The sequence below is a fragment of the Astyanax mexicanus genome, chromosome 1 (genome assembly GCF_023375975.1).
Source record: "Astyanax mexicanus isolate ESR-SI-001 chromosome 1, AstMex3_surface, whole genome shotgun sequence".
NCBI classification, from domain to species: domain Eukaryota; kingdom Metazoa; phylum Chordata; class Actinopteri; order Characiformes; family Acestrorhamphidae; genus Astyanax; species Astyanax mexicanus.
The window spans coordinates 71,345,133-71,417,221 of NC_064408.1; the positions used below are offsets into that span (position 1 = coordinate 71,345,133).

Genomic DNA, 72,089 nt, shown 5'->3' on the forward strand with positions numbered 1-72,089 from the left:
AGCTGGTTAAAGCAAAATTATGTTAAACAAGAAGTAGAATGACCATTGATCACGTTAAAAACGTTTTTAAAAGTATCATCACAGAACTGAAACGACAACAGACTTTAAATGAACTTAATTCTTCCTTAATTGGGATTATTCTCAATAAATGTGTTTAAAAAAAGAGAACTACCTCATGAATGTTTTACAAAAATAAAGTGATCAGATGACACCAGCACCAGAAACAACAAAATGTAAAGGCATCAATAATAATAGAACACACTATTATCAAAACAGAAAAAGCAAGACACTTCTTCATATTATGTAAAATAATAAGAAAATTATTTAATAGGAAAAACAATAACACAGAAAAAAAGTTACAATTTCTGTGTCTCTGCAGCAATGGTACTGAGTTTAATGTAGTTTAAGGGCATCCTCTAGAGGGCAGCACAGAATAGAAAATGAGAATAGTAGCCTGTGTGGGGTGCAGTCACCTGGTGTGAACCTTACTGGAACTATAGATAAAATCTGTTCTTATAGATCAGGACAGGCATAATCCTGTTATTATTTTAATAAGTGCTAACACCTGCCAGTCCAAATTCATTACTTAGCATGTTAATAGGAAACTGGAAGAGGAAGAGGATATCCAGTTTATCTGTAGGGAACTGTCACACCTATGCTTTTTTTCAATCCTTCACATACAGCATTTTTAAGAACACAGACAATACAAATATTACTTATAAGCAGTAAAAAGATGTAAAGAAACTGTGTATGCATAATATTACACATGATGCCTTGTTAATAATTTCTTGCTAAAATTATGAGACGCCCTGTGCCACCCTGTGCCTCAGAGGAAATATTAACTACACTGCCTCATTTCCCATTTTTTAAGCTTTTTACTTTCAAGATGAGACAGCAAGTCAATTTTGTACAATATTACAGTGTAATCTTTCATAATATGAATTAACTATTTAACTATTTTTAAATGTAAGTATAAAGATAATTTAAATAGGGTTTTATTCTGCCATATACATTGCTTTACACCACAATCATGCATTTTATACATTCTGTATAAGAGAGGGATGTGAGATCCTGAGAACACAAGATGTGTCTGAACAATGAATGAACCCAATGATCAGTACATGATATGCCTTCACACTCCGGCAAAAGATTTTTAATCAAACCATTCACTGTCCTACTGCACCCCTTAAAGCTGAATTTCTGAATTGTGGACTCCCATCCATATTAAACACGTGATGTGTCTGAACAATGAACCCAATGATCAGTACTAAATATGCCTTCACACTCCAGAGCCACGCTCCTCTTCCTCATTCAAACCACATAAAAGAGCCTTGTTTAAAATCAGTCACACACAGTCATCAGTTTAGAGGGCCTTTTAAAGGCTTCATACACTGGGGAACTACTGGAGCTACACATGTTAAAAATGTACATTGGTACATGAAGAGTATTACCGTACTTTGAATACAACAGGTGCATAGTTTTTAATTTTTTCACTATTTTTTTTATCCCAACTGTAGATTAAAATCCTATGATGGAGAAAAGGCATGTATATTGTATGTGGGTAGATCATATATAATAAAAAAAACAGAGAAACTGCTTATCTTTTATTTTTAATCTAATAATTCGCCGTCCTACTGTATCTCGTATATCTGAATTTCTGAATTGTGGACTCCCATCTATGTTAAAAATGCAGGATTAGGTGACTGAAAACTAAGGTTTTTGCGGACTGCGAATTGTGGACTCCCATCCATATTAAACACGTGATGTGTCTGAACAATGAACCCAATGATCAGTACTAAATATGCCTTCACACTCTAGAGCCACGCTCCTCTTCCTCATTCAAACCACATAAAAGAGCCTTGTTTAAAATCAGTCACACACAGTCATCAGTTTAGAAGGCGTTTTAAAGGCTTCATACACTGGGGAACTACTGGAGCTACACGATGACAGCAGAGCAGACCATAGCAGTCACAATAACAGCAACAACAAAAAAAAAGAACCTCAGACTCATGTCTGTAAATATGGATGACAGAGGGAAAAAATCCCAGCACTATAGAGAACAATGAATAATTACAAACAATGAAATCACCACTGCTGATAGGCCAAAGTGATTTACTTCAACATCAGGCTACATATCTCAGATCAAAAACTGCAACAAATGTAAGAAAAAGAGATTTTGTTCCCTCTTGTCTGAAAGGTATATTTTTATCACACACATACAGGCTGCAGATCTACAATAAATTGCAAAGGCTATACAAATGATCCGTGCTATGTTAAAAATGTGCATTGGTACATGAAGAGTATTACCGTATTTTGAATACAACAGGTGCCTAGTTTTTAAATTTTTCACTATTTTGCAGTAGTTTATCAATTTATCCCAACTGTAGATTAAAATCCTATGATGGAGAAAAGGCATGTATATTGTATGTGGGTAGATCATATATAATAAAAAAAACAGAGAAACTGCTTATCTTTTATTTTTAATCTAATAATTCGCCGTCCTACTGCATCTCATATAGCTGAATTTCTGAATTGTGGACTCCCATCTATGTTAAAAATGCAGGATTAGGTGACTGAAAACTAAGGTTTTTGCTCTCCATATTTTTGAGTAATTGCAGGAACGGACATAAACAGTATTTTCTAAATCTAAACAACGTTAACTAAAAACTAAAACCTTGTTCAGGAGTGTGTGGGTAAAGTAAAGGCAGTGGCATAGCCATAACATTATAAAACTTACCTTATGTTGGATTTGTTTTTATTTTTGGATAATGTGAACCGAATGCAGTGGGCTGCTGTTTAAGGAAATCCTGTTTCTGTTAGAAAATCTACTTTAGATTTGTGTTGAAGTTTAAAAGTGAGAATCAATAAAGGATCTTAGATTTCGGCTTATTTTGGGCAGTATTCATGTTTGCAGTGTTCTGCTTGAGGCCTTTGTCGTCAAACTTTATGAGAGATCATCTCAGTGAGGTAATCTAAGATGCTGCTGGAGACTTTGAAAAGATCTGGTCATATGTGGGTGGGGACTTAGTTGTTGATTTGAGACTTGTTTTGTAGCATTTAAGGCCTGTGAGTTATGACAAGATTTCTGGACTTACTGACATTTCTTCCTCTTCAGCTATTATCTAATTTGTTTTTTTACAGCTGGAAGAAATTACGACACATCCAGTTATCAGTCTATTATTATGTTTACACAAAAAGTCTTTTTTTTTTTTTTCTTTTGATTTGATTTCAGCTAAATGCAATTAAAATATTTTTAGGCCTATATTTTAAAATGCTTTCTGGATTACACATTTTAAATAAATATGTAAAGTAACTTTATAAAACAAAATCAATTATCTTTACTCATGGATGCTTCCCTGGAAAAAATGACAGTAGGTTGACACAATAATCATGACCTCAAAATGGTCTGATTTTGATCAAACACTGTTTTTACAATCTACCAAGCACAAAATATTAAAGGCAATAGTTGTTTATTAAAGTGCATGCTTGTGTACTGTCTCCTTAAAACCTCATGCCGTTCTCCTGAATCGGACTTAATGCTTTGACAGTCATTAATGTGTATACATTATTTTTTTTTAACAAATTGAAAAGCTCTGGAATATAATCAAGAGGAATATGGATGATCACAAGAACACAAGATCAAGCTGAACTGCTTGAATTTTTGCACCAGGAGTGGCATAAATTTCTCCAAAGCAGTGTGTAGGACTGGTGGAGGAGAACATGCCAAGATGCAACAAGGGTTATTCCACCAAATATTGATTTCTGAACTCTTAAAACTTTATGAATATAAACTTATTCAGACGTTGAAGTGGTCTCTTCATTTTTTTCAGAGCTGAATAAGCATAACACTCTTTGGGTCAGTTTTTTGGACAGTGATTTAGCCTAAATGTAGACTATATTGTCCTTACAATGGAGAACCTACATTCAAAATGCTGTGCAGTGTAAGATTAGGATTAATCCCTGTCCAGGAAAAAAAACACCTTTACGATTTTAACCTCACCCTGCACCCTGCTTTGATTATCAGGAGTTCACTGACTTTTCTGGCTTTGTTTCCCTGTTTTTTTTTTTTAGTTTTTTTGTTTGTTTGTTTGTTTGTTTGTTTTACACTGGACTGGCTGCATTAACTGAGTAGCAGCCCTTATTACACATAAGTGTTTCCTTCATGTGAAAAGAAGGCCGTGTACAAAAACAAGAACCAAAGTATAATGAGAAGTTTCTTGGCACTTGGCAGAAAAAAGGTGGAGCAGGCTCGGAGTCCAGAATGTCGCTCTTACTTTGATGGTAACATTCCTTGATCATGCGTCTGTCTGCACAGGAGACATTGGTCTTCAACTGCAAGATCGCACAAACCTGGTTTTCACTGCAGAAAGAAAATATATTATTAGGATTTAGAAAGCAGTCATCATGCTTTTCCTACGAATGAATATGTATTATGTACATTTACATAGGGAGCTCTGGACTCCTCGCACTTTTCTCTACAGAGTAATAGTTGAAAAATAGTATTACCACTAACCTTACTGTTTGTATTACATATTTTATCCTGGTTAGCTTTCAGCATTTTTTTCTAATAATTTTATTTCTAATTACCAAACCCACTCATTAGGACCTTTATCACTGATGCCCCAACACCAGGAGGGTGAATAATAGCACTGATACATGTGAAGTCAGCCACCACCTCTTTTCGAACTGCTGTTGATGCAGAATTGCTGAGTAGCATCACAGTGCACTCAGAGGAAAGCGTGCTGATTGACATCAACGAGAGTGCCATGTACCCACCCAGAGAGAGCAAAGCCAATTGTGCTCTCAGGGCTCCAGTGGCCGATGGCAAGCTACATGAACAGGATTCGAATCTGCGATCTCCTGATCATAGTGGCAGGGCTTAGCCTGCTAGACCACTCAGAGCCCTACTGTAGACATTTAAGTCCTTTAAACATTGTATTTGTGAATTATGTGGCTTAAGTTTCACAGAATTAGTTTTTCTTGGGAAGGTACTGTTATTGAAGTTATTGCTGGCTACATCATGGAATCCAGTATAAAACTGATTCTGCAAGGTTTTGCCATCTATAATTCACAAACCAGTAGCTCCTCCAGCAATTGTCTTGTTTAAAGTTAACCTATTACAAGCAATGCTTACACTTATTTTTTTATGGCAACCACAATACAAAGCTAACTGCTAAAATAAAGCATGTCACAGGATTTTCTTTTACACATACAAACCTTGACTACTGTAAAATGTGACACTAATTACAATAAAAATGTAAATCAATAAAAATATTTTTCAGTACAAAATAGTCTTGAGCAAATTACTAGTTACTATCAACCTATAAATGTATTTACAAATTGCTTTACCCTTTAAATCTTCCAGGCCTATGTGGATAAACTCTCCAATAATCAATCATTGGGTTTTACTTCTGTTACGCAATAACATAACAAAATACTCCCAAAAAAACAACATGACCCATCTATTCAACACCCTGAACATTTCTGTCTTTCCTCATAAACACATAAAAGGAAAATGTAATATTATCTTTAATAATATTACCTTCTGCCCTTCTTGCCTCGGTGAACTACACAATATGACTGAATGTTGAAGAGAATAGGAGAATAACAGCATAGTTAAATGTGCTGTTTTTGTCTTTATTTCGTCTTTATTTGTGTTATACTCATTATTAACACAATTATAATGACAAATTCAGCATTCAGCCATAATATTAATTGATATAGGATTCTAGAGACTCTGAAATAGCTCTTATAATTATCTCCCTGTAAACACAAACTCATGTGGCTGTCTGTTCTTGCACACTATATAATTTAAGCACTTTATTATGAGATCATGTGATTATGAGTGGATGAATGCATTACAGGTATCTCTGTTATTGTGAACAAACTGCTGAAACTCACGTGATGTCAGGGTATTCTTTCAGTAGAGTATAGACCTCTAGTTCAAGAGCATCTGGATCTTGTACTTTTAGCACTTCTGAAACCTTGGGCAGGATTTCACACAACCACGTTCTGTCGGATCCCTGTGGAAGATAAGATAAGAACATTCCAATCTGAACACTAAACGGAAGCTAGCAAATCGTGTACTTATTTAACAAGATAAAAGTGAGAAAATACACAGATTAATTTATGCCAAGTACATTTTTTACAGGTTGATATAACCATAATACAAACATTTCTCGCAACATTAATAATTAAATTTTTTTTATTATAAAAACATTTTTCGTTGTATATGGGTAATGCGTTAATTAGCCTGGTATTTTTCATTCACGCTTTCACAGTACCACACCCAACATTCATTTTGGTGTTTTTATGTCATGTATGTTATCAGAAGGAAGCAGAGGAAAACAGAATTTCTGTCTGCCAAAGGATTTAATTCAAAGATTTGGAAACTCCAAGAGTTAAACTCCCGCTTATCAGTTAGGTGATAGAACTTTTCAACATTGACATATTTAACAATGTTCAGCAAGATACAGAAGGGAAATCCCCCAAATGTGCAGTACCCCAACGCCCAGTTTCTCCTTAGAACCTTAGAAATGTACATGTATATTAGGTGAGAGGTTTGCATACTTTCTGCCGTTGTTTGTGTGTGTGACCCATACTAACATTTTCAATAAACAGTGTGTTGATCCTGCTGCTGTCCTGACACAGAAGGTCTGCAGCTTTCTCCTGATCCTCCTTGTTTGTCAGTTTTAGTTTTCTCTTCAGCATCCTCCCCACATATTTAATCATCACCTCAAAATGTAGTTGACCCAACAGCTCCTGCACACAAGTATACAGACAGATGCAGATCTGTACAAGGGTATTTCACTACGACAGAAGATCTTATATTTGTATTTACATCTAGCATTTACACAAATATCTATGCTGACCTGTAGACATGCAGGGTAAATGTCCCATAGATAACTAATCTTCTCTATCAGTTTATTCTCCAGCTCCTCAATGACCTCACAATGCTCAGTAAACCAGGCTGCAGTCCACAACATACTGTAATTCACCTGTGTACAGACAGTGGAAAGAAGCAAAAGTTTAGTTATACTTGTCCAAGACAGAGCAAACACAGCCTCTAGAGTTAAAATATAATTGAGTATTTTTAAATGTTGCTTTCTACAGTGTGATGCATTATTAAGAAATTCAGTGTAACTGAAACAGACTACTAAAACCTGCATGAAATCTTCTACTGAGTAAAAGAGTGGTGCATCAACACACTGTGCAGAATCTATCAATTAAGAACAGCATTATGACCATCACATTAGTGTGTGTTGTGCTGGTGCGAGTAGATCAGACACAGCAGTGCTGTTGGAGTGTTTAAACCCTGTGTTCACTCACTGTACACCAGGGGTGTAGCCAAACTACGGCCCACAGGCCTTTTGCGGCCACAATGTATTTTGGAAATAAAATAAATGTTGGCCCGCTAATAAGCAGGTTTTATAATGTGAGACTCAAAGTTTGAACACTAAGTGTCAGAAAACGTGTAAAAGCAGCGAGAGTGCACAGTTGAAGCGCAGTAAACGGGCCAAAGAGTCTAAAAGCAGCGAGAATGCTCAGTTACAGCGCAGAAAACAGGCAAAAGGGTCTAAAAGCGGCGAGAATGCTCAGTTGTAGCACAGAAAATGGGCCAACATTGAGGCTGAGAACTCCTGCGAAAAGCAACCCTACACCCCAGTTTTTAGAAGGAAAATATTATGCTTAGCAGGGATGGTTGTTTCAGCACACTAAACACATTAAACACAATATTTTATCCCTTCTCCACTCAGACATGCTTCTGCTTTCAGTTCAGAAACAAAATAATACAGACTGTCGCTTTTGTTCCTTAGCTTTTGGAAGAACATGACAACTCCAAAGAAACGAAAAATGGACAGCAAATGCAGAAAATTTCAGGCACGTTGGGAAAATTACTATTTTGTAACTTAGTTTAGAGGTAAGTGTGCATGTTTAATATGTCATGAATCAGTTGCCGTAATGAAGGAGTATAATATAAAAAGACATAATGAAATGAAACATAAATTTGAAAAATCTTAGTTTACACAGCACTGTCAAAGATATATAGACAGTAACTCAAGTAAATTGATGTGTAAATGATTATTATGTATTATTATCAATGGTTTATTTTATTATTGTTTTATTCCAGAGTCTGTGGCCCGTGACTGCACATATATTTCTCCCTCTGGCCCCCAACAAAAAAAGCTTGGACACCCCTGGCTTAAACACACTGATTGACTTTAAATTGAGTAATTGTTTAGGATTATGTTTGATTAGCAGGCATAAAGGCATAAATTGAGAGTTAAACCTACTACTTCTGTGACAATATAGACTAGCAAAATTGCTTTTCTTGTGTACCTTCAGCTCATCATGTATGGGGCCCAGAAAGTATTTGTGGCATGAGTCTCTGATTTTCACTGTAGTGGAAAGCCAGGCTGTTTTCGTGTGCTCTGGGAGATCAGGTCTGTCCTTTATGTATTGCCTGTGAAGACAAAGTAAGTACACATTGCAGACAGAATGTTTTACAAAGCCACATTTCTCCTCATATCTGCAAGGATTTCTTGATTTGCAAATAATTACTTCAAAAGACAACAAGAACAAAAAAAAAAAAAACATAAAACAACACTTTTCTTGCATTCACTTTTGTTTTTTGTTACAATTCATTTCTCATAAAATTGTTTAAAAACTTTATTAATTGCAATACTTTTACAACTGATATCAGTAGATTTGCACTGTATTGAATGGCTGCCCTGATGCCCTGAATTGTATCTTATTTAGACAGCAGTCTGAGCTGAAAATTCGATATAAATGAACACAGTATCAATGGCTATATAAGTTGCAATATGTAAATATGTTTTTAAAATATTTATGGCATCAGAAAGAAAACAAATTTAGGATGGGTCATTTTACAGTCACCTATGCACACTATTCACCTCAGAATCCACTGACTCCATTTTGACATTTTACGTAGAAAGAGTGGGTTGCTGTTGTATCACTGACAGTTGACTATGGAATACTTATTAGTGATTTTACACATTGTTGAGCACCTGAGAGTGACCCATTCTCTCACTAATGTTTGTAGAAGCAGTCTGCAGGTGTTTAGGTGTTTTGTCTAGGTTTTATACACCTGTGACCATGGAAGCTATGGGAACCTGAGTTCAAATTCCAGTTTATAAAGTAGTTATTGCCTTTTACAACAAACAGTGTCACAATGTAGCTTTACAAAGATTCAGTTTTAAAATTTTGCTGAATTAAAGCTGATTGTATATATTTTAATCATAACTTTATTGCTTCATTTTAAACCCACTGAGATGAGGTACACAGACAACATTTCAGAAACTGTTTCACTGTGCAAATACTTATGCATCTATTTGTATATATGCTGTAAATACTCTTAAAACTAGCAAATTTAAAACTAGCAACCTATACTGTAGATGAACATGTTTTAAAGCAGTTACTGAACGATACAGATAGTAAGTTATGTTTTGTCTCACCTGAGTTTATAGACACTAAACAGATTGGCTTTCAGAATTTCACTGATGTTTTTCTGGCTTTTGAGAAGTTCTTCTATTGAGTTCTTGTAACTAAGAAAAAAAAGAACATTAATACAATATATAACGATTATTTTTCTCTCACATGCAAAAAATGTGTCTGTAACAAAACAATAAGTAACAGAACAATATATAGAATATAGAAACAATCAATAATGTATAATCAAATTGGTTTTCAGAAATGCAACTGTCGAAAATAAAGCTTGAAATGAATTGAGGACAAACAACACTAAAAACAATTGCACTGGGGGCTCTGGGTGCTGCCACTATGTTTCAAGTGATGAGAGTGATGGGGCATTATTAGTGATGGAGGAGACCTAATTGTCCTAATTGGTGGGGTAATTGTCCATCCAAATTGTGTAGAAATTGGGAAAAATTATATAATAAAATTGCACAAATGTAATTGCTATTTTTTAATGGAATAAAGTCAACAGTTCACGTCACAGTCGTGTGTGTAACATGATAAACTACACTAACTGCAATACATTGCAATGTCTCCTTCATATGAAAATGAAAAGATCAGTATGTTAAAAAAACATTTGGTTTAAGTCAATGTAAAGAAAGGAGTTATATATGTTTTGTATGAATGCATGTTTTATATAGTGTAATACAGTTTATCTGATCATGTAAATGTGGTAGTGTTGAGTAAAATACCTTGCCAGGAAGTCAGGCAGTAGAAATAATATCCTCTGAGCTTTACCCTTCTTACTCAAGAGAGCTGTGGCCTGTTCAATGGCACTGTCAACAAACTGCAAAATGACAGATTTATACAAAATTTTGACTCAAGAGTCTAAACAAGGATAAAATACTGACAAAAAAATCTTCCATAAAAATTAAATTACTGTCTGGGAAAAATTAGATTTATAAATAACTTATGCATGTTTATTTGGAATCACTGTTCATGTTAATATGCTGTTAAACACCATAATACACCATAAAATGTTGTCCTAATAAAATGTAAATATTTCAAATAGAACACTAAATAACATTTGTAGATGTTTAATTCATAACTGTGATCATTCTACAAATTATTAAATAATATTAAATAAAGAATTTAATAAATTAAAAAATGATCTTCTTTTGCAAGTCATTTTTGTCCAATTTTCTGTCGTATATATTATAACCACATATAAGTAAATCACTCTGTATATTCATTCATTATAATTTAGTTCTTGATGCTGTACAGATTTCTTGCCTTTTCACATTTAATGATCTTTTTACAGCCGATTACTGTATATTATACATGATTCCACACTTTTGAACATTAAAGGACATTTACTATAAATCTTACAGTGCTATAAAAGAGTTAACCTATTCTGTTGCTCGTACATGTATGGTATCCAAGGCAAGAGTGCAGTAGTATCCGTCAGTGAGATGAGATCTGTCGGTAATCTGCCAGTTTTGCTCTTCAAGTTTTAGAACATTGAACAACAGTGTTCTAATTTCACCCTAAACATAGAAATTAATACATTTACATTTTAAAACATTCATTAATGTAACAAATGTATCATTATTAATTTTGAAAGTTCATGCATATCATATAATTTGGGGCTGATGCACTGCATTACCTCTTTGTGTGAAAGGTACTGCTCTTTCAGTGAATCAAGATCTTCTTCAGATAACAGAGGTTCTAGTGCTTTGCTATTTATGTCTGACTCCAGCTCACTGTGATGCAACACATTGCTAAAAAACAATTGTCACACTTGTTAATTTGTATATATAATAACAGTAAGTCAGGATTATACACACTTATATAATAAAATGCCATTTTTAGTTTTCTTACTTTGAATAATTGCTTATTTGCCCCAGTATGAACATGCAGTCCTGGATGGGGATGTTGAGTCGAGGCAGTTTTCTGAGATGTTTGGTGAAAACCTGATGATACAGCTGAGCATACATGTGGCATATTTCAAACTCTGGTGGATAAAAACCCTGAAGATCTTTGACCACATAAAACAGGTCATTTTGAATGAGCACGCTCATTTCACTCAGGTTGTCTGACACATTTTTCTCCCTATCTGCCAACTGCATCCGTTTATCTACAACTTTTTGAAGCAGAATATCATGCCACTCTCGGCACTTCATGGGCCTCCAGATAGGGTGCTCCTTTTTAGCTACCTCCTCCCACAGTCTGTCCCGTTCCTCCTCCTGAACTATTGCAGCCACAGCACTTTTCAGCGTCGCCTCATTCCTTTTGTTGAAGGAGTTTTTAATAGCCATCCACAGACGCAGTTCTAGGGTCTCATAGTCATTCTTCAATCGCTCCTCCTCTTCCTCTGAGCAAACCACCTGCTCATCTGCTGATTCAGAGCTGAAGAGTTGCTCCTCCCGAGCTAAAAGCTGCTGACTAGCTTCGGCCAAACGGTTCAGTTCTAGATTCTGTTTGAAATCCAAGAGCACTGGGACTTCTGAAAGAATGAGACATAAAAAGTTGTGATTCACAGGATTTGAACTTCTGAATTCTGCATTTTTATGTCTTGTTTTCTTTTCTAGTGCTTGACCTTGGATAAACCCAATTCACAACCAGAGGAGTAGGCTAAGCTCTAAGCTCTTTTTTAATAAACTGTGTGTTTAGTTGGTCGTCTATCTGGCCAGCATGACATAGCTCCAGACATTTTATTTTAGTTTGGTACAACTCATGAACAAGCAGGAGATACTGTTCTTCAAAAAGGCAGCTACAGTTTTTTTTCCCTCATCTCAGCATGCCAGCTCTATTAACCACATTTAGCATATAGTGTGAGGACCTGACCCTGAAGGAGACCTTGACAAATAAATGAGTACTGCGTGAGATTTAAAAACACAAACTGATGGAAATCAGGAGAACACAGAAACACAGCAATATTGTCAGCCACTTTTCATCCCGTCCAATAAAAGAGAATGACAGACCACATCAAAAAGCTGTTAATGGCTTCTTTATCAGCTGAAGATCATAAATCACCACACTATATTCCTGTAACCTGTAAGAATAGGTCTACATGGAGTTATAACTGAGTGGAAAAGGTACAGTAGATTCAGTTTGGATTACAGTAGTACAGTTATATTTTCTGGGAAGCTGTCTCTTTGAGTACTTCTGCTCAGTTTTGACACAATTTTCAAGACAAATATTTTAGTAAAAGATACCTGGTAGGATGTCAGGGCCTCCAGAATCTTTAGAATTCTTTATTAAGCGTGTGATTTGTGTCTTGAATCCACATTTTGAAGATTTTGCTTCTGAATCACTGAGAGTTTCCACAGTGTTTTCAGTGATCAATGTGTGACTCGACTCACCAGCTTCCCTAGACAGTTTCTTATCTCCTGCAGACGGAATAAAAAAGGTTTACACTTCATTATATATGAACAGAAAATGAAATGTCCAAGACCTATGATTGATATAGCTCTTTAGGCTTCTTACATCAGTGTAGTAATTCAGGTTAACATTGAAAGAAAGTTAATCAGAGTAAACAACAATCTTTCGATGAGCAATGTACCACTCCCTGCATTATTTCTCAGATCTGTGAATTCTTCATAAACAATCCACGTGTGGTATATACATCTATTTTTATTTGGACAGCTCCCACATAGTGGTCCTGATGCTTCTAACAAATCCTCTGTTGAGAGCAATGAAAGACAAAGAGACGAATAAAGGAAACCATGGGTAATGGATACAGCTAACATTTAGGCATTTAGCTTCTCTAGAAATTCTTACTTGCACTTAGTGAATATCTCGAACATGGTTCCAAGAGTGAGGGACACTACTGACAACTCACAATTAATACTCAACAACATACAAAAACAAAAACAACCAGCATGGTGATGGTACAATTATACTTTTTTAAAAAAAGCATTACCTGGTAGGGTGCTAGGACCTCCAGTTTTTTATTATTATTATTTATTTATTTAAGAGACGAGTGATTTGTTTTATAAGTTTACACTTTGAAGAACCTGCTACTAAATCGCTGAAGGATTTTCCCAGTTTGTTTGCACGACTATACTCACCATCTTTTGTAGACAGTTCTATGTCTCCTGAAAAAGAACAAAAGAAAAATAGCACAATTTTCACCAGAATGTATCTATATGAGTCTATATTTAGACTACAGTGTGTGGATCTGTGGATGTTGGATGATAAAAGGATGTGTTACCTGGTAGATTGTCAGGGCCTCCAGAATGTTTAGACTTCTTTATTAAGTGTCTCATTTTTTGCCCGATTCCACGTTTTGGAGAATTCGCTTCTGAACCACTGAGGGATTCCACAGTTTTTTCAGTGATCACTGTGTGACTGCATTCACCAGCCTCCATAGACACTTTCTTATCTCCTAAAAAAAGAACAAAAAATAAACCTACATTGACACTGAAAAAAAACTGAAAAAAGTTAATTTGTGCATATGTTTACTAGTTAATTTTGTGACAGCGTAGAGGAAACATTGCTGCAACAGCTCCAAGCCTATCAGACCTCACTGAATAACAATGCAAGCCATTCAGCACCTTCAAATAAAATCAAATCTAATTTATTTGTAAAGTGCTTTTTACAACTGAGGTTGTCACAAAGATTTTACAGAACAAAGAATCAGACAAAAAAACTGAACATTTAATACAGAACCCTCAGTAAGCATAGAGGCAAGGAAAAACTTCCTCAGAGCTGGAGGAGGAAGAAACTTTGGGTGGACCAAGAGTCACATATAAGGGGGGACCTATCACTATCCTATGACTGTTCAAACAGCTTTTAAATGAATATTAAGTAATTCTGCGTACACACAGGTCTAATATATAGAGTTGGAGTAGTGCGAGGCAGGTGACCTTTGTTGTGAATAGCCAGCAACGTCAATTAGTGAGAAAGAGTAGCCAAACCACACCTGGCAAAGACTAACGAGCCCACATTCTCACACTCAACTGCAGCCCTGGTAATGCAAAAAAAAAACTGTAATATTTACTAGTCGGTATATATACTTTTCAACTCCATCTTCTTATTGCTTTGCTTTAAGTGTTAGGGCTGTCCCCTTCTCTCTTATAACTCTGATGTGATTCTTTTCATGGATCTTCTTTCTGGATCAGTTTCTCCTATGGAGTATTGTTTCTTCCCTTCCTTTTTGTCTTTCTTCCTCCTGTTTCTCATATTTTCTGATTTAGTGTCCTATTTCTGCCATTCTGCAGCTTGTATATGAAGCTTCATATGAAAAAGTTCATTTTTAGTTCTAAATATTTGGGTGCTTGCAACAGCCATTTCAGTTTGATATATCTAATAACTGATGGACACAGTAATATTTCAGGATTGAAATGAGGTTTATTGTACAGAAAATGTGCAATATGCATTAAACCAAAATTTGACTGGTGCAAAAGTATGGGCATCCTTATCATTTTATTGATTTGAATACTCCTAACTACTTTTTACTGACTTACTGAAGCACAAAATTGGTTTGGTAACCTCATTGAGCTTTGAACTTTATAGCCAGGTGTATCCAATCATGAGAAAAGGTATTTAAGGTGGCCAATTGCAAGTTGTTCTCCTATTTGAATCTCCTCTGAAGAGTGGCATCATGGGCTCATCAAAATGCAAAAGCACACCTCAGGCGACTCTGTTTGTGGCGTGCTTGCAGAAATGGCTTTTTTCTCATCACTCTCCCATACAGCTTCTCCTTGTGCAAAGTGCGCTGTATTGTTGACCGATCCACAGTGACACCATCTGCAGCAAGATGATGCAAAAAGAGTTTAGTAAGATTTACCTGGTAGGGTGTCAGGACCTCCAGAGTGTTTAGAATTCTTTATTAGGCGTGTGATTTTTTTCTTGATTCCACGTTTTGCTTCTGACTCACTGAAGGTTTCCAAATTGTGTTCAGTGATCACTGTGTGACTGGACTCACCAGCTTCCCTAGACAGTTTCTTATCTCCTGAGAAAAGGAAAAAAAAAGAAAAATCTATAATGGAACACATTTCTACAAAACTAAATCTGTCTATGTTTGTTGTTTTAGAGTGTCAAATATCTGCACCACATGCAAACAATGCAGCTTCTGCTATGTTTTGAAATTAAATGCAGTAATTAAATAATAAAAACATTGCAGAAAAAAATGCCAGGCTACATAGTTTGATCTGTGGATGCTGGAAGTTAATTTGTTCTTATGTTCACCTAGACAAAAGCATATATTTTATATTTATATTTAGACCGGTAGACTAATTTACCTGATAGGGTGTCAGGACCTCCTGAGTGTTTAGAATTCTTTATTAGGCGTCTTATTTGTTTCCTGAGTCCATATTTTGTAGAAATCACTTCTGAATCACTAAAAGATTCCACAGCCTCCCTTGACAGTTTCTTATCCTCTTAAAAAAAGGACAAATATTCACATTAATTAGTTTCCCTCTGAAACAATACTTAGCATTTGTGTCTTGTGCTCACTCACCTCTTCATAACTTATGGGTTTCTTTCAGATTGCTCAATTTCCTTTATTATCTCACTATATATTATCTACTCATTATCTACTGCCTTTTTGTACGCTGTGTGCCATCTGGTGTCAATTAAAGTTGTGTGTTACTGTTATGTGTTTCCAATATGCTTATTTTATTTTTGTAATCTTCAAGAACTGAGTAACAAGAAATGTGTTACCTATTGCTACTAAAACTGATGTTAGGAACTTCTTACTATGAAGTTCACCCTGGAGAAGTGGCATCGCACACCTCAGTGATGCAGAATTTTTATTTGCCTTTCTTGTGCAGTGCTAAACATCTGATCTCTATGCAACCTTTCTTCTGCGAAACTATTTAACTTGACATTGGATTCTGGACAATAATGGATTCTCGACATTGGATTCTGGACAATAATATCTCACAGAAGTCTAATGTTCACCTTTGTGACCATTTTCGTCTTGGTAATTTTTAGTAAGCTTTACCTGGTAGGGAATCAGGACGTCCAGAATGTTTAGAATTGTTGAAGAGACGTGTGAATTTTTTCTTAAGTCGATGTTTTGGAGAACTCATTTCTGAATCACTGAAGGATCCCACAGTGTGTTCTGTGATCACTGTGTGACTGGACTCACCAGCTTCTCTAGACATATTCTTATCTCCTAAAAAAACACAAGAAAAAGAAAATCTACAGTAGCACAACCGTTTACAAAGGTGCATCTGTATGCATGTTTATTGGTTAACGTTGTTGCAGCAATCAGAGAAAACCATTTTACAACCACAAATTGGAAAAGCCTTATGCAGCCAGTTTACATATTAACCCTGTTCAAGCCCTATTCACTGTAGGTCTCTGATTATTACTGATAGAAGGCCCGCATACACGTCGCTATGCTCATTCTTTTCTTACACCCTGTTAACAGTCTATTTTTACGCCATGTGCCTGTGCCATCAAATAGACGTCAGAGTTTAGGAATAAATCTACACTGATGGGTGTGGTTGTCTGGAAGTGAGGTGTGTTCACCCGACTTTTAACTCGACAATAAACAGAATAAAGAATAAAATTACATTGCTTTTCCCTTAAGTAAACTGCTGGCGTATCTTCACACCATGAATGTGCAAGTCAGTTTCCTCTGCTGAGATGCACAAAGCGTCTGTTAAGATGCTGTTAAGATGCTTGCATGTTTTGAGCTGTTTGCATGTTTTGAGCCATGCAAAGCATATTTTTGGGCCCTCGTGATACCAAAGACACATCGACACTCCCTAAATCCAGCTGTGTGATATGCAATAGGCTAGTGCACTATAGATTGCTAAAAAAGGCCCATAGTCTGTTTAAACTTCTTCAATTAGAACCAATGGACTGTCTAGACTTTCTATATTCTCCTTCTTTTTTTCCATTTTCTCCCCAATTTACTCGGCCAATTACCCAACCCACTTACTAGGACTCCCCCTATCACTAGTAATGCCCCAACACACCAGGAGGATGTGAAGTCAGCCACCGCTTCTTTTCGAGCTGCTGCTGATGCAGCATTGTCGAGCAGCTAGCACGCTTGGAGGAAAGCGCAGCGACTTGGTTCCAACATCAGCTCACAGACACCCTGTGCTGCAGACATCACCCTAGGAATGATGAACCTACCTGGAGGGAGCAGGGCCAATGCAGAGCTAGTACATTCAGGAGAACATGCCAAGCTGCACAACTTGATCTGTGATATTTTTATGTTATAAATTCCTTATTAGAATATTTTTATGTTTTAAATACTTCATTAGAATATGTTTATGTTTTAAATTCTTCACATTTTGAGCAAACTGGCATCTATGAAGTCCAATGTCTTTGAAATCCTTGTAGCAGCTTCAACAAATAGCAATGGCACAAAACCTTTCATTCTGGCACAACAGTTTACAATAATAGCTGACCAGATAAATTCAGCTTCAGTGACTGACTGGCAGCTTTTATACACTACACTCTTCAGCACTCTAAGACCCCTCTCTTTAATTTATCTGACCTTACACTTTTTAGTGAAACCACTCAAAGCTGATGATGGAATATGTAGATGGGAAAAACATGCTGATATGCAGCAATGGGTGCAACCTATTACATGACCACACTGGAATTCAGCCAGCTTCACCCATTCTTTCACTAATGTTTATGATAGCAGACAGCATGACCCTCTTAATGATGACAATTTTTTCATATAAAGAAAACAAAAACACCACATAATCCACACATTTAATACTTATAAGCTTTACCTGTAAAAGTTTGTGGAGCAGGATCATCACTTCGTTTGGAGGTCGTAAAGAACTGTGCTATTTTTTGCACATGTTCATGTTTCAAAGAATTCTTTTCAGGGGTCTTTGAGGACTTGGACATTGTTTGTTCAGCCATGGTTCAACTGAGGTCACTCTCAATTCTTGGAAACCTGTTAAATGATTAAAAATAAATAATAAAACATTTTAACACACAAATTATCCACTAGCAGGAACATGAAAGCTTGTTTTGGTGATGTAATAATTTATATTCTATTTGAGCTATGCCAAAACATTGATTACATTTACATTTTTACTAGACAAGATTTTTGTGTGCATTTGTACATTTTGCCAGCAATGGGTGCCACCTAAAGTAGCTGTATGAATTCTGAAGGGTGTCCACAAATATTTGGACACATAGTGTAGCTTCTTTGTTGAAATGCACTTCCCAATCTTTAATGAAATAAATAATCTAAAATATACAGTGAAAAAATAATTCAGTTCATCAAACAAATTTTAATATCACACAATGATAAGCAGTTTAGAAATAATGATTTCATTTATTATGTGAAATGGTATGTTAACCCTTTGGAATTTCCTGCATGTATTTGTGATAAATCAAGGGTATTGACAAATACAGTTTGCCTAAAATGAAAAAATCTATTTATGATCTTGCAGGTCTTTAGTGAATGCACTTATTCAATAATCAAATTGGTAGTGGACAAAGGAAGTGAAACTTTGGAAACATTAGCTGTTTGACCCCCACTGTGAGCAATAACCTCAACCAGGCAGACCTACGCATCATTCAGGAAGCTTTTTATCCTATTCTTCCTGGCAAAACTGCTTTCACTCTGTTATACTCCTTGTTCTCTCTTCAAGTCAATCCATAAAATCTGAGCTCTCGGCTCTGACTCTTGATCTTGTTTTTCTTAAGCCATTCTATTGTGGACTTGCTCATGTGTTTTGGGTTATTGTCTAGTTGCATCACCCAACTTCTATAGAGTTTCAGCTGGGGAACAAACACTCTCACAATATTCTGTAAAAATTTTCGACACACTTGGGAATTAATCTTCCCCTTAATGATTGTAAGCTGTTGTAAGCTGGATAATGCTTTCATGGTGCTGTGCAGTTCCCTTTTTATTAATGATGTGCCGATCCATGTTTTTCAGCTCCGATTCTGATATAAAACTGATATAAAACTACAGATACTGATACAAATACAGATACTTTTAGTTTATTATTGGTACTATGATTAAGGTTGCATAATGAGGCTGAAACCGACCACACAGCCATTTAAAGAGTACACACAAGTGCATTTATTGTAAATGCATTCCAAAGTCATTTATTTGACACACTTTATATACAAACACACAATAGTTTTCTTTTAAATTAAATGTTTAAATTTGTATTAAATATTTGAAAAAGTTAAATATTAAATATGATAAATATTAAATACCGGGCTCTAGACTATTTTTAACAGACTGCAAATCTTAATGAAGATGGCTAATGGCTAACTGGAGATGCTAACTGTTTCTGAACTAAATTAATTGCTGTTTTCAACAACAGATGGGCGTGTTCAGTGCTAAATATTAATGTTTTAATACATTAATGTATTAATGTTAAATATTAAATACAGTGCTCTAGAATATTTTTTGCACTGGAGACTTTTATTTTGACACATAGTGTAGTGGATTAGCTGCAATGGCTAACAGCTAACTTTCTAAGGTCTTCGAAATTACTTTTTGCCACTGTCTAAGTTATGTAATTAACTACTTTTGCTTGTTGTTTCTCTAAAAGCTCTTTTTGGCTTGGTTCACATCCTTCTTGTGTGAAGGAAACTCAAGGTCTCCAGGTATAATAACACTTGACTCTAATTAGCCTTTTTGAGGTCATTAACACAAGGATTCATATACCTTTTCCACAAGTGGTTTTATGGTTGTTATTAATGAAGACATTTGTGTTCTTATTTTAGGATCATTATATTTGTCAATACCCTTGATTCGAATGAAGATCAGAGCACATTTTATGTTTTTTGTTTTTGCAGAAAACCATGAAATTCCAAAGGGTTCACTTACTTTTTCTTCTATTATAAATTAATTTATTAATCATACTGTTGCTCCATATGTCAGCTGAATTTTCAGCTGTATACAGAGTGTCGTTCTCTTTGAAACAGTATTCTGTGATGTAGCATCTCTGGACACAACTGCTGGGTTTGTTTTGTTTACAGCATTAGCAGTGTGACGTGTGCTACTACAGGCTGTGGAAATGCTCCATTAAGAGAATAATCAATGCTCATTTCCCTCTGTTTCCTCTTGAAGAGAGATTTGTACGGTGGCCGTTTTTCTATTTGCAGCGCGTTTTTCTAGTTTTTCTATTTGCTGCGCCTGTGTTGTAATTTTGATGTATGTGTTTTGTGCTTTTGCAGCGCTTTTCAATTTGCACTGCGTTGGGCTTTCTCGGCCACCGTAGATTTGTGTAAGTTGATGACTACAAATGACACAGCACCCTAAATCTGGTGTTGATGCAAACATTACAAAAATATGAATAACATCACTGATAGCACATTTTAATTGAAATTAAAAGTGTCAATGTTTACTACTGTTTTTAAATGTTAACTGTGCAGAGAATCAGTTTACTGTGTGATAGCTAAGCTTACTTGCAAAAACAACACAGTGTTGGATATTGTTCAGAATATAGTTGATAAAAATATACTTGTGTGATTTTAACAAAGTTAAATTAACTCTGAAACATCTTTTATATTTAAGACAGCTGACAATGATTTTTCTGCCTGTGTTAGTTGAAGTGTGTCTACCTGAGATGCCTAGAAATAGGGCTGGGTAATGTAGAACAGTTTTCTGTATTGTTTATATTTTAATATTTTTGATACACAATAATAATCTGCAGGGTTTGGATGGTTTAGTTTGTATACAAGAACACATAACCTGATGAAGCTAAACAACTAATATGACCAAGTATGTTCCATCAAAAAGAGAGTTGGTTAACCAGCATGACCAGCATCACAAAAATGCAACATAAACTATGCTGGTCAACCTGCTAATATACCAGCATAGTGTATGTTGTCTCTGGATCAGATTATCATCTGATCATCTAAAACCAGCTACCAAAAAAACCCTGGTTGTTAGCTGGATTGATCATCAGAGAAGTCCTGTTTGACTGGATAAAGTGCAGCAGATTTTATAATAACATGTATGGGAAAGTGTCCTGTAGCCAGAGTGTCCAGGTTCAAAATTTTCCTGCAAAATTGGGCTTTTTACATAAAAAATAAAACAGTCGCGGGTGAAAATTCAGGGGTGTCTGGGTGTGTTTTTTTGGGCTATTTTTTTTAATTACCAATGCCGCCAAAAGCAGTGTGTGTTGCCTTTGATTTTACGTCAGCACGACGGACAAATGTGTACAAGTTGCACTAAAATCAATCTTCCTTGGAAATCTCAATGTAACCAGAAATGACAAGGCAAGAACAGAAAAGAGTAAGTAAAAAGTCAGTTCTTTTGCTAATTTTGTTACTATTAAATGTTCTTTACTAGGATATAAAACTGGTGTAAAAGAAATAATAAATCACTTATGTTACAATATTATTTAATTACTTATAAATAGCAATACTGATAATAGATCCATTATAAACAAAATACACTCATAAAAATTGTACACTCATGTTTTGCCATTTGCTTCAAATGTGTGACAGACATATATTTTGGGCGAGCTTCAAGCTTCAGAAGGGCGGGTTTTAGCCCGAGATTGGAAATGGATATTTTGGTTGACCCTGGCAACCCTGCTTATAGCAGTGTTTTTCAGAATGTGCTGCTACTGGTGATTTTTTTCTGTGTGTCAAAACATCATGGTAAATAGTGTGTAATCTGAAAATGCATTTATGGATATATATAAATCATGACATAATATTTTTACCAATGCTGAGTAGAAATTATCCAGTACATACTTAAAAGGGTTCAAACATGAATAAAAAAGGTCTCAATTTTTAAATGTCGATTTTTGAGTCCTTATCTCTGGCATTGAGCCATAACTGGGTTCTGCCTTGTACATTTGCTTTTAGGAGGACTCAGATGGGAGCAGTTAAAGGGCGTGTCTGTCAAATTACTGACAAAAACTCCATGTTAACAGATTTGGAACACAGTGATTGACCTGGAAAACAAATTTACAAAATAGATTTTGCTGATACTATTTTAAAATATTTTTCATTATGTTGTTGTTCTAATATTGGTCCATGTTATTTGTAAAGTAAAGCAATGCAATATTGAATAACCACTAATAGGTTTTAAACACAAATAGCTCCTTAGCATTTCTGAACCATTAGGTCCAGCTGGTAGTATTACCAACTTTTTTTTATTTGTTTACAGTTTGTAAAGGCAAAAAAAACTGTATGTTCTCCAGAGGGAATTTTTCATTCATTCATTCATTCATTCATTCATTCATTCATTATTACCAATTATATAATTATCAAGCAATCGCCAATATGATTGTACTGATTATATATTTGAAAAATACATAAAATGATGATTGATGATTTCCCACTTGATATTACTTCATTATTATATTGCATTCTAAAAATAACGAAACACAGAAAGATCTTATATAACTATATAATCCAACTAGTTATCTTATTCTCATTTTCACTCTTTTAATGCTCAAATTTTGCTATGTACATATTTTGCTTTATTTTATAATCAGCCCAGAGATCAAGTTAAAACCATACTTTGATTATTCCAGATAACAAGTAAATCTTTTCTTACCTTTTACTTCCATTCACAGTGGAGTATGCTGGGGGTCTGCAGGGGCTTGATGCTATAATATCCACACCCTCCTGCGACAACCACGTGTCGAGCTGCCAGCGCCCACAAACAAACAAACTGAACAGTTTCCCCAGAGCCAGTGTATGGAAAGACTGACCACCTCCAAGACTTCCGCTAGAGGGAGCCCGCGAGGGAGTCCAAAATGAATGGGGGTGATTGGAGCTAAACGGCTAAAAACTCAAATCATAAATAGTAACTAATCACTTGACCAGGATATTCCTTTATTTTAGAAAGTATAATTATGTATTTTACTAAAAAGGTAAATAAAATTACTTACATATTTCAGTTTTTCTACAGTAAACGTGTTTTATGCAGTAAACGCGCTAGCATTACTGCTACTCTGAGTTGATACTGGTTGGTAAGCTGCTGCTGGAGTTACAGTCAGAGCAGGTTTTAAATCTTAATAACTGGAGCTTAATAGCTTTAAAATGATCTCTATTATACATTTAAAGATTTAATAGTGTTTTATATGCCCACAGAACACGTTTTCAAAAACGTTATTCAGCTCTATTTAAAAATGTGTGGTTATTGTAAAACGGCTGGTTATGGGCGGGACCAATAACAGACCGTCAGCTCCGCTCTGCAGTCTGTGACTGCGAGGCAGCCCTCAGGGGCGGGGTTATTTAAATGAGTAGGCTGTCTCTCCACAGTCTCTCTCCCTCCTCTGGTCTCTACTGCAGACTCGGGTTTCAGGATCACCAACATGGAGGAAGATTTTGGCTTCATTTTCACTAAATGAATGGGAACAGCGACACAGCGTCCATCTTTTTTACAGTCTCTGGTTGCACCATATGAACCCATTCATTTTGGGCTCACCTCAGGAGCACCTCCTGATGGTCAAATAAATCGGGCTGAGGTGTTTAAGTGTGTTTATATGCTAAATCATTGATAAAAGCTGCCACACAAACAGCATGAAGGGTCTGTAGTGTTTGTAGGGTCAAATAACCCAGAAAATATGTGTTTGGTATTTTTTCCCGGCTGTTCTCTGAGATTTGTATAGTATTAACCCATAAGAGCCAGAACACATTTCTCAATATTGATGAATTTAAAATGGAATTAGATAAATTCAATTTAGCAGCTCATTCACATTGTTTTATTGTGGGAACATGACTGTAAATAAAATCCTGATGTAGTACAAATGACACAATTTCATAACCCGTATTTTAACATTTTGACTAGAAACACAAACCATTTTATTAAACATTCAAATAGAAATGATTGGATCAGCTAAAATCACACTTTTAAAATTATCTAGTTTTATCTCCAGCATTAATCCAGCAAGCCTTAGTATATGTCATACCCCACCATGGGCCCACTTGGGCTAAGATAAAATAGAAAAAATAATCCTTCAATAGTCCCACAGGAGAGAAACATACAGACTTACAGTGGCAAGGGAATATAGCACACAAACATAGACAGGGGACATACAACTAGACAAAATTTCTGTCTGAAAACCCTAATAAAAAAAAGTGTTAAAAATCTTTAAAGAATACTCACATCTGAATATTTACCACATGATAACAAGTGTTATCCTTAGCCAGTATCGAACATATAAATCAAACTTAACTTAATTTATTAATATTTATAAATGTATTAATAATAATATATTTTTTTTAAATTTATTATTACTTTTTTCTGGTGTTTAAATGCTTTTATAATTCATGGGTAAAAAATGACCCATAAGACAATAAATTTGTACCCTAGTGGTGTAAAACCCACATAGAAACATGAACAAAAACCAAGTATCACTCTTGCTAATGATGGGGAGCTTTTAGGAAAAGTCATAACATTTCAAGTTTCAAGTTGGAAAAAGATAGTTTAAGGTATTTTTTCTACAGCTAAACATGGTATCGGGTCACTTTTGACCCACAAAACAACACAAGGGTTAAGTGTGTCTGTTTTAGGTGGATCCAATGTCCATGGAAAATACAATCTAGTCAGTTAGGCTTAAAAAGCATTCAAACTAATAGCTTTAAAAACTAAGCAAAGTGGAACAGCTGTTGCATGTTGTATTTAGACAACATAAAGGCACACTTTGAAACTGAGTATCACTGCCTTTAGTTAACCACAATTGTGATGTACAATACTATGGGTGAAATTGTGGATCACAGGGTCAGGGACGTGCACAGGAATCTCGAAGGGCCGTTGCTCAAACCTAAAGAAAGGGCACCAAGGACAGCAAAAGGGTAGTTGCCCAAGCACATTGGGCCATAGCGTCTGCACGTCACTGCACAGGGTTATGTTTTTAATGGTTTTCCAATAATACAAAAAAAAATCTGTTTATTAGTTTCACCTGTCACCATGTTACTGTGTAGCGTCACCATGCAGCCTTGTTAAGCCCTGTTAAATTATTCCATTCAACTCTGTTAGAGGTATTTAGGCCCTCCAGGACACTTAGGACACACAGGAGATTTCTGCATTTTAACTAATTTTTCTGATTGTTCTAAATGTACTGAACTGATTTAAGTTCGTAACACTTTTTTGTCAAATGACAGAACTGTTTCTTGTTTCTCTTTTGTTCAAGTTTTGTCTCTTAATGGAAGTTCTGTTAGTAAATGGAAAGTAGAAACATTTAGAAATATTGAACAGATTTGGATTTGGTTGCTGTGGCAAATGATGTTCTGTGGTAGACTTGTGCTGCAGTTGTTGATTCTTGAGGATAATGGAAACACTGTGTGGTTATAAAGTGCTCAATGAATTGGAGAAACGCCAGCTGACATCTGCTGTAGATGTATGTTTGCCAGCATTTCCTAGAACTTTCCCAGAAGCATGTGGCTTCTCCTTCGTTGCTCCTCCACACTCTGCAGCTGAGCTTGCATCTGTAATGTTGTAGTCCAGTTGTTTAGGAAACATTACAGAAAGGACCAGAGAGTAATGTAATAGACATAATTGGATTTTGCATGTGGAGAAGAATGAGCATGCCCTTTGTAAAAGGGAAAAGCAGTAATAGCCAGTGGCAGTGGGGGTATAATCGAGTGAAGAATAGCTGGAGGAGAATAGCAATGTCCAGTCTCAGAACAGATCTTTCTCAATTTAACCAAATAAAATCCTACTGCTAAATGCTTAGATTTTTTCCTGTAGGGTGTACTGACACATCCAGCCTCACTGTCTCTCTAGCATGTTCAACTCAACTATCTTACTTAAATCAAGCTGGTTAAATGTGCTGTTTTCATCAAAATTCAGTAAACAGCTAAAAAAAAGATTAAATGAGACAATCCCAAATAGCAGAGTGACCAAAGAAGACATATCCCAGCTAGCAGCCAACTAAGATACATCATTGATAATGTAACCATAATTAAATATAAGATGAACTTTTCAGATTCATGTTAATTCTGAAACAGTTAAGCATCCAGTATAAAAACAGCAGACACCCACCCTGCAAAAACTAATTTTAGGGAGATAGCATTAGGGCCTCAGGCCTCCAAATCCCAAAGAATATATATATATAAACACACCTCTCTCACCTCTTCTCATTCAATGTGTCTTTTATATATCTTTTAACAATATACATGTAATACTGAAGACATTAAAGTTATCCAGTAATACATGCAGAATTATTATTGGCAATTAAAAACTGTTAAACAAACCAGAATATGTTTTATACTTCAGATTCTTCTAGGTAGTAACATTCAATTTTGATGTCAGATCGAAAAAATCTTGGAATAGGTGAAGGAGTTCCTGGAGGTGCTGAACATTAGTTGCTGCTTTTGCTTCATGCTGTGCTCCAACTGCCCAACACTCTTCCATAAACAAATTCCATATGTGTCTTGTTTTTTTTATGTTTATAAGTGAAACAAATAAATATTTACTTATATCTGTACTTACTATATGACATAACTTTAATGGAGTGAATAGAGTAGAGTCTGCTTAAAACCTAGCTAATGTTAGCATTGTTAATGAATGAGCTCTCTTCAGTAAACTATCATGGGTAATATAGAAGTCACAGTTCCACGCAGTGCAATGAGTAAAGCCCTATACAGACGGGATTAGTTTCTCAGGGGGTCGTGGGGTAATTTTCTCTTTTAGGGGGGGTTTCCGTGATTTTATTCCCATCTGGAAGGACCATGTGTGTTTTTTTTCTCAGACTTACACTTACTCAAATTATACTTTGGGTGTTATACTTTGTTTCTCTATAGCCCTTTGTTGCTCATGTGCTCTCTCACTCGCTCGCTCTAAAAAGTGACAGGTGGGATCTCTGAAGCAGCACAAAGTAGCTACATACACAACTGCCCAAAATCAGTTCATAAACAGAATATGACTGGCTTATATCGTTCCCTTCTGTCTTCAGTGCTCTGATAAATAAAGCTAAAAGCATTCGTACAGAAAGTGAAAGAATGTTTCATTTTTAAACCCCTTAACACCACATGACTTTTTACCCCATTGCAAAAAACAAAAAACAAAAATAACTAAATAAATTTAGAAACATCTCCTGGAACAACAATCTCTAGGGATTACTAAAAGTCAGGGAGCACAAGGGGGAGAAAGTCGCATTTCTCAACTCAATAAAGCTTTGTTACATAGTTTCTCAGACTAGCAGAGGTGATATTTAATATTGGATACCATGGATCATTTTGGGCACTTTAAACAAGATAGTATTCAGTGTAAAATCTACACTATCTGGATTAGAAATGTGTAAACATGCAGTACTTTGGAGCACATAAGTAGAGATGGCCCTATTATTACATTTATAACCCCAATATATAGTTTTTATTTAAAATGAATGCAATGCACAAATAAGTGCCTACATCATTCCAATGTTGCAGTTGCAAAAACGTTAGTTTTAAATAAACCTTTTATTTAAATTTTTTTTATCTTGATTCTCATTGTTTACTTAAAAATTGGCGTTATAGTGTTCCACACAAAAATGTATCATCAGGGAGGTAACATTTTTGCACTGTATTCACATCCAGCAACATGACCTTACATTACTTGTCAGTTACAGCACAGAACGCCCAAGCAATCCTCTAACCTTCCCAGGAGATGGCTCCACATCTGATGTTAAATGCTGCCAAAAGTCTCTGTGAAGGAAAATCCAGAATGATCTATAAACTGAAGTTATACTGAAGTATAAGAAAATGAGAGAAGGGCAGCTCACAGTACAAGATCTCAATTTCAGCACTGGCTTGTTAGATGTTATGATTAACCAGCATCTATTCCATCTTTTTAAAGATCAATACATGCTGCTGGGTAACAGAATTGACATTTGTGAAACATTGTCCATTTTTGCCCACTTTGCCAAAGACTTAAATCTAATGTGTGTTTATTACTGGCTTTTAGCATTTGTGATTTAGTTACATCTACATGTTTTTTTATTAAGCTGTTCTGCTATTTTCCACTGTTTGCATTATCTCAACTTGATACATTGTGTCTTGTCCATAACTATTTGTACAATAATTAATTAATTAAATAATTGAAAGCCTACATTCAAGAGGTTAAAAAATTATTTATATATTTATTCAGCTTTGAAAAAAAAAGAGACCACTCTTTGATTTTACCAAGTTGAAAAACTCTAGATTATAATCAAGAGGAAGATGGATGATCAGAAACCATCAAAACAAGCTGAACTGCTTGAATTTTTAAACCAGGAGTGACATGAAGTTATCCAAAAGCAGTGTGTAAGACTGGTGGAGGAGAGCATACAAAGATGTATGGAAACTTTAATTTAAAAAACAGTGTTATTCCACCAAATATTGATTTCTGAACTCCATGAGCTGAACTTTATGAATATGAACTTGTTTTCTTTGCATTATTTAAGGTCTGAAAGCTCTGCATCTTTTCTTTTATTTCAGGCATTTCTTATTTTCTGCAAATAAATGCTCTAAATTACAATATATTACAAAAATGTTCATTTTACTCAAATATATACATATAAAAAGCAAAATCAGAGAAACTGATTCAGAAACTGAAGTGTTTTCTTATTTTTTTCTAGAGCTGTATAATAACTGTTTACAGAGTCCCTCTGTTATCACAGCCTTAAAAATAACTGGGCAGTTCACTGATAAGCAGTTTCCTGTGATCTGTTCTCTCATTATTTCATAACAAAAAAAAAAGAGAAGAGATTTAAAAATAAAAAGCCCTATCATCCACAGCGAACCACAAAATTCGCTCAAGTATATTAATTATAGTTTGTTAGTTTGAGGCCATGGAAAAGGAGAGAGACTATGTAACACAATGCAGTAATTTTGTTAAACACTAAAAAGCTGAAAGTCTACACTTTAATGTTGTATAGATTGCTTCATTTCAAATATATTAGATTGGTATATAAAGGCAACATTATACATGCTGTCACTGACCAAACCTTGTAAATCTTTTATAATCAGTTATTACACCATCACTCAATAAAAAAACATGCCACACAAGACACATGAATGACAGTACTACACTGTTAGATGAAAGTATGTATTGGTTTAATTATATTATAATACTGATGTCTAAAATGCTTACAAATATTTACAACCATACTGTTCAAATACAGTCACATCAGTTACATAACACAGTGAATACTGCTGCAGTTAGAAGTTCTTAATGCTTTACAACCCGAGATATAGTTGTGTTACACCAAATACTACCCATCAAATGCTTCTTTCACTTTTAATGATGGTTCTGTGTCTCTCAACGTGCTAAGACATATATGTGTAGCGTAAAGTGCTTCCTTTCGTCATAGCTCAAAGCTGTAATTCTACTTCCCAACTGTAAATGGAGCCCAGGAGCAAGAAATGACAAGTGTCTTGTAATACTGCTTTAACATCCCTTTCTCTATTTATATTTTATACAACACTGTTCACAGTCAGTTTATGCGAAGAATGCTACAAGCTAAATATCTATGACATGCTTGCAGCTTCAGAATACATTTTGTTTATTTGGTTCTAGTTTATGGAAGTAGACATTGTGATACACATAGAGATAGAAATGCAGCAATTCATTCTGTAATAAAGAACTGACAACTGGAACAGCAAGAATAAAATGATGTTGTAGAAGAATCATGGGGCTTCTAATGTGTGCAGAAAAGCTCTCGTGTTACTTCCCAATCTGATTTCTTGTTAGGCAAATCACATACCTAGTCTATTCAAGGATGAAAAACCATCTGACAGAACTTGGATGTGACTCAAGTCTTGGAATAGAACCAGCCTCTATCTTGCTCTCTCTCTGTCTCTGTCTCTCTTAGACTCTCTAAACCTATTTAGAACATTTAGAGCACATTTAGGTGCTGTATCACCTTTGATGCTGTAACACTGTGATATGATGATAGTAATATTATATAAGAAGGTTTTGCATCACATTAGCAACATCAGAAGCCCTTCACAGCATTAGCTAACTTGTTAACTTGCTAACATTTATTTACATGAGTGTTTTTTTAACAGTCACATAGCAGAAGAATGGTCGTACAGGCTCAGAGCTGACTGAAGTTCGGTTCTCATGCAAGCTGCTTTTAATGTTGCGCACATCCGCACTGGTGAGGTTAGTCTTCAGCTGCAGGAGGGCATGGACCTGTCGTTCACTGTGGAGAGAGGAATCGTGTAGATTCAGTGTAGTGTCAGTGTGGTCATTATGTTATTAATGGTATTAATGTCATTAATGAGCAATAAAATGCAAAATTAGGGACTCCATCTGAAGAAAAAGTCTCAGAAAACATATTATTGCTGATAAATTATAGTTCATCAATATCAACTGTTACTATCTTTACCTTATTTATATTTAATCCTTTTTCAATCCTGTTTTTACTCACAGCCAGTTTTCACCCCATAACTGGGATTCCCCATAACATGAAGTCATTAAGGCAGCAAGGTAGCATGTGCTTCTTCTGCATCACATGAATTACACTTCTGCTTTAATGCAATGTCATTGGATTGCTGGAGGAGAACACTTGCTGACAATTCTGTTACAGCAGTTAACAGACACCTGCATTAGATAGCATTGTCCCGAGTGATGGGGGACAGAAAGGGCCACTGACAAGTGTACATCCTAACCATATAGATAATGATAGTTAAAGTTGAAGAATATCTATATAGATACCATATACACTCATATCTTAAAAGCAGGTGTCATCAATAGGCGGCCCACGGGCCAGATGTGAAGTAATATAAATAAATAAAAAAACGCTTCTCTGGCGAACTTTTGTTTACATCCCTCCCTGGTCTCTCTGTCTCGCTCGGCGTGACTTTAGTTTCCGCCCGTTCTTGTTTTTCCGTTCGCTTTTGGCTCCCTATCTCTTTACAAGGGTTTTTTTTTCTGCCCACGTCCCAATTCACTAGGTGGGGCAGCAGTAGTGTATTGGACCGCGACCCTGACGACCCAGGTTCGATCCAACGTGAAGAGCGGTGTGTTTATTTATTTATTTTTTCCTTTCTTTTTGGGTTTACCTACTTTGAGATGAAGTGTACACCCATTCACCCCACACCAACACACCATCACTATGCCAGTGTCTCTGCAGTGCTGAGAATGACCCACCACCCAAATAATTACAGCTGCTAAGTAGTGATCATCTGGGGTCCTGACCATTGAAGAAAAGGGCAAAAGACGAATAATAAAGTATGCACATAATCAGAAGGACGGCATTCTACAATTATAAAACAACAAAGTGCTCCTGTATGTTTATTAGAGTGGAAGAAACAAAAACTGTGTATATTCTGTGTCACTTAGACAGTTCCAGTTCTCTGTACTCACTTTATATCTGAATAGTCTCTTGCCAGAGTAACTATCTCAAGCTGCAGTGCCCCAGCATCCTGCACTCTCAATACCTCTGACATCTTGGGTAATACATCAGACAGCCATTCCTCTTTGGACCCCTGTGCAAAAAAATGACGTTCAGATTAGATAAACTTAATAATAAAAATAAAATGTGATCATCCTGTAAGTATGGGGATTATGTGGACAAATGTCAGTCAAACATCTCATGTACCATCACCTTTTCCTGTGTCAGGACCCACTCACTCCTCTGATAAGTATTCCACTCAACAGGGTCCGTAAAATGTGCCCTTTTGCTATAAATGTTGAAAAATGTCAAGAGGTTGCTAACAAATTTGCAGTAAAATATGCTACATCAGCACAGGTTGAGCTTCCTGTTTGCTTCATTTTGGCAAGGACCGTGTCGATGCAGCATGTTTTAGTTAAATGCATCCCTGGACATTGAACTCTGTGATAACCAGTGAAATATCTTCACTAAATAACCTCAAACTTCATTATAAAAGGCATTTGTGTAGAGCTTTAAACAATAGATGCTTTCACAAAGCAGTTTCACAGCAGTCTGGGGACAAGAAGAACCAAGACCTAAAAGAGGAAGTCATCATTTGTTTGCTGACACTGAATAAAAACACAAATGAGAAAATGTGGGAAACCCCTATGTGAATATGTTTTTTCTTGAAGTATTATTATTTTACTGCCTCAATTTTTGTTTCACAATAAACTATTCTTTCCCAGTGACATGAATGTTTTGGCACAACACACTCCTTCTAGTGAGTTCCTGCCAAAAGCTTAGGTTTTCACTTCTTCAGAGTTTTATACCGTCTGAGACTTCTGGATGCTATTAACATTCTGGAGGAGACTCCCTCAGCCCTGAACACTTCAGCAGATCACTTACAGAATAACAGGCTTCTCAGATATTCAGAGAAATGCCTTTACAGGATTCACTGCAAAACTGTAACTTACACATTACAAAATGTGTTATTAAATCATGTGTTAGGTAAACACATTTTTTGTGATTATTGGACACCCATATATTCTATGTATACATTACCGCTACCTTCTTAAACCCAGTCATGTTTCTAGTTTCTAAAAATCTCATTTCATAATTTGATCCTGTTTTTTTCTGCCCATCCTTTGTTATGTCAACCAAATAATGATATCATTTCTTTCCATGTCTTAGATTTTTTCACCATAAATGCTTGCTGGCTGAGTGTCTTGAAGAAAACAAAAACCCCAGTCAACTTTCAGTTTCGTGCTCATTACTTCCAGATGCGCAGGACGTGGCGCGTGAGTGGAGAACAAGCCTGTGGTTAAGTGTGTGATTATATTGAGGCAGTGTGAAGTTAAAGTCACAGCACAAAAAGGAGAATGCAGGGAATGCTTGTGTTTGGATTTGTACGTGCACGAGTGTATCAACATCTTTATTCAGATATAAATAAGCTCATGAGAAATATATACACATTCTAATGCTCCAGGGACCCTCTAAAGAATCTTCAAAAATAGATTTGCCTCCACAAGATGAGGACTTTCTAAAGCAAAATATGTTCATTTTCTTTGGAATAAGCGACACTATGGAGCAACTTTATCTGAAACACAGCATCACTGTTATTGCTGTACTTCAGGTTCTGATTGCTGCTGCTGTAGAATGTAATTTTTCCGGAGCTGCATGAGACCTCTCACCAGAACTGCATTACTACACTGCATTATGGCTCTAAAATAATATCACACTATTTCATGGTATTTTTGTGGCAACGATACTCTTGGCGATATAACAAAACACTGAATTCAAAAATTATATTTCAAGAATACACTACTGCAACAAAATTAAAAATAAGTTTTATTAATTAAATATTATTGCATATGATATGATATGGTACACCTCTAACTGAGATACTAAAAATTACAAAAATTTGATCAGATTTGTAACAGAAATCAATGATATACTCCATATATCTTGACAATATACTCCACTTATCTCTATATATCCAGGATTAAAGTAAAATAAATGATACTGGACAAATATTAGAAGACATATCATGGAAAACAAGAAGTGTGAATATTTTTTTTGCTGACAACAGAAAAAAAAGTAATATCCTGATGTAATAATTAGGGGTGGGTGATATGGCACGATATTTCAGGTTTTGCGTACGATACAATATGGCACACCCCTACCATGTTTTCCATGTCATATTTGTCTCCTAGTACACATGCTTTTTCTGAGTTCTGTTTTTCAGCTTGTCAACAACTGCAACAAGTGTACAGCTGTATTTGATTGGGTGCTAACAATGTGATTTGTATTTACGACAGTGGTGTAAAAGTAAATTTCACAGCCCAACTGTAGGGTGAGCCCAGTATCAAAAACAATGCATGCTGCTTTATATTTAGGTTGTAAGTGCAGCTCTGGAAAAAATAAAAGACCACTTTAAATTGATGAGTTTATTTGATTTAACCAAATTGAAAACCTCTGGAATATAATCAAGAGGAAGATGAATGATCACAATCCATCAAACCAAGCTGAACTGCTTGAATTTTTGCACCAGGAGTGGCATAAATTTATCAAAAAAGCAGTGTGTAAGACTGGTGGAGGAGAACATGCCAAGATGCACGAAAACTGTGATTAAAAACCAGGGTTATTCCACCAAATATTGATTTCTGACATCTTAAAACTTGAATATGAACTTGTTTTCTTTGCATTATTTGACGTCTGAAAGCTCTGCTCGGTTTTTGTTATTATACCTATACATATCAAAATCAGAGAAACAGATTCAGAAACTGAAGTGGACTATTAATTTTTTTCCAGAGCTGTATATAATATATAAAACCCACAAAAAAACAAAGACATGATTATATAGGTATTTTAATAAATGTGAATTTTGGCAGTGTGTGGACAGACATGCTGCTGTTCTTTGGTTTCTGAGGTGAGTAGGTTAAGGTGTAGTTGCTTAAACTTAAGATACTTACCATTTCGATAAACAGGGTGTTGATTCGGTTGCTGTCCCTACAGAGAAAGTCTGCAGCTTTCTCCTGCTCATCCTTGTCTTTCAGTTTCAGTTTCCTTTTCAGCATCCTTTTTGTATATTTGGCCATGACCTCAACATGCAGCTGATTTAAGAGCTCCTATACACACATTCAAACACACACACATTCTATCAGAACTGTTCATACTCGACAAAACTTACCCTTATTTGTGTATTTGTGTGTGTACTGGATGGCACTTTGAATAACAGTAAAGAGATTATCTGTTTTAGTACATTAGATAGTGTTTGTGCTGCTCACCTCTTTACATGCAGGCTTTATGTCTGAGAACTGTTGCACCTGATCTTCCAGAGCTTTAATTAAATCTCCGATGATATCATGGCTGTCTGAAAACCACACTGGAACCCACAGCTTTCGATAATGCTCCTGCGTGGACATATTGAACATTGACATATTAAATACAATACAGTTCCAAATGTTTTATTTGTAGAGTTTAAAGCAAACACTTTCTAACTCTTTCTACCTATGTCACAATATTTGCACAGGCTGTGATTTTGATTCTTAGAGTATAATGCCCAAAATTAGGGGAAGAACCTGACCTTCTTCTCTGAAATGACTCAGCATTCCCTGCTGCTCTGTGCCCGTTGCTACTGACACCAGCAATGCAAGGACACCTGTTGTTTTGGATCAACACTGACCTACTTACAGCATGGGTTAACATTGTCCTTACAGCTGTCTTCTACACTGATTAGCTGTGGGAGGATTTGTCCAAACATGAGAGAGGAAGGAGGTCTCCTCATTCAACACTGCTTACATTAAAAGTAAACTTGTACAATGTTAGCTATACCCATTGTAATCTAACTTAGAAATGGCAAGCTGCTCTTAAAAATTAAGCGTATTCTTTTTTCATTTATCTATCCCAAAATGGACCCAATCCCAAAATTGGCACTATCCTAGAGATACTCATGTACACTAGGCTTTAATAACTGCTTATGCTTAATTTTTTTTGAGGACCAATATGTAATTTATTTTCAGTAGTAAATCAAGATGAGGATTTATCATCGAATATTAAGGAAATCATGCTGCGTTAAAGCACTGGCGGCACTTGTCAACAGGGATTCAGTCAGTACGCTCCAATTTGGACTGTGCAGTCCATCAAGGGTATCTGTGTTTGTTTTGTCCTCTGACTGCTGCTCGTTCCCCAACCCTAACTCCACCCCCGAGGTGGCCAGCACACACACTACAGTGAGCAAGTGGTGTTACAGCACAGAAGCTAGCAAGCAGGGCTGGTTCAGTTAAACCTCAGCTGCTACACAGCCTAAAAAGCCTCAGCATGTCTCAAAAAGGAATATAACAAGAGGCTTAGGCTATTGCAGTTAGTGGTGCATAAAGCTAGTTTAGTAGTTCACATGAGCCGGTTTATAATATGACTTAATATGACTTATAACATTCTTGCTATGGTTACTAAACGTGTCTATTGCTGGATTGTGTAGATTCAGCCTCCTCAACTTGGCAACCCGAGTGAGCTTTACGTCTGGGGAGGGGTGGACGGGGCAGACTACTCTCTGTGGGGTTTTGAAATTGGGACTCCTGTAGCTGTTAAACCAGCTCGCTCTCATTTCCTACAGAATGTACCTTTAAGTTCTTGGTCTACTGTATGCTTATTTAAATTAGCTACAGGTGTTGCTATGACAACACATCAATAATAAATATCTTGTTTATAGATACCTTGAGCTCCTTTTGTATGGGACTGAGGATGTGTGTGTGACACAAATCTCTCAGATCCGCTGTAATGGACAGACAATCTGCTTTAACATCATCCGGAAGGTTTTCGCATTTTTCTATGTATTCCCTGTGGATATAAAAAAATATGTTTTTTTCTCTGATGAGTTTCATTTATGCTTCACTCAAAGATTATTTCAGAAATACCAACAAACCATTGCCTGCAGTCAATATATTATATGTTAATTTTAAACACAAAATTGAAGAGAACTATTTCCTGGCTATAATAAATCAGGTAGTGAGACAGTTCAAATTCAATGTTCAAATTCAAATGATAAAAAGCTGACTGTGATGTAATACATCATACATATATAGATAATATAGAAAGTCAACCCTGAACAGTAACACAAAACAAATTGCCTTCTGCATTATAAACATTTAATAAAAATATAAAAAATATTTAATAAGTTCCTCATGTATAAAGGTCACATGTATGACACATGATTACCAGTTCTAAAAATATCATGTAAATATTTGTATCATAATCTAAAGTTGTAGTTATTTGTTTTTGTATTATTATTTATTTTTCTTCTTATTAATAATAATGCTCTCTGGACAGTTTTTGTCTTACCTGAACTGCTTGATGCTGACCAGACTGGCTTTCAGTGTGACAGGGATGTCGCAGTCTTTCTTGTGCTTCCCTTTAATAAATTCAGCAACAGATTTTTTATAGCTGCCAAGAGAAATGTATTTGTGCCATGTGAAAAAAAATCCTAACATACAAATATATTAAAAGAGAGATAAAACAGAGCTCAGGGCTTCTTAATTTAGCAAATCCTTCTCTAGAAAACACTTATAAGCATTAAGCCTCTTTGAAATAACTACCTTGCCAGGAAGCTCGTCAGCTGAAGCAAAATCCTCTGAGATTTTTCCTCATTACACAGAATAGATTTGACCTCTTTCTTGGCTCCATCAACCAGCTGTAAAATGAGAGTTTCATGCCTTAAAGTAACACTCTTGACAAGGCAGACAGGCCAATTAATTATCACGCCAACTGAATTAGTCTAAAAAAGATGAAATGATTATGTTCAGTTACAACAAATATAATGTGCAATGTGCATATCACACAAATATTAACCAAGTCTTATACTTACATGTATAATGTCCAAGGCAAGGTTGGAAATGTAGTAGCCATCAAACAGCTCAGGTCTTTTGTTAGACTGCCACTGTTCCTCCTCTTTCTTCAGAGCAGTGGAAAACCAGGTCCTGACCTCAGCCTATAACCAAGATGGAACATCATCTAATACAAAAGTGTTTTAATACTCTAGGTTTTAAGAATGCTTTTGGAATTATAAAAAACATATTTATTAAACAAGCTCATAGCTTTTTGAGATGATGCATTGTCTTACTTCTTTGTGCAATAAATATTGGTCCTCCAGAGACTTATAATCCTCTGGCGGTAACAATGGTCCTAGTTCCTCAGTCTTGATGTGTGACTCTAGTTCCTTCTGCTGCAATACATCGCTAAACAAATTAAAAAAAGAAACAACATTAATCTCTAAGGTATAGGCTTTATTTATACATTTATAGTATAAATAAAGTGCTTTATTTTATTTATGGAAATGTGGTCATTTGTCTCTTACTTTGGATAATAATTATTAATCCAGCTCAGAATGTAGACGCAGTCCTCCACCTCGATGTTGGTTCGAGATATTTCTTGGAGTTTCATGGAGAATGCTTTGTGGTACAGCTGAGTGTACAAGTTGCACACGTCAAACTCTGGTGTGTAACATCCCTGCACATCTCTGACCACGCGGAGCAGGTCCTTCTGGATGCGCTTGCCCATTCGGCAAATGTCTTTCTTCAGGGAGGTGGACAGATTGTCTGCTCCACTCTCTTCCTCGTTTGCCTCCTGAATCCGTTTCTCCACTACTTTCTCAAGAAGCATATCATGGGTCTGTCTGCACTTCCTCGGCCTCCAAACAGGACGACTGTCAGCAGCCACCTCCTCCCAGCACCTATCTCGCTCCTCCTCCTGAAGTATAACTGTCACAGCACTCTTCAGTGTGTCCTGATTCTTAGCGTTGAAGGAATCATGGATGGCCATCCAAAGACGCAGCACCAGGATCTCATAGTCCTTTTGAAGCTGGTCCTCCTCCTCCTCTGAGCGACTGCCCTGCTCATCTGCTGATTCTGAGCTGAAAAGTTGCTCCTCACGTGCTAAAAGCTGCTGACTTGCTTCTGCCAAAAGATTTTGTTCGAGGTTCTGGTTGAAATCCAAGACCACTGGAACTTCTGAAAGAACACAGTTCACATACTATTCACTATGAGCTCAAGTGAGCACAGGAAAAAAAGTAACATATTAGATCAAAGATATGGTTAAAGTAGGTAAAAAATAGTGAACAATAAAAAAAAAGGATTACTGATTGTTTCACTTGTATGTAAATGTTGTTCCCGAATAAAACAGAGACAATGGATAATGACAATTTCTATTATTTTCAAAAGTGGCTAGTGTGGTGTTGCAAGGTGGTTGCCAGCTGGTTGCTATGGTTTTACTTGATGGTTGCTATGGTCTATGTGGTTGTAAAGGCAGTTGTTAAGCAGATGTTAGGATGTTGCTAATATTAAGCTGGCTGTTATGGTGTTGTTAAGTGGTTGTTATGGTAACCAAGGTAGTTTGCTATAGTGTTGCTGGATGGTTGCTACTGGAATCCTTTGTGGTTGCTATATGCTGCTGGGTAGTTGCTGAAGTGTTACATATGCAGTTCCTATGGTAATGGGTTTTGCTAACGTGTTACTATGTACTTCAAAATTAAAGGGAGAAATAAGGGATGAAAAAACGACAAATAGCTGAGAATTACAGCTTAGTTACATGCTCTGATAAAGTACATAGAGTTAGGTGGTTGTCGGGATGCAGAAACTCTATGGTTTGGGCATGTGTAAAAATGAATAGGAGGAAATATAGTTTGTTCTTGTGGGCCCCAAGATAAAAAATCCTCAATGGTGTATATCAGCTGAGCGGAAGTATGGTACATGGATGCACATTTCCACCTTATTCATTCTTAATGAACAAAAAATAAATAAATTAACACAATTTGATATGGAAACCGTGCCTTCGATCAAAAAAGCCATACATATACAAGCACACCTCATGTATTCAGACTGAAAAAGTGCAGTAACAAGAAACATTTTCTAGGGATACTGATACTTCCCATCCTGGCATTGCCCTGTTCTGTGGATTAAGTTTTTTCCTGCTCTAGCACACTTTTTCCACATAAACTTCACATACCATTACTGAAATCAGATGGGTGTGTAAAAGCTCTGATATTCTAGGGTTGGGAATGTTTCCTGTGAAGAAGCAGAATGTTTAAGTAGTTTCGAGTGTGATAAACTACTTTTTAGTGGCTTTAGTCAACACACACTTAGATACTTCAGATCCATTAGGACTTCCACAGTCCCCTACAAAAGTATTGGAATAGTGAGGTCAATCCCTTTTTTTCTTCTGTAGCCTGAAAATGTTTGGGTGTGACATTAAAAGATGAACATGAGACAAAATAAATCAACATTTTAGTTTTTTATTTCCAGGTATTTACATCTGGATCTGATGCACAGTTCAGAAGATAGCACCAGTTGACTGAACTCACCCATTTGTCTTGTAAAAGAATAAGAACAAAACAAAAAATATATATCAAAGTTAAAACAACTTAATATGTTTGTGATGCTTTTAGAGGTTTTCACCGCAGCCTGTTTCTGTTGGTGTTTGTTTTGTTGTGTTACTTCTTTCAGTCTTATATTTAGCAGGAAAAATGCATGCTCTGTAGGGTTTAAGTCTGGAGATTTACTAGGCCAGTATAAAATGTCCACTCCTTGCCTCCTCCATTGTAGTTTTCGCAGTGCTTTTGGATGATTATCTTGCTGCATGATGAAAGAGCTCCCAATCAGTTTATTTGTATACTTAAGTTGACAAACAAAATAGTTTTGTTAACTTTTGAGTTCAATAAACAACAATAAAGATTAATGAAGCCATCTCAGAAGAAGCCATGCAAGCCATGACACTACTTCCTCTGTGTTTCACAGATGAGCCGGTATGTTTGGAATCAAACTTTTGCCTATCCATCACATTGGTAAAGGTTAATCTTTGACTCATCAGTTCATAATCAGTTCATAGGCGTTTCTCTGTACTTCCAGTCTGGCCTTCATATCCTTCCTGCTAATTAGAGGTTTTCATCTTCTGGTGAAGCTTCTGTACTTTTGTTTTCATGAGATCTTCTGTGAACAGTAGATTGTGATACCCTACAGCACTTTACAGCACAATGGCCGTTTCTCAATACACAAGTACACAAGTCTGTACTCCCGTACTTGGCAAGTATGGACTTGGAAAGTTCGGATCGCGAGTGCGGACTCCCAAGGACAGGAGGAAGCGGGACGGTTGTTGTGTAATTGGAACAGCTGTGTACTTTTTAGAGGAGCGGAAAGCGTTGTTTCGAAAACGTAGGAGCACATTTTCACCTAGCCGCTTTCTTAACAAATAAACCACAAATCTGAAGTCTAAACCCCTACATTCTCACCTAAAAATACCTTAAAACATTATTTTAGCACACAGCAGTACTGTTTTGAAGACATACAGGTGCTTAAAGTTATGTACCTTCTCATCCTGCATTACACTGATACTGCTGCGAGGTGCATTCTGGGTTATCGAGCTGTAAGAAGTCCACACAAGTCACCTTCCATGCATCCTCGATAAAGTGGGAGGAGCAAGAACACATCCGGGTATTAGTTGTGTACTTGGCTAACTGTGATCTTCTGAATGGAACAGTACTTGGGCTGTGACTGATGACGTTTCCCGAGTCCACAAGAACACAGACAAGAACGCAGATTGAGAAACGGCCAGTGTTTCTGTCATTAACCTTGCTATCCAAGGTGGTTGCTATAGTGTTGCTAGGAGGCTGCTATTGGTATCCCTGGTGGTTGCTGTATGGTTCTGCTAGGTGATTTCTGAAGTGTTACTCTGCAGTTGCTATGGTAAGGGGTTGTTGCTAACATGTTACTACCTAGTTCAATGGCAAATGGCTGAAAATGGCAGAAACGAGGGATAAAAAATTACAAATAGAGGAGTGCGGGTCTATACCTGCCCTAATGGAGTACATTAACTTTGGTGACTCTTAAGTTAAAGACATTCTATGGCTTGAGGAATGACAAATACTAATTCTACAGATTATCAAAATGAAAAAATGTATCTTTTTTGATCTATATAGTTTATTTTTAATACTGTTGTCAGCCTTTAGACTTTGGAGTCGTGCCCACTCCAGTGTAAAGGTTTGCATTAGCAAACCTACCCTGCGGTATAGCTGAATCTGAGAAACTTCAACCTGCTTCTTCTGTGCACAGATCTTAAATATGAGCTTATTTTGGATTTCACAGCTTTCACAGTTAAGAGCTATGTCTCACCAGAGTTAAATTGCTTCTGCAATATGGTGCACACCCTGGAACCTCACTACAACATACCCTCCCAACAACAGGTTCCAGATATAGCTATGACCAAGCTATATAAGGAGCTACATACATTAAACTTTAAATGTGTATAAATATTTGCAAGTAAACAAATTCAAATAAAATATACTGATGCTAACTTACTTTTAATAGTTGGATAACCACATACAAAAATAAAAAGACCTGCCCAGCAACCACCCATGAAGAGACCAGAAGTTCATTTGCATTGGCCGACATCCTTGGAGTAACATTTGCCACTACCATAGTTCATAAATAGTTTTATGTGGTTTAGAGAGGAAACGCCTCGTCACTTCAGGAAAATCTTCTCAGTTGGTGGAAGGAACTCGAATGTGAGTATCCTAAGCTGTCCACAATGGTTTTCCTAAGGATTGCAGGTTGGACAAAAAGTAATGTTATTTTGGATGTTACAGGATCTATGCACTGTATTTTATTAACTATTTCAAATTGAGAATAAAACTAACCTATATGCATAAGCAATTTCTATTTTTTTTTTTTATTTGAATAATGAATCTTAATTGGGTCTGTGATAAATTTATATGCAGACTCCACTGTTCTGAATAACAAATTTTTATTTATCTCTTTTAGTCTTTTTATTCTGTGACAGTTTTCCTAAAATGTTTGATAAAATATATTGTCTTGCTTAAAGTATTGCTGTATATTGTGATATATGGTACCATATCGTATCCCCCTGTATCATAATACACATTTGCCAAGGTTTTTATTTTAATCTTAATTTTAATCTAAGGGCTTTTTAAAGAAAAATCTTCATAAACTCTTAAATGTAAAGTATAGAATTTCCCTTAAAGAGCCACTAAACCCTAACCCATATTTTTCCATTAATGACCAAATGTGTTCCTTTGACGCAATGAAGCATACCAGTCCTGCTTAACATTTTTTGTGTGAAATGGCTACAGCAGTCCAATTTTAAAACACCAGAGAGACTACCCCAATCCCGCCCACCTCTCCACAAGCTTACTTATGTTGCCAAGATACAAAAAAATCCCACTGCTGCTAAAATACACATCTTACAGTCGGAGTTACTACTTTACCAATCTCAGTAATACACTGCTTAGTTTAGTGGATAACATATAAATCTGCAGCCTGATCTAGATTTCAGCTGTGACCTGAACTCGCTGGTGTCAAGTGAAGCTAGTGAAAACTGAAAATAAGGAATGGCCATGCAATCAGCAGGTTTTTGAGAACATCTCAGTCCCCAGATCTGAATATTATTGAAAATCTGTGGTGTGATTTAAAGCGGGCTGTTCATGCTCAGAAACCATTAAACCTGGACTGAACTGGAGATGTTTTGTAAAGAAGAAAGATACAAAATACCTTCAACCAGAAGCCAGACTCTCATTGGAAACTATAGGAAGAGTTTAGAGGCTGTCATTTCTGAAAAAAAATGAGGATCTACTAAATATTGGTGTCATTTACAAATTTATGCACCTGCCTAATTTAGTTTGAAGAATTATTGCACACTTTCTGTAAATCCTATATAAACTTCATTTCACTTCTCAAATATCATTGTGTTTGTCTGCTATATGATTTATTTAACGGAAATTGCTGATTCAAGCTATGATTTATAAATGAAAATTATCAGGGGTGCCTAAACTTTTATACCACTGTAAAATACTGTCTGAAGCTCTGTTGACAAGTGGTTAACCCTTGTGTGGTGTTCGGGTCTGTGGGACCCGTTTTCATTTTTCATCAAATGATACAAAAAAAACTCATTGGCACTGGCTCATTTTTTTTGTGAAAAACATATTTCAAAACACATTTTCGATAAACACACACTGTTCCCCCCCCCCCCCCCCCCAACCATTTATATTACATACAGTATGTTTGGTAATAAACATTGCTTCATTTGTAAATTTGAAACTAAACACATTTTCTACTCATATCTTGAGTTTTATTCATTTTCTTTTACATTTTATTAAAAAACTAATTAAAAAAAGAGTAGCACTTTTTGAAAGAAATGTAACATAATAAAGGTAAAGGGCAAATATTAACCATGTAAGCTGTTTATATTGCTTACAATTTAGGTGAAGCAAGCATGTGTAAAGCATTTTAATGTAAAAATGCTTAATTTTGCTGAATGAAATACAAATAGCAAAGTAAACGAGTAACAAAAATATGAACACCACACAAAGTATAAAAAATATACACACACATATATATATATATATATATATATATATATATATATATATATATATATATATATATATTATATACTGTGACAGTTTTCCTAAACTGTTAAAAATCACAATATACTTGTATCGTGATAGGTATGGTATAGCTACTCTACACAATAAGAAAACTAAGTACAGACAAGAAAGTACTTATATTGTATCTCTGTTTTTTAGCGTGTTTATGACTGTCAATCTTAGATTTTATCCCGAATCCGAACCTGAAAAAATGATGAAAAAATTGGCATAGCTCCTGAAGTTATCAACCTTTATAGACAAAGGAGCACACTTTTCCATACAATTCTGGGCCAAAATAAACGACAGTAAAAAATGTTTGGGGGCGGCCCTAAGAAGTGTATCCGAATTGGTGCGAATCGGTCAATCAGAGGTTCAGTAGATGGGCGTGAACAGTTGCTCCCCATTCATTCTTAATTACGAAAAACATAATAAATTAATTGGATAGAAGTACAGTACACCCATAACAGCAGTATGATGTGAAAAGGCTGTATTCATACCTGGTAGAGAGTCTGTGGGAGAGGATTTGGTCCTGTGTCGTTTGATAAAGCTTGTGATCTTCAGTCTGCTGGGGAGTTTAATCTTCTGTCTGCGCTTCTCCTCCCCTGATCCGCTGGAGGACTTTCTCCGGGGCTGCTCCTCTTCAGACATCGCCTCACACGCGGCGGCGCTGCTGCTGCTGAGATCTTCAGGAGTCTTCTCTGTGGAGAGAAACACGCACAGCTTTTCCACGGACTGTCTCAACAGTGCGGACTGAGTGGCGGAGTGGTGCAGCGGGAGCAGGCTGTGCTCCGGCCACACAGCCGCTATAAAACAGGACCTGGGGCGCGGAGAGTGTGCCTGGCATCAACCACCCGCTGCTGCAGCATGGGGGACTGCGGCAGCAGCAGCGGCTACGTCACCGAAAACCCCCCGTTTAGATAACCTAGCTCGCCCCGCTAACCCCCTTAGTACGCCCAGCGGACACACGGCTGACCAGACCAGTGTTCTGTCGAGTTACGCTACCCATCCATACGTGCTAAAGGCACTGCGCATGCGCTGCAGTTTTTTAGTAGTTATCATGCTGTACATATATATATATATATATATATATATATATGTGTGTGTGTGTTTGTTTTGTGCATTAGACTACTCCTGGAAACATATTGTGCTTCTTTTGTATTTTTACAGTTATACACAAGGGAAGCACGGTTTGACAAGGTAGCACAATTCGACCGAACACCGGCTACTGCCCGACACTGAGGACAGGAGGGCAGCCTGCATTAATAACCTGATATAAAAAAAACAGTCTGATATCTGCATGATATCCGCTGTATTTCAGCCCACTCCTCATTTATATTTATATCCATTAATTAATTTATATCAATATTTGATAGGAGTGTGTGGAAACTTAGAATCAGAATGCTAAAAACGTTGGTTATACAACAGTGTTTATTATTATTATTATTATTAGTAGTAGTAGTAGTAGTATTTAACCTTGAAAATATTGTACTCATGCCAACAATGTTTGTCTTTCCTTTTCATTTAATATTTAACAGTTTAGAAGGTAGAGGTAAAGTGTGGTAAAAATATAAAAAAATCTGTATATTATAAACAGTAAAGATTAGTCTATACTCATGCTAACATTGGATGCCCTTGCCCTTGTTTGCCAGTTCAGAAGGTAGATAAAAAAATACAGTCTACATTTATTTTTGTTTTTCATTATTCATTATTTCATTATATAAGTGTGAAATTATCATAGATTATCCTTAGTATGAATTATGTCAACTCACATCACTTGTCTTCAGCAAAATAGCAAAATTTACCTACCTTTACTATTCCTCCTCATTGTCGGTAAGGTGAGATTTAAGGTCTTCATCAGGCCTGTCTCAGAAAGTCTCCTGTGAGTGTGGATACTGTGGTTCGTCTGTGTGTTTGGAATCGTCTGACTCAGTCTTTAAATGCCTGTGACATCAGCCAGTACGCCCACTAGCCCAAAGTCATTGGCTGCTGGGATGTTTCATACAGCCATTCTCTTTCAGTTTCCCTTTCCTTAAATTTCCTTCCCCCTTAATGTATTTGGGATTTTCCATAACGTACTCCATCTGCCATTACTCAGAGAGTGTGGGAATCTGCATGTCTGCTTTAATACACTGGTGGGAATGTATTTATGGCAAGATTTGAAAAACAAAATGATCACAATCTTTGACTCTGGGTGATGGGTGTACTGCCTTTTATTTGTCACTGGTCCACTTATGGTCCCAAAATAAACTGCATTTTTCTTTCACCACTGAAAACAATTTCATAAATTAACCCATTACTGTGACGACCGACAACACTATAATCAAATATGATAGACAGATAAATCCTAATTACAAGAGTTACTGTCTTTGCAAGAATGCTATATATCTATATTGAGAAATTGATTTCTGCATATAGCCTCTGTTTTTAATATTTTGTGACCAGCAGAAGATTTCTGATTAAAGACCAACATTATCTTTGGGATCACTGGATCAGAGCTGTGAGATGAATTTCTTTAGTCTTACTAATGACTGCATTCAACTACTTTAAGGTGCCTTGGTTACCGACTCAAGCTTTTAATTGTACACACACAAGTATCAGCTAATGGGGTACACCATAAACAATACTCTTTACAAATAAGTTTTATAGTTTTGATACTTTTATTTTTCAGAAAACACATAACTAATAGGAATAAAAACAAAAACTTAAACTTAAACAAAACACCCTGAATTGCTGCAGAATTCAGCAGATATGTAAATGATTACAGGTGTGGTATAAATAGACACTGGATGTTGTTACAAGAGATTGTAAAAGTGCTTCCCCTGCTGCTCTATGAAAATTTCTCAGAAGCTATTTTTGGGTAGTGTGCCTATTGGTGAGAAACCTTTATCCGCTGGACATGCCTCTATGATGCACTTAAAGACATTTTGCTTAGTCGACTCTGTACGGGGGTGCACATAAATGGGCTAAGAGAAGTAATTTTGACAAATTGCCCATCATCTAGGGTGTCTGTCAACTAGCCACGTCACCTTTATACACATGCAGCGTGAACAAGAAACCTGGACTGCTATAGACTTCTCTTTAGGGATGTCATTTTTCTGCAGTATAATGCTAACCCACACACAGCAAGTTCTCCCCAGGAATATTTATGCATTAAGCATTAATGGGCCAAGCTAGAATGCCAGTTTTAGCAACCTATGAGTGTGCAGGATCTACAAATCCAGCTGCAGCATCGTGTGCTGAAGTATGCCATACAGAACTTACATGCTAATGATGTCTCATCCTGTATTCAAGCTAGATTCCGTACAGCAGGGTATAATAGTCTCCTCTAAATTGTTCAGTTTTCCCCAGTAAACATATTCTTTTATTTCAATATCATAATTACTTACATATATGAATCATCATTATATTCACACATACAGAATAAAACTGTATTCGATTTTAGCACCTTCTTAGTAATTTATTCCCTTCTGCCAATGAGTGTTTAACATGATGTTAACAAAGATATATCAGTGATACTGACTAATTAACCATAGCTTGACTATCCTGATAACAGTTTTCATTTTAATTTTAGTGTTTATTATAAGGAACCATATTGACAGAAAATCTCTAACACACCCTTTCGCTTATAAATATTATTCACAACCAGTTCCACACGTTTAGTAGATTTAAACTGGTTGCAACATGAATGTAAATTTAACAATAAAATAATGACAGAATGAGTCACAAACAAGTTGTGCGAGTGGAAGAGGCTAAAGACGAGGTTCAACCTGACCTCATTAACCCTTTAGCTGCTAAATGTAATCAGTGTCCCAAAATCTAGTGGAAAACCTTTCCTGGACAGTAGAGTCAATTACTTCAGCAAAAGCAGGTTTTAAAAAGTTGGTATGTGTGCCTGTTGTGAACTGGTTCATTTTCTTCTTTTGATTGGGTTTAAGAAAGAACATCACCTGTTAAATATAAATCATTGAACAGTGTTTTTATATTGCATTAACTTAAACAAATTAATTAAGAAATTTATTTTAAAGCTCACCTTCCGCGAAAATCCGATTTTTCTTGTTTTTTGTGGAATACAGTAGGTCTCTCCGAGTTGAATGTGTACACCTGCACATTAAACTGTTTTGCAGCCCCCATTGTCTGCAGGAGCTAAGCAAAGAAATTCACCCGTTTTTCGGAGGGGGGATTTCTTTGCTTAGCTCCTGCAGACAATGGGGGCTGCAAAACAGTTTATCTTTCTGCCTACGTAGGCAGAAACTCACAGACCAGCCCACCTTGGCTCGAGAAACTCCCAGAGGCGGAGCTGAAGCGACGCAACATCACCGCTCATCAGTTAGGAGGTGGGAGGCAGTGAGCGGCAGAGCGGTGGAGGGGCGTCGCAGTGCTCCTAGCCAATCAGAGGAGAGATATTTGCATGCTGTTTGCATGTATGAATATTCATGAGCAAAGCTGGAATCCGGTCATTTTGGACACACCCCTAAAACAGTCCATTAAAAAAGAGCTATACAGAGACACCTGAGCACTTTTTTTTTTTACAAAAACGGCTCACATGTCATTCATTCATACTAGAGACCACAACTAGACATTTTAAAATGAAAGAAAAAACGACAGAAGGTGAGCTTTAAAAAATGGTATCCAACAAAAGTGAGTACACACGTCACATTTTTGCAAATATTATTTGATATTATCTTTTCATGGTACAGTGCTATAGCTATGAAACTACTATACACTGTAACTTGGAGTAGTCAGTGTACAGATTGTAGGGCAGTATAGATTTACTGTCTTCTGGGAAAAAAAACCACAGCCATTAATGTCTAAATAGCTGGTAAAACAAGCAAGTACACTTCACAGATAACATATCCAAATTTTGCTGAATTGTGTTGCCTCTTCCTGGTGTAATGTGACCTGTTAGAGTAACAAAGTACCAGGTGTTTTGGATACAGTTCTTTCATTCTGGCCACTGGATATTCAACATGGCACGTCATGGCAAAGAACTCTCTGAGGACGTGAGACATAGTATTGTCGTTCTCCACAAAGAGGAGGCATAGGCATCTTAACAACCTAAACCATCATGATATCATCATTGAGAAGTTGAAAGAGGATTCCAGCAACCTGTGCAGCTCTGGTGAATTCAATGACCAATATGGTTAAGGGGGTGCTAGATAATCATGTTGGTCAGAAAAATAATGAAACTTGGTACAATCTGGACATGGTCAATGTGAGGTGCACTCAATTGTGTAGCCAGCTATTTAGACATTAATGGATACATGTTGAGTTATTCTCAGGAACATGTAAATCCACACTGGTATAGAAGCTGTATACTGACTACTCTAAGTTACAACCAAATTTTATGTTTCTATAGTGTTGCCCCACACTGTTGGACACTGAAAGTGTCTTGAAAATTAGAGATTGCTAAATTGTTTGAGCATTATTTTGGTAGAGGCCAGTAATGTTAACATAAGAGATCTGGGTCAGATTTGGGCAGAATCCTAGCAATGAGGTCTGACTTAATGTCTCAACTAGACATCCTGCTGATGATATCAGTCAGACAGAGGCCTTTTTTAGGTATAACTGAACACTACAAACATTTCATCTCCATATTCAGTCTTCAGAAACAGTCATGGTGGGGTTTATGTTAAGGCACAACATGCAAGTTTTTCATACTGTTTTAGATAATTAAATTAGCCATTACAGGGTAAACTAAAGTATTGTCAGTCACCCTTGTGGTCTATACAGAAAAAAACACTTGCAAGTTCTGAAGCCCTTGGCCATTTAGCTATCTGATGCCCAAGACTTGTCAGCTGATAGCAACCATCAGCTGATAAGTCTTGGGCATCACAAGAGTCAGTCTTGCTTTATGCCAAATAATAGGAACACACCCCCAGAAGACTCAGAGATGCAGGCTAGTTTCTAGTGGCTCTAAAATTATGACGGGGATCATTGTAGACATGTTGGTTTATCATGACAGAGACAGCGAGAAAATAGAAAAGGCCCATGTCGGAGCAGCAATGAATAGGAAAAGAGCTCACATACACTTTCTGTGCATATTTGTGCTTTCACTATGGTAGTCATTTTAAAGTTGTTCAGTTACTTTTACAGATGTGGTCTGTTGCTGGATAGATTAGTGGCTAGTGGATATGTTGATTAGTTATTTAGCTAGTTTGCTGGCTAAACGTTGTTTTGGTAATAGCAACCATGGTGTGAAAAAGTGTTTCATGATTAATTTGTTCTCATTGCTTTTCCCTCTTAAATGTTTCAGATCATTAATCAAATTTAAAGTCAAAACAACATAATAAACACAAAATGCAGTTTTTAAATGAAGCTTTTTATTATTAAGGGAGATAAAAAAATCTAAACCCACCTTAGGCCTGGACAATAATTCGATATCGGTATTTATCGCGATAAGAAATGTTTCAATAACGGTGATATCAGCTTTGTGGTATATCGATATGTATTAGAATCACGGACAGGCGTTTTTTACTGGCGTCAGCTCGCCCCAGAGCTCAACACATTCAGCCCCCGTAGCTGGGCTACGTCAGTGCGTGATGACGTAACCACACAGGCACGTAGCCAAATAGGCTAGGCTAGGCAAGGCTAGGTTAAAATGGCTAGGCTCGGGTCCGCTTCGCTACGCAGCACATATGTCTCGCGCTGGAGCCAAACGGAGCCGGGACGAGCGGATCCAAGGCTAAGGTAGACTCGATTCGGTCGGCCCCGGATCTTCGAGGCCGGCCGCGGGTCCGCTCGCTCGGCCGCAGGTCCTCGAGGCCGGCCGCGGGTCCGCTCGCTCGGCCGCGGGTCCTCGAGGCCGGCCGCGGGTCCGCTCCCTTGCCGCTTTGCTGCAAATTGTGCTGAAGAGTGCAGCCGACCAGCTGCGGTAATGTTAATACATCTAATCTGTTCCACTTCAAGCAACTCCACTACATACAATATTTTTCTTATACTGACTGAAGCACTTTTATAGCTTATGTTGTAACTAAGTTATTCATAGTTGATAGAGCCTGTAGGTTTGTTTATTTGACGGGAAAATCTTGTTGCTTTTATGTATATAAAGGCTTCTTGTATTCTATATCCTAGTTGAAACACTTGTTTTAATCTGTTAAATTTGTTCACAAAGAATAAGAAGCTCTGCCTCTGTTGTAATTTAAAGTTATTTTTATTGGTAATAGTTATATAGGCTTATGTTTGACAGGGATGTCATGTTATTATTTTGCTATATGCAAATAATATTGAGCATTCATTTATTTTGACTACTTTTATTTCTAAAGTATTAAAGTTTTTGTGAAAGGAGGTTTCAAAGTCTTAAATTAAATTTTCAGACAGTAGTAGGTACAGATTTCCATTAGATAGATAGATAGATAGATAGATAGATAGATAGATAGATAGATAGATAGATAGATAGATAGATAGATAGATAGATAGATAGATAGATAGATGTGCATATAATGAGGGTATCTGATGCCAGCAATACAAAAAGTGCAAATACACAGTTATATAATAATTTAAATTCGCAGTGCTGCAGGGATTGCAGGGCTTCTTAGCAGTTTTCTGAGGCCTTCAAAGTATTTATATCAATATCGAAATTATATCGTATCGACCGAAATTTAAGGAGTATATCGTGATATAAATTTTGGCCATATCGTCCAGCACTAACCCACCTCCTGGCCATGTGTGACAAAAGTGTTTCCCCTTAACGCAGGGATGGGCAACTGGCGGCCTGGGGGCCGCACACGGCCCTCGTCATCACTCAGTGCGGCCCGCGAATAGATCAAAAATAATTTCATAATTTCATAATTAAAAAAAAAACAAAAAAAAAACGTAATTCTACTTTTGGCTGCCAAACAACCACGAAAATTGACATTGACATCCAGTCCATTGTGAGCCAGCAGGCCAAACCACAGCTCTCTCATTAGCTTCAATAAATGTTGGGCCTCTGTGGTCTAGTTTTCTGCTATTATTGAATGAGCTATTTGCAATCAGTTTTTAAATCTTTTTTGTTCTTTGTTATAAATGAGTTCAAATGCCTTTTGCATTTTTATAAGCAAATGTTTTGTCCTTGTTGCTTATGAAGGACTTGTTATAATGAACTTATTTTACACAGAGGAACTACTGTATTTGCAATCAGTTTTTTAAGCAAACCTTTTGTTCTTTGATATGAAGGACTTCCTTTTTGCACTTTTTTTAAGCAAACGGTTTGTCTTTTGCCGTATTAAAATGCATTAATATGCAGAAAATAGTTGTTGATAAATGTTGGTGCTGTAAACATACAGATATAAATTCATATAAAATTTGTTCTTATTGAAAATCATTTGTAGCGTTTTTCATATTCAATTATTTGAAGTGCGAGGTCATGTGGCCCTCCAATGGTCATGCTGAAAAAAATGTGGCCCTCTCCATCATGGAAGTTGCCCATCCCTGCCTTAACCTAATAACTGGTTGGGTCACCCTTAGCAGCAACAATGGCATTTGAGGCTTTGCAGTAACTTGCAGTGAGTCTTTCACAACACTGTGGCAGAATTTTGTTCCACAGGGTTCAGGTCAGGACTTCTCTATGTTTTTATTCAGCAATTCGGGGGTGGATTTGCTGCTGTGTTTCGGATCACTGTCTTGCGGCAGAACACAAGTTCATTTCAGCTTGAGGTCACAAGCAGATTTTAAATTAATTTTAAGTTCAACTTTTGACTCATGAAGACAAAATTGAGATGAGCCCTAATATTCTTTTTGCTCAGCAGTGATATTTTAATCTTGGAACTCTGCAATGCAGATCTATTCTGCCAAGTCTCTTTCTTAGGGTGGAGTCATGAACACGGATCTTAACTGAGGCCTGCAGTTGTTTTAATATTGATGTAAAATCTTTTGTGACCTCTTGGATGGGTCGTCACTGCGCTCTTGGAGTAATGTTGGTTGGCTGCCACTCCTGGGAAGGTTCCCCACTGGTCCATTGTTTTTGCCATTTTTAGAAAATGGCTCTTACTGTGGTTTGCTGGAAATGGCCTTTCCAGACTGATAAGAAATCTCAATGACTTCCTTTCTCATCCTGAATTTATTTGGATATCGGCATGATGTCTAGCTTTTGAGTATCTTTTGTTCTACTTTTCTTTGTCAGGAAGGTCCTGTTTAAAAAATGTCTTGTTTGAAAACAGGTGTGGAAGTAATCAGGCCTAGCTGTGGAAAGAAAAACTGAACTTAGGTGTGATAAACCACAGTTAAGTTGTGTTTTAACTGGATGGCAAACACTTTTTCACACAGGGCCATGTAGGTGTGGACTTTTTCTCCCTAAATAATAAAAAGTGCATTTTGTGTTTACCGGTGTTATCTTTGACTTAATATTTAAATTTATTTGATTATCTAAAACCTTTAAGAGTAACAAACATGCAAAAAAAAAATAAAAAATCAGGAAGGAGGCAATCACTTTTACACCACTGTAGCTAATTGCCTTTCCATTGCTTGCTATGTGGCAAGTTGCTTTATAAATAAAGTTTAGTCTAGGTATGTTATTTGGTGCAGATTTGGTTTAAAGTGTGTGTACAACAAGCTTCATAACTTATAAACTGGTACAAGATCTAAAAAAAAAAAAAATCGCAAAAACTGCAAACTTGTTGAAAATTGTAACAAAATGATTACATTCCACTATAGAAATGATTTTATGTTGTTTTCACCAGACTGCTGTGCTCAAAACTATCATGCATTGCAAAGGGTGGAAACCAGATGAACAGCAGCACATCTTTACAACAGTGAACATTTACTCCCTGCCTGCCGGCCTGTAGGGGGAGCCTCGTAAGAAAACCAACCAAGTTTGCATTGTGTGCCTTTAATATGTACAAAATGGCCCCATCTTCCTCCACATGTACTTATCTGTAAAATCCAGCCTGATCCTCTTCGATGTGAATTTTTGATAAAAGATGTTTTCTCTCCACCTCCAGTGTTCTGGAAAATCTCTCTGTTATTGTTAGATATCTCTGACACAGACTCCAAACCTAGGAAAAAAAGTTTTAAATTGGGCAAATGTGTACCATGTGTTTTCTTATACGCTTTCTGAATTATGTACGCTGATATGCCTCATGTCATGAGATAGAAACTAGTGTCCAGTAGAAACTAAAGAACTCTGTGCTGACCTGTGGGATTTGGGTGTGGGGCCTCTTGCATTAAATGTGATTTCTGCAAGAGTGCCTTTTTCTGTATGCATTTGATCCTGTGGATCAAAGAATCTTAAATGCGGCACAACATGATGACGATCAATTTACATACTGCAGTCCCATAACTTTTGGCATGTTGGTGTATTTTTATTTTGGTGCCAGTTCAAAGATTGTTATTTCTGAAGTGACTTCTCAGAGTAACCTTGGTGCACCAAGTAGTGTATTCTACAGAATGCAGAATATATGTTTGTGTCAGTTTATTAACCGTAAAATAATTTCAGTCTAATAATCAATAGGGAGAATTTTGTGTGCGTTGCCAGAATGGAAAGTCCAAAAATGAAACTACGCTTTGGAAAGATGGCCAGCTTCCAAGCCGCAGTGTATCCTTTATAAGTGGTACAGGCCGAGGCAGTGGAAATACACTACGGCTCTGTTTCTACTCTGTTGTTAGAGAGCCCACAAGTAAATGCCTGCTCTAAATACGTCAGGCTTCCCGGAAACCATATGATTTCCCTCCCTCTGCTTTGCTGTTCAGAGCCAGGCCACTTGAGGCAGACACTAGTGACAGCTGCTGGCAAGCCCTCTCATAAAATCCCACATCTTGGTTCTGGCTCTGCTCAGTGCTCTTGTCACACTCTCCTCTCCAATAGATTCTGTGTTTAAGTAGACTCTGTAAACAGACTGTGCTCTTAAAGGTACAGATAGCATGAACTGCACAGACCCAATGATCTTTAAAAACAAACCCAGCCTAAGATGGAAAATTCTAGAAAGGATAAAAGACTGTGATGTAATCCAAGCATTAGGGATGGTAGTGAGACACCTGGTGGACAAAGTGCAGAAACCTAACTTGCCGTTTTCTCTTGGTTTGCGCATCTTGTAATTTGCTATGAGGTTGTGAAGTAACTAGGAATTGGCTCATCACCAACATTTTTACTAGCAGACATCCCAAGTTGCAAAAACTAATTTCAGGAAGTTACCCCTGGAACACCCCCCTCCAACCCCCTTCCCCAAAATTAATTAATTAATTAATTAATTAATTAATAGAACTGTACCTTTTATATACATGAATTTTTAACTCTCTTTATTTTGCATGCACTTCATGAATATGCACACGAGGGAGCGTCTTTCTCTCCCTCTCCATCCTCTTTCACACATGGCCTTACGAGCATCAGGGAGCCGTTATTGACATGCAGTAGACTCCTGCAACTTCTGGGACACTTGGGAACTAGTAATGTGACATTTGATTATTATTATTATTATTATTATGGAGCTTAGACTAGTTGTATGCTAGGTAACGCTGGGGAACTTTTATCTAAGAAAAGGAATCAACTTAACCCCGAACACTGTTAAAAGCTTCTTTTTTATATAAAAATCAATCATCTATATTTATATTATTATATATCTGTTGCAGTTTGCTGTCTTTCAGTTCCATAAGCACTTTTGCATTAAGTGAACATCAATAATATATTTATTTTAAGTGGTCACCATCTCATCAATTAAAATACTTCCATGTAAACACTTTTATATTCATTGAGACACCTGGCAAAAATAGTTTATTTTTTATATAATTACTGGATTCTCTAGGATTTATTTAGTGTGTCATATATCCTTTTGCACAGCAGGTGTCACTAGTGAGAACGAGTCAGCGAGGCTTTTGGTAACGCACCTTTTTGGTAAACCTTTGAGCTGGAAAGCCTTATTGGTTCATTAAGACTTATTTTGCCATCTAAAACATACTTACTGGTATAACAGTGCCTCATTGCAATGTATATGTTTTTTAGAGCATCGTGTATTTAGTAATTGTGAAGTGTAATGACTGAAGGAACCTCTGCTGTGTGAACCTCTTCAATGGTATGGACCAAGTTAATCAGGTGAGGGGCTTGGGCTTTAAAAGGATTGTGTTAAGTGGTGAATGGTATGTTATTTGGTGCAGATTTGGTTTAAAGTGTGTGTACAACAAGCTTCATAACTTATAAACTGGTTCAAGATCTAAAAATCTAAAAAAATTGCAAAAACTGCAAACTTGTTGAAAATTGTAACAAAATCATTCCACCATTGTGTGCCTTTAATATGTACAAAATGGGGTCTCTTCTCTTACAGATGGCTGTGGGAGAAGAAGTGTGTATTGACTGTGTGGCTTTACAGCCCCTATATCAGGGGTGTCAAACTCATTTTGGCCGAGGGCCACATTGGCATTGGCTGTCCTCTGAGGGCCAGATGTAACTTATAAATGTAAGAAAATGTAACCAGATGTAATATAAAATGAATGTAATTACTCCTTAATGTTAAATAACTCTCAATATATTATTTATTCAATCAAATATTACAGTTGCATGGAAAAAATGTTTGCTTGTTGCTCTATTAACATAAATCCTTTTAATTTGTCATGTTATGAAATCGAAAAACTCCATCAATCAAGAACCAAACTAGTCAAGTGAATAGAAATGACATAAAATACAAGTTATATTAACTTTGATCAAAACGTTTGATACTGAAATAAGGCTTAATAAATATAAAATCAAAAATTGTGAGCTGCTAAGGACATGTGACAGATTTAGCATTTCCTCAGATTTAGCAGTTCCTCATCCAACCACTAGTCGGAGCTGCAGCAGCAGCACAAGCCCGCAGTCTTTACTGAGTCAGAGCTACAGCCCAGCCACGGGCTACAGGGCTCAGCTCAGCCAGTCTGGAGCGTTTTTAAAGTTTTTAAGTTCTTCTGTGTATTAAGTAAAGGTTTTAACCCCACTAACCGGATAATACAGCTCTCTACAGTTCATCTTTCAGCCCAAGCAGCTAACAGCAGCAGTTTAGAGCAGCCGTCGCGGAGTCACTGCTGGATTACATTATAAACAGGTCAGTTAGCGCTGCTAACCTCAGGATGTTTATAACTACGGAGTTTAGAACACACCACGGCTGCAAGGTTAGACTGTTGAAGAATACTGAAGACTATTAAAGGCTATTGGAGGTTATTGAAAGGGTTATTGGGGGCAGAAATCAGTACAGGCTGGTTAGATAAGTGATTCACGTCCTCATCCTTTGCTGCGGTGAAACTGCGACTAGCGCTGTCACAGTGATGTTTATTAACGTCATTAAAGCAGATTATTTTCAGCTATTGTCTTATAAATATTTACACAGAACTTATATCTCTCCTAAAAAGCGTTTATTTTGGTCAGTAACACTCTTCGTAACACAAAAGGCATACCGGTCTTTCGGCTTGAAGCACAGCCGTCCGTCTGCATCAACTTTTCTTTTTCTGGACATTATGGGATAAACATTTGTATGTCTCAATTTCACCCGCGAAGTTACGCCTTCCCTCCGGCAGGGTTTCCACATCAATGACTACACTGCCGTGTAGTGGCAGTAAGCCGTAACTTCGCGGGTAATAAATCGACAAGCATTGTGGGAAATGTAGTTTTTGGTTAAAGAACGCTTCTGACCTATTTATTATAGACACTAAGATTTTACAAGCTCTCGCGGGCCACATAAAAGGACGTGAGCGAGCCTTGTGTTTGACACATGTGGTCTATATAGTCTTATAGGCTGCTTTTAAGCCTTGCATATTGGTGACTGCAAGAGGCTGATTGGGGAAGTCAGTAGGAGTCCCAACCAATATTCAGTTCATTTCAGCTTTGTGAAGCTTTGCCGTTTTTTGCACAATTCAAATAAAAAAAAAAATCTCTGGAATTCACATGAAAGTGTCCATGCAGTATCCTTGTGGTAAACCTTCACTCCATAACTCCATAAGTCTAGACTACCATACTACAGAAGTATTCACGTAAAACAGCTTTCGGGTAACAGCTGTGCTAAACTTGTAAAAAAAATATTGAATTAATTACTTGAATTTTTTCTTTTTTCTTGAATTTGTTTGAGAGCATCAGTTGTGTTGTTTAGAGGTGACCTTGATATACAGTGAATAGCTCTATTTAAGTATGTGTAGCATGACTGCGTTATCCAGCATAGTTCTGATCACTTTAGCTAACCTTGCTAACTTATCTATCTCTCTCAGATGCTCTCTGCCTTGTAATCCCACCTGCACAAAGACCACTTTTATGAATGTTAACACTTTTAACATTGTTAAAACTTTTTGTTAACATTTTTTTTTATTAATTTAAACACCAGTCCCTAGTAAGCTTTTTATAGTGCTACCATATTTTGCACTAGTAGTTCATTCACTAGTTAATTCATCTACTGTTTACGTATCTTTTGCACTGTTTACGTATCTTTTGCACTGCTTAATTTAATTTAAATTATTATATAACTGTGTATTTGCACTTTCTGTTTGGCTGACAGCAGTTATCCTCACATTATGCACATCAACTGGTGTTCACTGTCTATTGTGTTCAACTGCACTACCTCCATTCTCCATCTCCATTACACACACACACACGAAGACTGTACATTTACACTGTATATTCTATTTCTTATTTGATTGTATTTATATGTATCTTTATATTTTATATTTTTTAACTTTGTGTATTGTGTAACCTGCTGCTGGATGCCAAGAATTTCCCCCCGGGGGATCAATAAAGTATCTATCTATCTATCTATCTATCTATCTATCTATCTATCTATCTATCTATCTATCTATCTATCTATCTATCCATCCATCCATCCATCCATCCATCCATCCATCCATCCATCCATCCATCCATCCATCCATCCATCCATCCATCCATCCATCCATCCATCCATCTATCTATCTATCTATCTATCTAAGCTAACCTAACCTGGTGGTGGTGATGAAGTACCTGACTAAATTAGCTAGCCAGTTAGCTTACCTGTTCAGGAGAAAAGTAGCAGCTCTGGGTCGGTCCTGAAGTCTTTTTAAGCTCTAAATCTCCAACTTTCAAACTCACTGCCAATATTTACTCTTGTTATATTCCTTCTTTGGCCATGGAGCATTTTTGAGACATGCTGAGGCTTTTTAAGGTTTCAGCTAAACCAGCCCACTCTTTTTTTGCTTAACACTTTTAAGTTATTAAAAGGAGCACCATATTTTATATAAGGTGCATTTTAAGATACAGTATAAGGAACTTCTAATTCAGCATGTCTGGCAACTGGGCGGGGGCTAATAGTTTAGTGCTAATACTTAAGCATTAAACTATTAGCACTAAACAGGGAAATAGTGGTTAGCAGCTAATACTAAACTGAAACTCCTGTATAATGCTGTAACTTACTTCAGTGAGTTGGCTTTACTGCTTTTTTACAACCTGACTGATAGAACTCATACATAAGGCAGTCTGACGATTTTGGAAAAAATTCAGGATTTTAAGTGCACCTTATAGTGCAAAAAATACGGTACATGATTCCTTATGTGTTCCTACATAGTCTGGATGACAGTATTAATTTACAATGTAGTAATAAAATATTGAATGAGATGGTGTATCCAAACTTTTAACTGGTACTGTATTGTTCATTCCAAAATCTTTTTCATGACAGGTCTAAAAATAACCAAAACAAGAAATAAGAAACTGTCAGGCTGGGGTGCAGGGTAGACGAGGAGGCGGACGCAAATTGCAAACAACTGGGGATTTATTAACAAAAATACAAAATAAACATGGAATTGACTGAAAACAGGACTGGGGAAACTCTGGAAAACATGGAACACTGACAGACGAAAAACGTACAAGGATCGACACCGGGGAAATGAAACACCTTAAATAGAGGTGCACACACACAGGAAACATGAAACACCTGGGACGAAGGGGCGGAGTTACAGAAGAACACAGGTGAGTGGAAAAACACAGGTAGAACACAGGGTCACGGGTCACGTGGGACAACACAGGCACGAGGACAGACAGGAAACAGGGCCAGGACCTTACAGAAACATAAATAGACATCTAAAGTAATGCATTTTTGTAAAAAACAAAAAAACACACAGCATAAATGATAAAGCCGTCGGTTATTCTCTATTTTGACTTTTTTTGAATGTTGTGGATGTGTATGGATCTTGTTCTCAGCAAATGTGAAATTCTTATATTATTTATCCTATATTATAAAATTAATGTTTCAGTGGGCACTATATGTTACTTTGCTTGTGACAAAATGCTTATTGTGCTTCCTTTGTTCCCTGGCAACAGCAGCATCACTAAAGTTTATTTTTATTTTGTGATGCCAGGCAAATGCATATCAGGCGCATGAATAAATTCCTATTGAGTGTCAGATGAGCTGCTGGCATTTTTTACCAACAGATGGAGACACAGCTCTTTCTTTAGGCTGCAGTTACTGAACTGAACTGCTTCGTATTTGTGATACTGGGTCAATCAGATACGTATAGATTTGGCTGAAAACTTCTTTCAGGTTCAATAATTCCTAAAGAGCTCTATGTAAAATGTAATAGACTGTAATGCTTTATTTAATCAGAGATGTTTTTACACTCCATGATCATCCCTGATCCGAGGTGAGAGAGTGTGTGAGAGAGGGGTTACTGATTGAGAGAAAGTCTTGTTGGCATTTACAGTAATTGGCTGCTCTCGTCATTGAGCCACTGCTGACCCAGGAGAGCCTTTAGTTTATTCCAAATGTATTGGATTGAGCACCATCATTCCACTGCTACAAAGTTTTAAAACTGTGATACTTGGCATTTAGCATGGAGACTGTAGGTTTATGTGCAGCTGCTACAGAGCATCTCAGTCTGTTGTCAATATTTTCTATGAAGATTCTACAGGTTCTGAATTCACTAGTTAAAGAGGAGAAAGAGAAAAGAGTAGAGAAAAAACAGGCTTATTTACCCAAAAAATATGAAAATCAAGACTTGTGAAAGGTAAAATTAGAGAGAGAGTTTGAGGATAAGGCTAAAGGCTAACTGGCTACAATCTTTTCAGCTTGCTAGCTACATATGCTGAGAGAACACCATACAATAATTATTATATAAAAAAGTACATTTTACAAAACTATGCTATAATCTACCGATTCCGCTAGCAGTCAATGGATCCATAAACCATGCAATCATCAAAACAGCTAATTATTTATTTTACAGTAGTAAAAAACTGTGGTTTATTATAAGGCACATTAACAGATTATACATGTATACATCAAAACAGCTTTTAAATAATATGTAAAGGAATGTCATGGCACTTCTAAATCTATATGTAAACTCCATGCTGAATGGTACAGTTGTCTGTTCATGTAGAAACTACTACTAACCCTTAACAATACATTAATATCTACATTTACCATGTGCTAAGAACAATAAAATGCTTTTCTAATGTATTATAATGTACTAAGCCTTTGCTGTAGCAATGCCCTGCAGCGCTGGCTGAAAAGCTCATGTTTCGGAGGTTAGACTCTCAGAAGATAGCTCAGAACATCTGCTCTTGATCCTCTTTACTGTATTACATTGAAATAATGCCAGCAGTGATGCAACAAGGCTGTGGTGAAATCCAAAGAGGTTTGGCTGGTGTTCCAGGCAGATGTCATTATGTCATTTGATGATGTTGGTTTAGAATAATATAAAACTCTGTTTCTATCAAATGTAGAGGGTCAGACTACACTACAGTATGTTCTCTGGAATGAATGACAAACAACTTACATTTTTTTTCATTGGATAAATAATGTGAAAGTGAGCAGACTTAAGCTTTTAAAGGCTGTATTTTGTATACATTGGAGTTGTAAAACTTGCACCTACTAAAGATACAGTAATTTAAGCTTGAGTTCCAAGTTCATGTTAATTTCTCTGGAAAAGTAAATGTTGAAATTACTTAATACCAATGTCTAAATCTTAATAAAAATAATATTGGTTCACAATAACATTAAAACCAATGACTGAAGTAAAAACATTAATTATCTAGTTACACTGGCAACTGTCAAGCAGTAGGATATATAAATTAGGCAGTAAATTAACAGTCAGTAATTTGAGTTGATGTGGGAGAAGCAGGGAAAAGTGTAACAATCTCAGCCACTTGGATGGAAGCCAAAATTGTGATGGCTAGATGACCGGATCAGAGCATCTCCAAATGGCAGATCATGTGGGGTGTTTCCATTATGCAATAGATACCAGCCAAATGAACCATATGTCCATCCATAGAGGTCCCATCTCAAAACGTACAGGACTTAAAAGACCTTCTGTTAAAGATACCACAAAGCATAAGTCTTGTGTCCACACCTCGAATGGTCAGCAAGATTGAAAGCAAGATTAACACAGCAGTAGGAGTTTTTTTTTTTTAAATAATAATTATTATTAATAATTTTCTCCCATTTTTCTCCTCAATTTAGGTGGCCAATCATCCTAATCATTTAGCTGCTGGCCAGCTGTATATCCCCCATTACTAGTGATGCCTTAACACAAGTCTCCACATGATACTCTGATACACCTGAAGCCAATCACCTTCTCTTTTCAAACCTCTGCTGATGCAGCATTGCTGAGTAGCATCACAGCACGCTCGGAGAAAAGCGCAGCGACTTGGTTCTGATACATCAGCTAACAGACGCCTTGTGCATCACAAGGCAAGTTGTGCTTTCTCAGGGCTCCTGCAGCTGATGGCAAGCTGCATGACTGGGATTTAAAGCACCTATTTGCACCATGCCTATTTCCAGGCCTGGGTTGGAACCACCAACCTTGATCTGTGGAGCAGTGAAACTGTTTACCTGGAATGACTGTGCTCCATCCAGTACTTTTGGGATGAGTTGGAGTAAGAGATAAGGTGGGGTAGTGATCATCCAACATCCTGAGCTTATTAAGTCTCTTGGTAATAAATGTAACCCAATACTCATGGCAATACATCGCTGAGATGACACTATAATGATTCACCCAGTTCTGGTCACAAGTCAAATGACTGCTGCTGCCACTATAAGCTCTTGACTGAAAATCCAGAGGTTGTTGAGTGGGCTTATTAGAGGGAAATAAAGTAACTCTAATAAACTCTTTGTCTCACTCAGGGTATTGTATTATTTTATATATTTAAATATGTATGCAAACCTCAAGTAATCGTACACCATCAACGAGAACCAAAGGGTCTATTCTCTCAGGGCTGTTGATGTATTCAGAGCACATGTGAAGGGGTGACCTGCCCTGTTGGCTACTGTTGGTTACTCATTGACCCTGAAACTGTAATAGCTTCATATTAAAAGAGCTCCTCACACAAGCAGTAAGGTCATCATGCCTCAGTTGCACATGGATTAATGACAGCTTTGGCATACAATGGCTCTCTGTCTCTGACAGCGGAGGCTGGTGGTGTCAGCTGAAAGATTAGCCACTGCACTGTCTGAACTTTTCTTCAATGATTTAACAGAGACATTAGCAGATATGCACTCATTATTACAAAACATATTGGAAACTACTTATCAGAAGCATACTGTTCTTAGATTCATTCTACCGCTTTGTGAGGACAGCTGTACGTGTACATAAATATTTTCCCATAGGTTCCCTTCTATAATCATTTGATTTTTTTTTCATGCTGTCACCATTGATTCTGACAGAACCACGGTTAACTGATGATATTATTTTAGTGTTTACCCATTTACATTGTCATGATAGTTTATTGCTAATGTAAAGTATACAGTAATCTTATGTAGCTCTTACCTGTGATGAAGATTAGAGGATAGCTAGCAAAATCTGCATGATGACAAATGGGCTGCAGTCACTATCGCAATAAAAAATGGATCTTAAATGGTAGTAAAAACCTTTACAGGAGGACTAAAAAATTAAACAGAAATCAATGTGAATGTAAGTATTAAAGATGACATTTTGCAGCATTTCTATTGGTCCGATCATCTGCCAGATTCAGATTATATCAGAAAGTGAAGAATGAAAAAACTTTTTTTTTTAATGACTGCTACAAGATGTTTCTTCCCTTCAAAATCAAGGTAAGTAAGGATAACTTTTTGACTTTTATATGATTGCAGACAGTATAAACACAGGATTGTTAATGTTTTGTCTGATCAACTTTCCCAATTTTATTTTGTTAGTATAATTTCATTTATTTTCTCACCACTTTTTAATGTTTAATGTAAATTTCTTCTCACTTTATTAGACACCTAAAGTACCAAACAATAAAATGTTTCAGGTGTTATATTGTGCCCCATTCCTTCTGCAAGCAGATTAAGGTGTTTAATAGTACAGGGTGGCAGTTGCATAAATGCCTTTGTAATGTGAGCAGCATGTAGTTTTGCATTGTCTTGATTAAAAATGCATGGATGTGGTCTTAAAGGCAATGTATGTGCTCTAAGATTTTAATGTATTTGCTGCTTTATTGCTACGTTAAAAAAGCATAATGGCAGAACCTGACGTGTTCACTTTCTCTCTCTCTTTGTCTCTCACTTGTTTGTTTTTAAACATGAAAAAAAGGGGCCCCCTATCCAACATTATATGACTTTCACCTATCTCCTTGGAATTGTTTACATCAGTTTGTATATATTACTGTTGTTTTGAATAAAGTGTGCAAAGTAAGTTCAAATGTTTAGGTATTAAATACATTTTAAAACATTTTAAAAGTTCTATAAATCAGTGCATATCTAGAATGCTCTACACTTTTCTCTAAATGGAGGCTTTACCAAACCCTGAATGGCTCCCCCTGCTGGCAGTGGTCTCGAGGCGTCCTGAGTAGAAGGATCTCATGGGATCTCTTGGGCTGCTGTGCACCAAGCTCTGTGCCTTGTTAACAGCGTTTGCCCTGCGGATGCTGTCACAGTCCAGACCGCCCGTGCTCTTCCAGGCAGACTCAGGGGGGCCGTGTTTGGAAATCCCTCTCCCGCCTCGCCTGCTCTATAATGATGATAATCGCCTTGGTAACCAGAGGGAAGGTCCTAATCAGTCGCCCCTCAGCTCATCTGCAAGTCGGCTGTGGCCAAATGTAAATGTGCTCATTATCGCGCACCAATCTGAAGGACCTGAGCTCTATTCTCTTCCGGCACGGCTGTGTTATGCGACAAGTTTTTTTATTGGTGTTGTTTTCATCCTATATGTCACTTATTATTCTGAATTTTACTGTGCAAAAATAAAAAAAAAATAAATAGTGTGAGTTTTGTGTTATAGTTAGAGATTGTGCTTAATTGGTCCTGCACTGGGTTTATCTGCTCTGTGGGGTTTTGTGTAGCTCAGAGAGAACGAAAGAAAGGGAGGCCTCAACATGTGGTGGAAGACAAAGATCTCATCCGGTTTTATGTGCAGGGTTTATCACACATGAGCAATGCAATTACCATCGTAATAGAATACATTATGAATGATCAGAGAGAAGGCCACAATGGATTATTATTATTAGGAGGTAGAGTCTGGAATCAAGCTGCTGCTTTCCTCTATAGGAAATTACAGTTAGTAGGAAAAGATCTTTATGGAAATGAAGTCAATTACTGTGAGCAGGAAGAAAGATTTATGGGAAGGGACTTGAATATGGAATATTTGAATGAATGTAAATATCTATTATCATTTAATGGACAAAAGGGAAACATTAGAATAGCAGATAGATTGTAGTAGATATGGTCCATAGGAAGTACCACACTTTCTTAAGAAAATGTAGAATACGATTAATGTTAATGGGTCAATATACTGTATTTGTTGGACTGCAGCTTCTGGTTCTGACAAGGTGCTAACCACCCATAAGCAAGCTGACTGAGCATAAGTCTGCGTGTGCCTGTGTAAGTGGTGGCAGCGGTGCAGGGGTCCTCCTGACAAGGTTAAATTTAGAGTCTGATTAGGCTGTATGAATTTTAATCTAGCTCTGACAAAAGCTCTTTCTTCCTCTTTAAAACATCTCTTTCTTCCTCCTTCTGTCTTCTTCATCCACCTTCTCTCTCTCTTTCTCTTGTTCTCTCTCTATATGGGTGTACATGCTCAGGGTTGTGATGATGGAGAGGAAGGAAAGGGCTGATTTGAATGTGGCTCAGGTTGGGTGGCCGAAGCAGTCTGTCGCTTCCTTGATGAGATTGTAATGGTTGCAGATGATTGATAGTGCATAATGCATCTACCCGAGCCGCTCTGCTATGTGACCCTGAGCCTCTGCTGAATTTGTTCTCCCCCTGTTAACAGGTAGAATTGGCTAGAAACTCATTACAAATCATCAGTGTACACCAGCACACACACACAGACACACACACACACACACACATAAGCACAGGGCTAAAAATGTCACAAAAAACATGGTGCCTTTAATGTCTAAATGATGAAAAGAACATAAGTGGGCGCTACAGCTCTTATGGTTCTTAGAAAAGCAGCGCGGCGCAGTTTACTGATGCCTATTGAGCAGTTGGATTAAAGCTAGAGTGCAAAATTCAGGCTGGGACACTGAGTGCGGTCGGCACTTCACTGTACTTACCGCGCTCCTTTCTATATTGTAATGATTTATAGAAACAATTCTGCTTTCACTCTATTTTCTCTAAGGTATAATTTGCGAGGAACACTAATATATAAAAAAAAAACACCAATATGTTGTTGGCAATGGTAAATCATTTTATATAGGATTTGTATAGTACTTCTTCTGTGCTAAACCAATGTTTTGAACAAATAATAAGGAACACTATAATATAACTTATACTAGGTAGGTACTTATACTCATCTAAATTCTTAATAATATGAATTCCACAAGATGCTGAATACCTTCTTTTGAGATGCAACATATTTCTATTATGTAGCATCTTTCCTGCTTATTTTCCAGGTGGATTCTCCCATTCTACCACATCCCAGTGGTATTCTACATGTTTTAATATTCAGCGACTGAAGAACGGCTGGAGAAGACAGAACTAATTGTGATATTCATGCAACCAGTTTGAAGTCTATTTCATATACTGCACTGTACTTCACTATATGCACTGTAACCCAGAACTTTTCCAGACATTACTCAGAAGAGCTGTATGTGTGAATGCAAATGTGTGTATCAGCTGTACCAGCCATTACCCATATTTTATCCTGCCAACTCCCCTAATACAAAGTCTGGGTAATGTCCAACTGAGCCCAGATGGGAATAGAGAAGGTCATTTTCTAGAGAGTTCAGTGGGTCATGCCATGTCTCCAGTACATGCTAGCATTCAACATGTATTCAACATGTAAGCATCATCTACACCCCCCCCCCCCCCCCCCGCCCCCAGGTCTTGGTTCAGCAACAGTATGTGCTGAGAGAATTAGGTTTGCTGACTACCTGAATATACTGAATATATACCAGGTTATTCCATCAATAGATTTTTTTCTTCTTGATGGCACAGGAATATTCCAAGATAACAATGTCAGGATTCATGGTGCTGGAATTGTGAAAGAATGATTCAGGGAGCATGAGATCATCATTTTCACACATGGATTGTTCACCACAGAGTCCAGACCTTAACCTCATTGAGAATCTTTGGTATGTGCAGGAGAAGACTGTGTGCAGTGGTCAGACTCTACAATCATCAATGCTGCAAGATCTTGGTGAAAAATTAATGCAACACTGGATTGAAATAAATCTTGTGACATTGCAAAAGCATATTAAAACAATGCCACAGTGAATGCATGCTGCAATTCAAATAAATATTAGAGTGTGTAACCTTTTTTTGTGGCAACTGTTTTAGGCCAGGCAGTGTATTTCCATTGTTTATCAGTGGAGTCTTAGTAAGCTTGTGTTCACTGCAGCCTTAGATTTATGTTAATTTCTGACATACATGGACCCTGCTGTGGTATGCTACTGTTGTAGCCCATTCAAACAAATGTTGGATCTGTTGTGTATTCTGAGGTGTTTTTTGTTCACCACAGTAGAGCAGAGTGGTTACAGAGTTACTGTAGCCCTTTTGGTAGCTCAAGCCAGTCTAGTCATTCTCTTTTCAGCTCTCTCATTAACAAGGTGCTTTCATCTGCAGAACTCCTAGAACCACTAGAGATGGTTATTCATCACAATTTTCCATTAAATTTGCAGGTACTTAAGCCAGCATGTCTGGTACAAACCAAAAGGCCACATTCAGCACCAACATCAAATTTTATGCATTGCACTGTAGCCACACAATTGGTTAATTATATATCTCTTAGCAGCACAAATGAAAATCTATCTTATATACCTACCATCATTGGAAAGGACAAGGACAGAATTCATTCTAATAGCAGTGACATTTTATATTGAGAATTACAGTAGTTAATGTTCCCTGTGTTGTTATATGTGTATAGCATTGCTAAAGTTGCTAATTTGTACAGTTATTGTCCACTTATTATATACACCTCTGTATTTGGTATGCTTTCTAGAAGTGCATTTAAAAAGCGTAGTTCCTTCTGTAACTTATTCACTCACATTTAAATTGATGAAGATTCTCCACAAGAGAAAATCTGTATGTCTTTGTTCTGAAAACAGTGTTTTCCATCCAGCATTGATGCTGGGGAGTATACAAAACCCAAACAACACTGATGTGTTGAAATTTTCCCTCTTAGCCAAACAATAGCTGGTAATTGGCAGTTCTATACTGGTGCCTTTCCACTGATGGATGGAGTAGATGAGAGCTGGTAAATTACACAGCAACAGATGGGCCTACAAAACCTACAAAATGCACCCGTATAGCTGGTATAAATGTATTACAATCACTGTGATGTATGATGTATTTTTAGTGCAGCCTGAAATGTAGAACCAACCACTGTGTAGAACCATATGTGGAACTCAATGTGTGAAACTGACTTAGAAAGATGGTAGTCTTTGACATTAACTGGGCTGTTCTAATTTTAGCAGCTATGGGACTGTAAATGTGTATGCTTGGTGTTAAGTACCATTTAAAGAACCAATAAGGATTTTATTTTCAGTTGTAAATGATACAATGATCAGGATTTATCATCAGATATTAAGGAAACATGCTGAGTTAAAGTGCTGGCAGCTCTTGTCAGCAGTGCTTCAGCCAGTACGTTCTCATTTGGAGTGTTCGTTTTGGCCTCTGACTCTAACTGCTGCTCATTTTCCAATAAGTCTACCCTCGAGGTGGCCAGTACCTACACTACAGCGAACGAACGGTGCTGCAGCATGGAAGCTAGCAAGCAGGGGTGGTTCAGCTAAACCTTTTACACAGCCTAAAAAGCCTTGCCATGTCTCAAACTTTAATAACCTACAATGTACAATTTGCTGCATATAGAACAATACATATCAGTGTTCTACATCAATCAACTGCTAACTTCAGTCATGGCTGGGCAGAACTCAGACATATTATATATTATATCAGGGTAGGTTAACAGTCCAGAGGTTTTACACAGCAAAGCAATGTCAAAGGGTAGGCAAAAATCGAGTTCGGTGAACAAAACAAGGTCAAACACGAGAGATAAACACAGGCAATAAAATAATGCGTTGTACGAAGAAAGAACCATCAATCCTAAACCATGTGCTAGTACTCAGGTGATCTGCTTCCTGGAAGAGTCATGTGTTGTGTGATGTGATCGGGATAGGGTATGATCACATGATGTCACAGTGTGATGTCCTGCGGAATGTAGTCCGGAGACTGGAGATCACAGGTAGAGCTGAGTGTGGGAGAACAGGGGCACTTTCAGCGGCAGGCGTCACACATACAGTAGATTACAGATTAAAATATTTAACAGAGACTGCACTGTTCAAGACAATCATAAAAATATATGTATCATTGATTAAATCTGTTCTTATCTTCTCCATTTTGAAATGAAGATCCTCTGAACTTGAAAAGTTTAGGATTTCCTAACTAACCCAATGAGGGTGTTCATTTTAGCTTCCAAGTCCGGATCTCGTATTTATCATAGTAATTCTAAAAGAATATGAACATTAAAATGCACATCAGTGTAAAATGGCAGTGCTGAACTGCTGTTGGCTAAATGTAGACCTACAGATACTTTTGTGTGAGTATGTGTAAGTTTAGGAAGCAAGTTCTACTACTTCTGCCAGAATATCTATCTACTCAAAATTAAGCTAAGGAGGTTCTTTGTTTTTCCACCACTGACAATACCACTGAATACCCTGAATCATTACTTGGCCTGTGTGACAGTTGCTAAGCACAACAACAGTCATGCTAATGAGATCCCCTCAGATTTGCAGAAATAAAAAGTGGCTGTTTGCTGTGCAACAAATCGAGGCTGAACGAATTAATGAAGTTAGAACAATCCTCATTTGAATAATAAAACTGCTCAGACCATTATTAGAACCAGTCAATCATGTGCTTGATCTATTTATAATAGATTTGGTCTGTTTAATACACAGGTTGTCTGTGTGTCTGGATATGGCTGTGCTAATGTCTCTATAGCCCTCCCACTCAGCTATAGGTAGGTATGTCAGTGTTTTCTCGTGCACCATCTGACCCCTGTGTATGGTCATCATGTCTGATGCCTGCAGACAGGCACTAATTGAGGCCAGCCTATCCATTTTCTCCATTTCATGGGTCGCACACTCTCTGAATAAAGCCACGAGATGAGACAGACTTCCTGAGCGGGAGGCCTGAATATTTAACCAACTTGCTAATCCGTCTTCTGCAAAGTCCTGTCACAGAACTAATGATGTCTTAAGATGTCTGGGATATAAGCAGAGCACGCACTTTAGAGATGTGAAGAGTGGCTGAGTTGCAAATAACTACAGGTTTAACTTTATTTAAATGTTTCCCAAAGGGGTGGGCTTTGTCATTGTTTAACGTTGACTGGTCCATAAGGGTCAGTGTAAATAGTTTAAGCAAAACACAACCACTGCCAAATAAACCTGACAAAGAAGATACTCTAATGGATGGACTGTTTAACATCCATGTCAATGTAAAGGATGCATGGAAGTATGTGGACAGTGATGGTTACATCATTTAAAATGAAGGTTGACATTTTTGAACAGAAAGGGAGTATGAATGAGTCTTCAGTCTTCACACAACCAGTTAAAATCATACAAACAGTATGCCTATACCTGCCTATAGCAAGAGTTTGTAATTAGGTAATCTCATATAAACCTGATTTTCCAGTTTTACCATCCCATTCTGTCTGTATTTAAACTTCACACACCAAACTCCTTATGTAGTGTTCCACATACGTATATAAAATGCTTTGACAATGAAGATAAGGTAGTGCACCCGCAGAATATAACCTTTTTGCTAGTAACAAAAGGTAAACACAGCAAACTGTGGATATTCCCTTAAAATAGAACCAGTATAAACCAGTAAAAAGTCTATAGACTTAAAAAAGGTAATATATTCCTTTTGTGAGAATTGCCACAGTGGTATATGCTTTTATATAGGTTTTATATAGGAAGACTTAGTTCTAAGTTCTAAGCAGCTTGTCCTGCAGATGTAGGCTGGGTATGTTAGATGGCTAGGGTGGTTGCCCATTTAGCCAGAAACTACCTAAAAATTATTTAAGCCTGAAAGGGGAAACAACTGCTTGTGATTCTGATAAAAACAAACTTGTTGAAAATAGTTTTTTTGGTTGAAATGTGAGGTAATGTTGCAGATCTCAAAATGCATACACTTAAGTGTACACTGTTAGTATAACGTGAATAACTCCAGGGGGGAACTGAAACACTGTTGTCTCCTCCTTTAAAAGAATATGAAAACCAAACCCAATGATTTACAATGAAACAGCCAACTTTTGACACCTAAATCAACATGCAATGCAACATGAAAAAAACTTTAAAATACAGTAACCCCCCCCCCTCCCTCACCTCACACAATAATTCAGTATATCAAATTATTAATTATGCAAAATCAAATAGGGATTTTGACGTCCAATTACTCCAAAATGCTCCAAAATATATAATATAATGCTTATGTCATTATTAGTATTAAAAATGTTATGGTGTCATTTGATAACAGCTTTATTTGCTGTTAACCAAAATCTGGTTAATGCAAAACAGAATAAACAGTTTTCCTACATTTGCTGTCCTATTAATGTAAATCGTTAGGGGATAATTACTTGAAACATACATATTGAATACTAATACATATTGTGTTACATATTGAGTCTAAATTTTGGTCTATATAACCAAATTCCTACAGTAAAAGGTTCATACTATGCAAAGTGTTTTTCAAGACTGTCGT

At 36.9% G+C, this 72,089-nt stretch overlaps 2 protein-coding genes and 1 long non-coding RNA gene across 3 annotated transcripts; all 3 read right to left on the reverse strand.

Annotated features, from left to right (window-relative positions):
- Positions 1 to 234: 234 nt before the first annotated feature.
- LOC103037011 (tumor necrosis factor alpha-induced protein 2-like) lies at positions 235 to 13,706 on the reverse strand. The gene is made up of 13 exons (XM_049473814.1): positions 13,652 to 13,706; positions 13,509 to 13,535; positions 12,654 to 12,827; positions 11,317 to 11,941; positions 11,102 to 11,216; positions 10,863 to 10,982; positions 10,188 to 10,282; positions 9,477 to 9,566; positions 8,341 to 8,464; positions 6,873 to 6,998; positions 6,607 to 6,762; positions 5,902 to 6,023; positions 235 to 4,360 (listed from the first exon to the last, which is right to left on the reverse strand). The coding sequence occupies exons 1-13, from the start codon at positions 13,704 to 13,706 to the stop codon at positions 4,102 to 4,104; spliced, it is 2,088 nt and encodes a 695-aa protein (XP_049329771.1). The 3' UTR covers positions 235 to 4,101.
- Positions 13,707 to 15,699: 1,993 nt separating this feature from the next.
- LOC111191936 (uncharacterized) lies at positions 15,700 to 23,173 on the reverse strand. Its single transcript, XR_002649734.2, has 4 exons — positions 22,907 to 23,173; positions 18,144 to 18,313; positions 16,388 to 16,561; positions 15,700 to 15,821 (listed from the first exon to the last, which is right to left on the reverse strand). It is a non-coding gene; the product is annotated as an uncharacterized LOC111191936 (long non-coding RNA).
- Positions 23,174 to 29,812: 6,639 nt separating this feature from the next.
- Positions 29,813 to 45,991, reverse strand: LOC103021996 (tumor necrosis factor alpha-induced protein 2). Its single transcript, XM_007256622.4, has 12 exons — positions 45,871 to 45,991; positions 44,562 to 44,762; positions 37,990 to 38,641; positions 37,756 to 37,870; positions 37,501 to 37,623; positions 37,232 to 37,326; positions 36,978 to 37,079; positions 36,353 to 36,476; positions 34,925 to 35,050; positions 34,610 to 34,765; positions 31,631 to 31,752; positions 29,813 to 30,464 (listed from the first exon to the last, which is right to left on the reverse strand). Exons 1-12 carry the CDS (start codon positions 45,917 to 45,919, stop codon positions 30,305 to 30,307), a joined length of 2,025 nt encoding a protein of 674 aa, XP_007256684.3. The 5' UTR covers positions 45,920 to 45,991; the 3' UTR covers positions 29,813 to 30,304.
- Positions 45,992 to 72,089: the final 26,098 nt, after the last annotated feature.

Bases quoted from the DNA above. Each gene is read 5' to 3' on its own strand.
- LOC103037011 (XM_049473814.1), bottom strand. From the start codon at position 13,706: ATGAGACACTTAATAAAGAAGTCTAAACATTCTGGAGGCCCTGACAAT. The intron at 8,465-9,476 runs GTGAGACAAAAC...TTGTCTTCACAG, and splicing joins TTTAGTGTCTATAAACTCAG to GCAATACATAAAGGACAGAC. The intron at 6,763-6,872 runs GTCAGCATAGAT...ACTTGTGTGCAG, and splicing joins TTTACCCTGCATGTCTACAG to GAGCTGTTGGGTCAACTACA.
- LOC103021996 (XM_007256622.4), bottom strand. From the start codon at position 45,919: ATGAAGACCTTAAATCTCACCTTACCGACAATGAGGAGGAATAGTAAA. The intron at 37,624-37,755 runs GTAAGACAATGC...TCTTGGTTATAG, and splicing joins AATATTTATTGCACAAAGAA to GCTGAGGTCAGGACCTGGTT. The intron at 34,766-34,924 runs GTGAGCAGCACA...ATGTGTGTATAG, and splicing joins TAAAGCCTGCATGTAAAGAG to GAGCTCTTAAATCAGCTGCA.